The following is a 60,948-nucleotide window of genomic DNA, read 5'->3' as shown; positions in this document are numbered from 1 at the left end:
AGTTCCTCCAGCATTTTGTGTGTGTTGCAGTTTACAGCCCCTGCTTCCTCTCAATGGTAAGTATGCAGCAACATAGAGACTTAGCAGCAATAGTATGGGCTTCCAAATGAGAATTGCCCATCCCAACCAGACGTCATAAAGTTGTAACCATTCCTTGATTTCGATTGGATTACGTTTCTCATTCTTATAGTCATTCTTATTGGTGGGTCCACCACGTTTAGTCCCGCCTTCCAGCGCCGTTACCCGCGGAGATCGAACAGCCAGGCGGCTCGGTTTCTCCTCACCGGGCTTTTACCCCTCACTATCAGGCGGCGTCCGGTTTCAACCCAGGCCGCCTTTTTGCCACCTGGTCCGTTGGGGGCTGTGCGTGAACATTCCCGTCGGTTTCCATGGCAACAAGCGGCGGCGATGGCGGCGCCCGGGCGGGGGCGGAGCGGGGTTCCGCGCTTCTGGTCGTCTCTGCTTCTGCCCGGTTCGGGAGCCCGGAGCTGTCCAGCCGTCGCTGCACGGTGACGGCCCTCCAGGCTTGGCGGCCTAAGTGCTCCAGGTGAAGAGTCCTGTTTCACACTGCGCTGTTGTCATGCAACGCAGCAGTGGGACGTTTATTAAAGTCCTCACCCCACCCACCCCTTGTTAAACCGCTTCCCAGAGACTGCCGTGTGTTCTGTTAGTGATCAGCATTCACTACAATTTTCCGCTCTTCTGATAACTTGCTCCCTTCTGCACTGATCAACTGAATTTAGAGATGAATTTACAGTGTTTGCTTTAGTGCAGTGACAGATTTATAACGATTGCATGAAGTAGGGTGATTTAGATGCACTCACTGGAAGTTTTGCACGCTAGAAAATTATGAAAGTTTTCATTTTTAAGGAAACTTGTACTTCGCCGCAATTACTTAATGTTGTAATGTTTCAGTTTTGGACAAAAATGGGCCCCGAGTCTACCTTCAAGGTCCTGCCATGGAACAGAAAGTGGTAAATTGAGATCTGCAAGTCTGACCACCATTGAGAGGTTGGTAAAAAGAGATTAGGAAAGTACATATTCCTTGAAGCGTTTTCCCCTTTGGAATTAGGATGCACGAGCGATTTCAGCGATGTTGTTTGCTTAATCTGAATTATTACTGTTCGGGAGAAATTTGGGAGGAACTGTGCCACGCACCACACTATTTCATCATTCATTGAAAATACCGAATTAATTATACATGTTTAATAAGTTTTTTGAAGAGGATTTTGAAGTTTTTTTTCCAATTTTGACTATTTAGAATAAAGAGGACTGTCTTCGTAGATCGATACATTATTGATCCCAAAGGAAATTACAGGGTCACAGTAGCATTGCAAATGCACAGATTTAAATACTAGAAGAAGAATAGAAATAATAATAAAAAAAGTTACCACAATCAGTCTAATAGGAGGGAGTAATCACTTCCCTTGGTATAGGTTGACTCTTTATAGAGCCTAATGGTCGAGGGTAGCAATGAGGGCAGTCAGAAATCTGAGTGTTCATCACATTTTGAGTTTTGATATACCTATCTGTACAGTACACATGTTAACTGCATCTTTCTAGTTAACAAAATTTACTCAAAATACCTATTAAAGAATCTCTCATCATAATCATTGGTAATGAACTTTCTACTGATTGAAATAAATAGTTATTTATAACCTTTAACGATACAGTACTTTGGATTGTAAAGTTATTACAGCATTACTGTTATAAATGCAAAAAACTAATTCTAAATTCAAGACATCATCCCAGGATAACTATTCATAATAATATTTAAAAATGGGCATATTGTAGTGCAAATTCAATGCATCTATCTTCATTTTTTTATTAGATGGACTTGCCCACTTTAAGGAAGGTTGGATTTACTCAAATTGAGATCCACTTGTATAATAATATTTTCTTCACTTTTATCTGCCAAATACAAACGTATGCTATCCAAGGATAAATAGTTGCATTTTGATTGGATCAATCTATGTCAGAGCCAATAAATTGTTTTTAGTCAGTCCTTGGTATTCCAGGAAAGATGCAATCATGGATTAGCTGACTGGCGGAAGGCAAAACCTGGGTATAAAGCAGGGCTTTCTGGTTGACTGCCAGTGACTAATGGTGTCCTATAGGCTCTGTGTTGTTTTTTTGCCCCCATGTTATGTGTTAATGATCTGGATGACAAAATTGTTGGCTTTGTGGCCAGGTAGGTGAATGGGCAGATAGCGTTGAGGAAGCAGGGAGCCTGCAGAAGGACTTGGACAAATTGGGAGAATGGGCAAAGGAAGTGGCAGATGGAATAGAGTGTAGGAAAGTGTATGGTCATGCACTTTGGCTGAAGGAATAAGGCATGAACTATTTTCTAACCAGGAAGTAAATTCAGAAGTTGGAAGTGCAAAAGGACCTGTAAGTCCTAGTGCAGGAAATTAACTTGCAGATTGAGTCGATACCAAGGAAGGCAAATACAATTTTAGCACTAATTTCGAAGAACTAGAATATAAAAGCAAGTATGTAATACTGAGGCTTTGTAAGGCATTGGTCAGATTACAGTTTGAATATTATGAACAGTTTTGGGCCCCAGATCTAAAAAAGGCTGTGTTGGTATTGAGGGGTTCTGGGGAATTTATGAGAATTATTCTGGGAATGAAAGGGTTAATGTGAGTCTTTGATGGCTCTGGCCCATATAACAGTTACAGCACGGAAACAGGCCATCTCGGCCCTTCTAGTCCGTGCCGAACTCTTACTCTCACCTAGTCCCACCGACCTGCACTCAGCCCATAACCCTCCATTCCTTTCCTGTCCATATAGCTGTCCAATTTAACTTCAAATGACAACATCGAACCTACCTCAACCACTTCTGCTGGAAGCTGGTTCCACACAGCTACCACTCTTTGAGTAAAGAAGTTGCCCCTCATGTTACTCCTAAACTTTTGCCCTTTAACTCTCAACTCCTGTCCTCTTGTTTGAATCTCCCTCACTCTTAATGGAAAAAGCCTATCCACGTCAACTCTATCTATCCCCCTCATAATTTTAAATACCTCTATCAAGTCCCCCCTCAACCTTTTACGTTCCAAAGAATAAAGACCCAGCTTGTTCAACTTTTCTCTGTAACTTAAGAGATGAAACCCAGGCAACATTCTAGTAAATCTTCTCTGTACTCTGTCAATTTTGTTGACATTTTTCCTATAATTTGGTGACCAGAGCTGTACACAATACTGTTTCTTGCTGGAGTTTAGAAGAATGCTGGGGAGGAGGTCTCATTGAAACTTATCAAAGATTGAAAGGGCTGGATAGAGTAGACGTGGAGAAGTTGTTTCCATTAGTGGCAGAGTCTAGGGCCAAAGTGCAGTACCTCAGAATAGAGGGACGTTCCTTTAGAATAGAGATGAAGAGGAATTTCTTTAGCCAGAGACTGGTGAATCTAAGGAATTTATTGCCACAGACAGCTGTGAAGACAAAGTCATATGTTATATTTAAAGCGAGGTTGATGAGTTCTTGATCAGTAAGGGTGCCAAAGGTTATGGGGTGGTGGTAGCAGAAAGGGGTTGAGAGGTAATAATCAGCTACGATTGAATGATGGAGCTGACTCGATGGGCTGAATGGCCTAATCTGTTCTATGTCTTACAGTTTTCTATTTCACAAGTGAATATTAAGCCTAAATATAGTTAGTGAAGGACAAGCCAAGTAACACTGATAGGATCTTGCCAGAATTTGTCCAACCACTCCAGGTAGATACTGTAATTACCTAAAGATCTTAAAATTAAGAAAACGTAATTTCTGTCTGATCTTTTTCAAAAAAAACAATGTAAGAGGATTACCTAAATCTTTGCATCATGTTTTTGCCACTTGTTCGGCAGAATTTATGAAACCAGGGAAGGTCTAATGAGTAAAGATGCATTTGGGTACAGCATAATTTAAAAAAATTCTTGGTTTTACGTGGCACCTTTCTCAATTTGCATTACATGACCATTTTACAATAAAAATGCTTTTTAAGTGTAGTCACACTGGGAAATATAGCTTGTAAAAGTATTTAGCCTCCAGCCCTTTGTTTACACAAATGAGTATGACAACCAGCGATTTTGATCAATTTAACTGAGAAATTGTGAATCACATGCTCCTTTTTTTTAATGTAGATCCGAAAAACAGTAAAATTGTATAACATGAAAAACTAAAAATTCAAAACCTGAAATGTCAGCAGTTCAGAAGTGTTCATCCCCTTTTGTTCAGTACTTGGTTGAACCTCCTCTTGCATCTATTACAGCCAGTATTCTTTTTGGATAAGTCTCTATTAGTTTTGCACAATGTAATGGAGCAAGATTTGCCCATTCCTCCTTGCAAAATTGCTCAAGCTGTGCCAGGTTAGTTGGGGAGTGATGGTGGACAGTAGTCTTGAGGTTTTGCCAGAGATGGTTGATGGAGTTAATGTCAGGACTCTGACTGGGCCACTCAAGGATATCAGTTTTCTTCATTTGAAGCCACACCATGGTGCCTCTGGCTGTGTGCTTTTGGTCGTTATTCAGCTGAAAGGCTAACTTCCTTCCCAGTGTAAACCTTCTGACAAAGGCTAGCAGTTTTTTTATCTCTCTGTATTTAGCAGCATTCATCTTCACGTTAATCCTGACCAGATTTCCAGTCCCAGCTGCTGAAAAGCATCCCCATAGCGTGATGGTATCTCCATCGTACTATAGTAGGGATGGTATCATGTGGCTGATGCACTGCATTAGATTTATCCCACACGTAACACTTAGTGTTGAGGCTAAAACATTCCACTTTAGTCTGATACAACCACAAGACCTTCTTCCACATCTTTACAGTATCTTGTAAGTGGCAATTTGTAAAGGCTTTACAGATAAAAATATACTTTTTTTTAGCTAGGGCTTCTTCCTTGCGACTTTTCCATAAATACCCATTTTGTGCAAGGCCTTGGAGATTATGGAGCCATGAGCTTCATCTCCATTTGCAGCCACTGACTTCTGCAGTTGACTCAGAGTGACTGTTGGCATCACAGTAGCCTCTTACAAGTGGTATTCTTCTCCAGCTACTAAGTTTAGTGGGGCGGCCTGACCTAGGCAGTGTCACTGTGGTTTTACAATGGACTGCACTGAGCTCCGAGGTACGGTCTTGAGATAGTCTTGTACCCTTCCACAGATTTGTGCTTCTCTATTACTATTTCCCTGACGTCTTGAATGTTCTTTTGTCTTCATTTTCGTTTGGTCTGTTGAAAAATCTACCATACCGCCAGACCATATTGGGGGGGGGGAAGTATTCTTATGAATTCATTGAAAACAGGTGATCCTCCTACACCAACAAATTGGGTGAGTTGATAAGGTAATGTATAGAATTGCACCTGTGGATAGTTAACATAGCAATTACAAACGGGGTGAATACTTTTCCAGCCTCGCAATTTTGGATTTTTAATTTTTAGTGAATTGTTTTGGAATTTTTCTTTTAATTTGACATGATACACAATGTTTGTCGATTAGCTCAAAATCCCATTTTAATATATTTTGCATTTAGAAAACGAAACAGTGAAATGTGAAAATAGTTGTGGGGCTGAATACATTTTATAGTTGTGGGTACTATATACACAGAACAGCAGTGTGATAATGACAAGTTAATACTTTATACTTTATTGTCACCAAACAATTGGTACTAGAACATACAATCATCACAGTGATATTTGATTCTGCGCTTCAGACTCCCTGGATTACAATTATTAAATATTAAAAATATTAAAAAGTTAAAATTAGTAAATATTAAAAATTTAAATTATAAATCATAAATAGAAAATAGAAAAATGGGAAGTAAGGTAGTGCAAAAAAAACCGAGAGGCAGGTCTGGATATTTGGAGCTTACGGCCCAGATCCGGGTCAGGATCCGTTCAGCAGTCTTATCACAGTCGGAAAGAAGCTTTTCCCAAATCTGGCCGTACGAGTCTTCAAGCTCCTGATCCTTCTCCCAGAGGGAAGAGGGATGAAAAGTCTGCTGGCTGGGTGGGTTGTGTCCTTGATTATCCTGGCAGCACTGCTCTGACAGCGTGCGGTGTAAAGTGAGTCCACGGATGGAAGATTGGTTTGTGTGATGTGCTGTGCTGTGTTCATAATCTTCTGCAGCTTCTTTTGGTCTTGGACAGGACAACTTCCATACCAGGTTGTGATGCACCCTAGAAGAATGCTTTCTATGGTGCATCTATAAAAATTAGTGAGGATTTTAGGGGACAGGCCAAATTTCTTTAGTTTTCTCAGGAAGTAAAGGTGCTGGTGGGCCTTCTTGGCAGTGAACTCTGCTTGCTTGGACCAAGTCAGGTCATTTGTGATGTTGACCCCAAGGAACTTAAAGCTTTTGACCTGTTCCACTTGCGCACCACTGATGTAAATTGGGTCGTGTGGTCCACGACTCCTTCTGAAGCCAACAATATTGCTTGGGGTTTAGTGAAGTTTATGAATAGTGCCTAGAACACTGGGAAACACCCTGATTTTTCTTTAAAACATCCCCATGAAAGGGCAGAAGGTCGTTGATTTAAAGTACAGCAGAAGCTCCTCCATGTCTGCCTCCATTAGCCTCGATTTTCCATTAAGCTTTTTTTGCAATTTGGGATTTTCAAACTGGATTATTTTGCTATGAGATATTATATTATTCTGTTTGGTATTAGATATTTCATTAAGATATTGTGGGTAATTTTGGATAAACAGGAATTTTTGCTATGCTGATCAGAATTATTTTGCTGTTATCATAAATGGTAGAAAAAAACACTTCAAACTAATATAGTTGTCACCCCAATAATATAACCACATACTTTATGCACATGGTTTGTCAAATAAAATATACGCCCTGCAGTTTGCCTTAAGAATGTTTCTTGAGTGTAAGCTGTGGGATCTAGCAAGATTCTGGCAGCAGTGATCTGACACTGCTTATTAAAAATCTTGGAAAGTAGATCTGTTCATATGACCTGTGTACTATGCTGCTTTGCCTTTAGGAGGACCATTGTGGCAGCGAAGAGTTCTAACCGTTTACAGGCATTGTTTGTGCCTCAGGTTAGCGAGTGCATCACCATTCAAGTTTGAAAAAGGGACGTTTATTTCTTCAGAAATATTTTTGTATTAATGAATGGTTTGGTAGATTGATAAAATTTATAGTGCAGAGCTTATTGTTTTTTTAGATCTCAGTGGAAAAATTAAAGGAAGTCTAGCAATTTGAATAAAGAAAGGAAGCAAATTCTGCTATTTGCATGTAGTTATTCATGGTTTAATGAGCTTGACATTGGGCTCCTCTAGACAGCCCACTGAAGAAACCAGTTCGAAGTGAAAACTTGTGTGATTGGGAGCTCCCTGATCTCTTTAAATCATTAAGGTTATTCAGTCAAAATACTACATTTCTCTCTATTTAAACCCACTTTAATTAGCTGCAATGAGATTCTGTATTTTCACCCAAATAGAAGAATTTTCATCTGAAATGAAGTGCTTTCAACAATCTTGTGCTGTGTTATATTGAAGACATATTGCATTGCTCTAATCAGGTGGGATTTAAACTCCGAATCAAACCTGATTGATAGATTGTAAACATTAAATCAGCTTAGCTGGATTTTGGCCATTATTATTATTCAATTAACAAAATAAAAGCAACAGACCAAGTTAAGTGGATGGTATGTCATATTCATAAGTTTGTGTTTTACTGATTTTATAGCACAGGACTCCAAAATTAACTTAACTGGACAATCCCTTAGTAATTACAGTACCTTATAAATATGACTTTATTCTTCAATTAATTTATTGTATGAATATAAATTCTATTAATTAGTCTGCTTACGTAAATATATGCCCTTAAATTTACTTTGAATTAATTATCAAAGTGCATAAGTGTCACCATATGCTACCCTGAGATTCATTTTCTTGCGGGCATTTGCAGTAAATACGAAGAAACACAATAGAATCAATGAAAAAGTGCACGCAAGATGGACAAACATCCAATGTGCAAAAGTCAGCAAACTGTACAAATACAAAAAGAAAGAAATACCAAAATAAATAAATAAACAAGGAAAAAAAAACAAGAACATAAGAGGAAGAGTCATTGAAAGTGAGTGCATAGGTTTTGGGAATAATGAAACACTATTTACTTATTTATTTTGGTTACCTAATGGGATAAAATTGTGCAAATATTGCAGGAACCTTGTGTAATTGGCCTTAAAAATGTGTTTGAAGCATCTTTCCAATGTGAATTGCTGTGAATGTTTTTTATTTTAGAATGAATATCCATTAAGTGGTACTTTTGTACTGTACATGTCTGAGAACACATTTTAAAATTGCAGAATATCTCCTTTTATCAAAGCAAATGAGAGCTTTTGTTTCATTGTCTTTTTTTTTTGACTGTGTAGTATGTTTTCAGGTCCAGTAAATGAACCAGCTAAAATGGTATTAAATATTGCTTTTCAAGCTGCAACATAACAATCTGAATATTCTTTCTAGCTTACCATGGGAAGTTCTACTGCACATCTTTACATACCTGGACGTTTCTTCCTTGTTATGTGCAGGCTGTGTCAACAGGACTTTTTACGATGTGTCAAATGACAAGTAAGTAGCATATTTTGCTGCTTATTGTTGGGTATTGTTCAACATGATTGCAGCAATCTCTTAGGAGTCAATCTTTTGTTATGCAATCCAGAATAGCAAATGGAATATTATAACAAGACAATAGAATACTGTATTTCTGTGATTTGTCATAAATGACTTGCTCCTGATTTGAAGTGGAAACTGCCCCACTAGGCCCATTGTTTCTACCTGCTCCTGCTCTACCAAGCCTGTCTCAACTCCCATTGGTTCAGTTCTTTCCCACTAACACTTGTTTTGCTTTGAATGCTCTCTACCACTTGAACAACTTTCAGTTCCCTTACCCCAACTACCTCATTTTCACCATAGATATCCAGTCTGTACACATGTCCCCCAAAAGGAAGGGCTCTCCATTTTCTTCTGGATAGCAGACCCAAGCAGTTTAAGATTCAAGGTGGTTTATTGTCATTCTTCAGTGCACAAGTGTGAAGAACAAAATGATTGTGCTACTTGCTGCAACATTTTAAAAAAAACACAAAAACTATAAATACATATGAGAGGTGATTGATAAGTTCGTGGCCTAAGGTAGAAGGAGTCAATTTTAGAAAGCCTAACACATTTATTTTTCCTGCATTTACACACTTAGTGTAGGAGTCGGCGTCTTGGACCTCCAGAAGTGGTCCACAGCAGGGGTGATTGATAAGTTCGTGACCTGAGGTAGAAGAAGATGTTAGTAACTTCAGACTTTCTGCATCTTCACTCAGAGTTGAACTGCACGTGCATGTAATGACAGCTGTATAACTCATCTCCTTCTACCTTAGGCCACAAACTTATCAATCACCCCTGCTGTGGACCACTTGGAGGTCCAAGACACTCTCGTTACATGCACGTGCAGTTCAACTCTTTGAGTGATAATGCAGAAAGTTTCAAGTTAATAACTCATCTCCTACCCAAGGCCACGAACTTATCAATCACCTCTGCTGTAGACCACTTCTACAAAGAAGGGATCTGTATGCTCCACGACCACTGGACTAAGCTTGTACATCTAGGAGAGGACTATGTTGAAAAATAAATGTGCTAGGTTTTCTAAAATTGACTCCTTCTACCTTAGGCCACAAACTTATCAATCACCCGTCGTAAGTTTAGCTTATATACAATGACTTTGTATGTACATAAAGTACGCCATCCTTCTTCGTGTGGCACAACTGTGGCTTAGCCTCAACAACTTCTCATTCAGCTTCTCCCACTTTCTGCAGACGGTGGGCACTTGCACGGGCCCCTGTACTGTCTGTCTTTTCATTGGCTTTGTGGAGCTATCCATGTTACAAAGCTCCCCAACTTTCTGCACTACATTGATGACTTTGTTGAAGCCATTTCCTGCACCTGTACTAAGCTCATCAATTTCATCAACTTTGCCATTTGCTTTTACCGTGCCCTCAAACTCACTAGGCCCACTTCTGATATCTCTATCCCCTTTCTTGATCTCTCTATCTGCATCCCAGGAGGCAGATTATCCTCTAACATCTTCTATAAATTCACTGACTCCCACATTTACTTAGACTATACCTCTTCCCACTCTGTCACTTGCAATCAAGCAGTTTTCTTTTCTCATTTCCTCTGTCTCCACTACATTTATTCTCATGGTGACACTTTCTAATCCAGGGAATCCTCCCTTTTCAGAAAACAGGCTCTTTACTCGCCCCTCTCCTCTCCTCCCCCCCCCCCGCTGCTATCATTGGAGCCCTCACCACATCTCTTATTACCCATATGTTTACCCTTGGCCAACCAGTCCACCCCCGCCCCTCCCCAAGGCATAACAAGGTGCCCAAGTTCTCACCTACCACAAACCTATCATTCTCCACAACTTCTGCCATCTCCAGTGGGATCCTACCAGCAGGCACATCATTCCCTCTTGCTGCTTTCTGCAGAGATAATTCTCTGTGTCACTCTTGTCCGTTCATCCCTTCGCTTCAATTTCCTCCTCTAGACAGTTATCCCCTGCAATAGCACCTTCTCCCTCACCACCAGTCAGGGCACTAAACTCTCCTTCTAGGTGAGGCAGTACTTCATTTGTGAATCCTTTGGTGTCCTTTATTGCATCAGGTTAGGGTTATGTGTGGCCACTTCTGCATCGCTAAGATCCGGCACAGATTTGGGGATTGCTTCATCGAGCTCGTTTGTTCTGTCTGCCTTACCAGCTACAATTTCCCAGTGGCCAGAGATTTTAATTCCACTTCCCATTCCCATTCTGACTTGTCTTTTCACACCCTCCTCTATCGTCAGGTTGAGGGTGGATGCAGATTAGAGGAACAGCACCTTGTATTCCATTCTGGTAGTCTCCAATCTGATTATGTGAGCTTAGATTTCTCTGTCTTTTGGTATCATTCTCCTCTGTGCCTTTTTGTTCCCCTTATCCCACTGGCCCCTGTCACCTCACCTCTTTCCCAACTCCCTACCTGCTCAATCTTCTTACCATCGACATATTCCTCCCTCTTCACCTTCCCTTTATTCTTTTGCTCACTGTCCTTTCCTATCAGATTGCATCTTCTTCAGCCCTTTGTCACTTTCATCTATCATCTCTGTCAGCTTCTGACATCCTTCCCACTCTTACCCCCTTGCCACCTGCCTACCAGCCCCCTCACCTAGATCCATCTATCACCTGCCAACTGTTGCTCTACCCCTTACCTCACCTTTATATATTGGCTAACTCCCCTCTGTACCACCCTGATGATGGCTTTTGACCTAAAATGTTGACTGTTCATTTCCCTCCATAAATGCTGCCTGATCTGCTGAGTTTCTCTAATTTTGTGTGTTGCTATATGTTTTATTATCTGTGTACAAACTGTTGCTGTTACTTTGTTTCTGAAATGGCACAAACTGGCATTTATGAAGCCTGGTATTTGAACTGAAGTTGTCTCAGCTATTGGAAAATAAATAGACTAAATTGCTTTCAAAATAACCATGGGCAAGTTCAGCAAAATGTTTCAAATGTGATTATTGTATAACTTAATTCTATGGTTAGTTGGTATTTTCTACATTTTAAAACTGTTGGTTTTGTAAGTAATTTTGGGTAATAATTAGCTTTAGTATTAGTTGCTTATCAGTTTAAAATTTTCCATGCTGAAATTATTTTATCATTTATGATGGTAATATAGAACAATCTGTGTTTAAAATATTGTATTTACTACATTTTTTCCCCAGTTCAATGTGGTGCAGAATCTACAGCAGTTATTTTGCTTACAGAAGCAAGGTTTGGAAACCCAAGGCTGTACATGCAACCATGGAGAAGCTGAGTAGGATTTCTATACAGGACAGTCCACCAAGATTCTGGAAGAAAGAATTTATACGTAGATGTTCTGGTTCTGGCGCAAGAGGAGTGGGGCTGTTGTTGAAACCCATTAACCGTTACACAGGATTGCCATCAAAGATCAGAGAAGCAGTAAAGTAAGAAAGAGTATTCAATAACCATTTCATATACTAGGATAAGTAGCAATAATTATCTTGGGTGGTTATTTTACAAACAATTGAACATTTATTAATGTTAGAAAAATGGATTCTGAAACTTCAATAATAGATATCATAGATTTTTTTTGAATAAAAGGTGAATGTAGGAAGTTTGTTTTTGTTTCCTTCTGGGAAGACACTCAACTGGCTTTGTAGAAGAAAACTTGAAGTAAAGTTCACTAGTGCATCTCTGTATTTCCTTACGTTATGGACAGAATGGGCTCCTTCTGTGCCAGCACACAGGATTCCCATTCTCTTGCTAATTTCTTGGAAACATATTCTTCTCCCTATTCTCATCAATTCTAGTACCATCTACATTAGACAATGTGCAGTGGACAATTAATTGACCAACTCTTTTGTCTTTGGAATGTGGGAGGAAAGCCACATACGCCAGGGAAACTCACAGTCATGGATCAATGTGGACTGCCCGTGGATAATAGTGAGATCGTAATCAAACCCAGTGCTCTGGGGTTGTGATTTAGGAGCTCTACTAGCTTGATTCTCATTGCTGTGCCAAAATAAAACGTAGTGTGAAGGTATTATTGAACAGAATTTGTGGAATTGCTGGGTTTTGACATGTAAAAAACACGAAGTTACTTTTGCTTGGCTTTATTTCCCCTCTCACTTTCTACACGAGTCTGAAGTTAATAAAACATCAGCAAGAGGATTTAATCTCAGTATACGTGGTTATCCTTGACAAACAAAAAAAGACACAGGAAATTCTGGAGGTGGTCAGAAAGTAGGGCAGCATCTATGGACAGAGACAGATGAGTGAGAAATGAAAGGAGTTTTTAGATTTAAATTTGTTATGAGTTCATCCAAAGTTACAGTGAAATACTTCCTTTGTATTAACAACCAACACACCCAAGGATGTGCTGGGAGCAGCTTGCAAATGTCACTACGCATTCTGACACCGATACAGTATGCCCCCAATGAACCACATAGAACACAACAAAACAACAACCTCCTTTTCTCCCTCACATCCACCCACATGGACAGTCCTCCAACTCTAGGGCAGGCCTCCAGCCTACCGTTTCCAGGCTTCAGCCATCAGTCTTCAACAGGATTTCCAAATTCCAGGCACCCTGGCTGACTAGCCCTCATGCTATTTGCTTGCAATACTCCCAACTGCGGTCTGACTCCTGCCTACAAAGCCCCAGCATTGCATACAGGCTCTTGTATTCTCGTCCTCTTGAAATAAATGCTAACATTGCATTTACCTGCCTGCCTTCGATCTCCTCTTTTTAGGTAGTCACATCGTTGTTAATAATGACCCCCACAACTGTTGTCCTAGGCCAATATGACAAAATTAAAATGTGATTCCAATTTTTTTCTTGCCCTCATTTGGTGAACTGTTAAGGAGCGCAAGGAAAGTTTTGTGGTTAATGCTACATTTTTGAGAAATATACTTTGAGGAAAATGCAGTGCTCAGTATGAAGACCAGTGACCAGTGCTGCTCAGGGGATGGGTCTTGGGAGATGAGGGTTAGTTTCTACTTGTAAGCTGACGGTAATATCCTCCCCAATCATAACTGTTGAGCGCACAAAAGCAATGAAAATACAGTTTTCGGCTGACAGAGAAAAAGAATGTTTGAAGATCTTGGCCTGAAATCCTGAACAATAGCTGCAGAATCCCTCATCTCTTACATGTTTATATCTTGGAAGGCCTATGGTAGGTTCTTCAGATCACTGGAAAGATGCCACCAATCCTGTCTTCATACAATCTTTCAAATCTACAGAAAGGATAAGCAAATACCATCAGCAATCTCTTGCCGGCCAGCAACCTCTGCACCTTCACCTGAATTACCGTAAGCTCTGTCATTGGTATGGCTGATACAAATCCTCAGAACTGACACTCTGTCCAAGCTGTGTTGCAGGACGAGGTTACTGAGTTGAAGAAGAGATTAAAAGGTGTTTTCAAAGCCACCTTGAGGGGAAAAAAATAGCAACTTTCTCTCAAAGTCCTTGGAAGCACTGAGATGGCACTGAGAATTTTAATGTGTGTTCAGTGTACCTGGGAGCCCAGTGTAAAATACAGAAGTAGTGCCCCACTTCACAAACTACTTACCTGTCCATCCCATCACGCTTGTCCTTTGTATATGCATCTGCAGGTCTCACATTGGCCTTGTCAGTCACTCTGAATCCATAGAATCGAGTGGAAGCAAGTTGATGAAAGTACCAAGACAATTATGGAAAACACTATCGTTCATTGATTTTGTGTTGCCTGCATCAGTCTGGGCTGTCACGTGCATGTCACATGCTGCATGGCACAAAATCATAGAAAAGTACATCACAGAAACAGGCCCTTTGGCCCCTCTAGTCTGTGCCGAACCATTTACACTGCTTACTCCCTTTCACCTGCACCGGGACTATAGCCTTCCATACCCCTAACATCCTACAATCGTCCAATACAGTATGTGTTGCAAGAGGAAGATCAGCAAGGAAACCTAGAAACTGAGGGCCGTGAGGCAAAACCTGAAGTAGATCAGATGAAATCAAAATGGTTTATTTTCTGGCTACAAGTAAGAGAGAGACAATGTTAGTACTGATCTTAAAGAGACTCCCTTAAAGGAAGACTGTCGCCTTAAATTCGGATGAAATAATGATTTTTAGTACTAGCTAAGTACAATCCACTTTTTACTGTGGATGTAGGATGGCAGTAATCAAACAGAGATGCATCATCCCTGATGATACATACATTTCTTGCGTTCAGGCTTCCAAGTTTACCTACACTAATTATAACAAGTGAATCCCTAATTATTTCAAAGATTTCCTGTGCAGTAATATCTCAGTATTTACTAATCCTGGCTTCAGGGTCCCTGACATTTGTACGCAGTACGTTTTTCTGTGGGGCTTTCCATTATGCAGGCATGGTGGTGATGTGCAGGTCAGCTTGATATATTTTGTGAGGAAGTTAAATTTGTCACCGCAGAGACCCTTTTTGCAAGATTGTCACTCCTGGGGAGAGAGAGAGAGAGAGAGATATTATAGTCACCTCTTGCTTAGGTTCCCATGTATGTGATAGGCTTGACAGAATCTTCCAGGCCATGTGGTGTACAGGACTTCCTTTCAAATGTTTTGATGGTACATTTAATGTCAGAGAAATGTATACAGTATAAACCTGAAATGCTTTTTCTTCGCAACCATCCGCAAGATCAGCAGAGTGGCCCCAAAGAATGGATGACAGTTAAATGTTAGAACCCCAAAGTCCTCCCCAGCTCCCCTCCCTCCCGCACATGAGTGGCAGCAAGCAACAACTTCCCCCTCCCTCCACCAGCAAAAAAAATGCATTGGCATCCGCCACCGAGCAGTCAAGTGTGAGCAAAGCAACAGCAAAGACTCGGACTTGCAGTACCCCAAAGACCACTAGTTCACCCAGTATTTGACAAACCACAGGCTCTCTCTCTCTCCCTAATAAGGGAGAAGGAGGTGTCTCCATTTCATAGCGAGAGGGGAGACATAACAAACAACTCATTGGTTACGGTGTTAAAAGTCCGTTGCGTCACTTTTTCCGAGCTCTGTGCTCAACGATCTCTGGTCTCTGGGCACACAGCCTTAAATCTTCCATCTCCGACACTGATCCCCTGCCCGGACGCCGACCTCCGATTCTCTCCTGCCCCCCCCCGGTCTCCAGAGTCATGAAATCTCGGTCCTCCAAACGTGAGCGGAGCTCTTAGGCTGAGCCCTTGGCGTGCTGAATAACGGCCATTCGTGAAACCCTGAGAGCGGGTTCCATTTCCACGAAAAACCATAGTCAGTGTGTAACTCCAGGTCAGGGTCTTCAAAGGAACCCTGAAAGGGGAATATAGAGATATTAAAAATGGAAATATATCTCATTATATATTTCTGGCATATATCTCATTACAGCTGGGTATGTGCCATTGTGTGAGTGTAGGATTAGCGTTGCTTTTCCTGCAGCTTCTATCTCTTTCATGGAAGCCAATTGATCACCACTGGGTGGGGAGTATGCCTGTCCCTACCTGTTACACTGCAAAATTGGGAGATATTTTAAATCTGTGTCTAGTTTAGCACTTACTTCTGATTGTGAACCAATCTTGTTTCAGAGTTATTCTTTGACAATTTCACTATTAAGTGCTAGGGCTAGACACATCCATATTTACTGTTCATTTGTTCAGTGAATAATTGCAAAGAACTTGAATTGCAGTTACGTGCTAAGTAATTAAAGGAGCTCTAATGCCTTGAAATTTGGATATTATATCAACTGGCCAGCCAAATACAATTGGAGACACAGAAGACTGTCGATGCTGTAGACTGGTGACACAAGGGTTTTCAGATCCAGAAATGATTAGCCTTAGCAGATCAGAGTCCTTTGGTAGCAATGTGACTCTAATGCAGTTTTGAGATACCAGTGGAAGTGACGGTCAGGAGAATGCTAGGGGTTCTTGGGTGTGGAGTGGAGAGGAATGGGAAGTGCCTATTCCCTAGTTGGGAAGATGGGAAGGAAAGCCAGGTTGAGAGGCTGGGTGCATCAGGTTATCAAGAAGGCAAATGGAATGTTGGTCTTGATTGCGAGACAGATTGTATTTAGGAGCAGTGAGGTTATGCTGCAACTGTATAGGGTACTGGTGAGACCGCATCGGGAGTACTGCATGCAGTTCTAGTCTCCTTGATTGAGGAGGGATATACTGGCTTTGGAGGCGGTGCATAGGAGGTTGATTCCAGAGATGGGGGGTTGGACTATGAGGAGAGGTTGAGTCGCCTGAGACTGTATGCACTGCAATTCAGAAGGATGAAGGGTGATCTTAAGGAAACATATAAAATTATGAATGAAGTAGATAAGATAAAAGTAGGAAACTTGTTTTTACTGATTGGTGAGACTAGAACTAGGGGATATAAACTCAAGATTCGGGGAGTAGGTTTAGGACAGAGATGAGGAGGAACTGCATTTCCCAGAGAGTGGTGAATCTGTGGAATTCTTTGCCCAATGAAGCAGTGGAGGCTACCTCAGAAAATGTGTTTAAGGCAAGGTTGGTTAGATTTTTGCACAGTATGGGGAATTAAGGGTTATGGGGAAAAGGCAGGTAGGTGGAGATGAATCCATGGTCAGACTAGCCATGATCTTATTAAATGGCGGAGCAGGCTTGACGGGCCCCTATTTCTTATGTTAATTTGGGAACATCAGAATTCTCAGGACCGTTGGGATGGAAAGATTGGCAAAGGTCCTTGAGGATTCTGAGCATTGGAAGATTGAGAATAACAGGTGTAAATTATGACATGTTAGTGTAGTGTTTGGGCTGAGCCAGTGGTGTAGTGACATCAGCACTAGACTTCAAGGTGGATGGTTCTGAGATTGAATCCGACTGGGTCCCAATCTGGGCAGCAGCAGTATCTGTGCAGAAGAAGGGCCTGACAATCCACTTCTGTATCTTGCCATGAAAACTGGACAACTACATCCATAGGGTCACCGTGTCTCGACAACGTCTCTACAAGAGTAACAGTATAGTGTTTAATGGGACAGAAGGATGGAAGCTAATGGGTTGCAATAATAAAATTTGATTATGCCAAGGTTTTATAGTGATTGATCCGGCACAGCCAAGTCTGTTTCCTCATAATGTTACTAAAGTGCTCATGTGTAATTAGTGTTGGTTTACCAAGATACAGTGGAAAACTTATCCTGCATACTGTTTATGCAGATTAACTTATTGTACAGTGCTTTGAGCTCGAATAATATAGAACAATGACCATAAGACCATAGACCATAAGACAAAGGAGCAGAAGTTGGCCATTCGGCCAATCGAGTCTGCTCCGCCATTTTATCATGAGCTGATCCGTTTTCCCATTTAGTCCCACTCCCCCGCCTTCTCACCATAACCTTTGATGCCCTGGCTACTCAGATACCTATCAATCTCTGCCTTAAATGCACCCAATGACTTGGCCTCCACTGCTGCCTGTGGCAACAAATTCCATAGATTCACCACCCTCTGACTAAAAAAATTTCTTTGCATTTCTGTTTTGGAAAGGGAGCCAGAAACCGCTTCAAGCATGCATGGTGGAATATGTTAAGAAATACTTGGTCAAATGATTGTTGTCATACACTTTGGTAGAAAGTCTCTAGTGCACAGTAGATCATCGAGACACAGCTCCTAGCCCTGGAGGACACCTACAGCTCTCGCTACCTAAGGAAAGCTACAAGCATCTGTAAGGACAATACACACCCATGCAATCATCTGTTTGAACTTCTTCCATCTGGCAGACGTTATAAGATTTTCTATGCCCGAGCTTCCAGACTGAAAAATAGCTTTTTCCCCAGAGCTATAATTACTCTGAACCAATCGATGAGGCATCATCCATAAATTTGTTATATTGCTACTTTAATACTGGTTTTATGGCTGTCATGCATCTGTGTTGTGCTTTTGTACTGCTGGACCTTGCTTGTACTGGCTGGTTACTTGATGTTATTTATTGTTTGTTTATTTTATTTGTTGTTTTATAGCATTGAGTTTGGGAGTTGCAAACTCATTTTCGCTGTATTGGTGCATGACAAGTTGTACTAGGCAATGACAATAAAGCTATTTCAATTTAAATAGAAGCAATAAAGGTGTAGAATATTTTGTAAATGGGGAGAAAATTCAAAAATCAGAAGTGCATAATTCCCTAAAGTTTAATGTGCAGGTGCTTTCAGCTGTAAGGAAGGCAAATGAAATGTTAATTCATTTTGAGAGGACTAGAATATAACAGCAAGGATGTACAGTAATGCTGAGGATTTTTAGACCACACTTGGAGTACTGTGAGCAGTTTTGGGTCTCTTATCTTCGAAAAGGTGTGCTGGCACTTGAGAGTCCACAGGAGGTTCATAAGAATGACCCTGGGAATGAAAGGGTTAACACGCAGTACTGTGCAAGAGTCTGAGGCACCCTTGATTTTTACATAAATTTTGCTTTAGTTTTTTTTCTTCTGTGTGTCAGTGGAAACAAGCAAATTTTAGATTTCCAAAAAATATTAAATGTTAGAGAAATTTTAGTATTTCATTAAAGAAAGTAACATATGAAGTAATATATCACCTTTCAAATAAAAACTTGATGACTTTGTAGGTATATAGGCCAGTACATGATTAAACAAAGATAACAAACAGGTGCTAAAGATCAATAGCACAATGAGTTGAATGAACTAAACTGAGTGAAACAGAAATTGATGTAGAAGGAATCAAATTGGGTGAAGGGCAACCAAACTAAAAGGTTAGATTGTGGCAGATATGACAGTACAACCTTCAAATCATCAATTCTTCCACCATGGCAAAAGCAAGCATAGCAACAAGACACAAGGTGTTCATCCTGCATTGGCAAGGTCCCTCCCAAGCAGAAATTTCACAGCAGACAGAAGTTTCAAGGTGTGCTGTCTAAGCTCTTCTGAAGAAGCAAAAGCAATGAGTAAGTTTGAGGAGCAGAAACACAGTGGTCGGTGTGGAAACTGAGTGCAGCAGACAAGAGATACATCAAACTGACATACCTTCCAAATGGAAAGAGGTCCAGCACTGCAATCAGCTCTAAACTCTCAGAAATCATTGGAATCCAAGTACACCCTTCTACAGAGCAGGGAAGTGTTGTCAGAACTGGTCTTCATGCAAGAGTTGCTAACAAAAATCCATTTCTCTGAAGTGGAAGCAAAGCCAAAAGACTCTCCTATGCACAAAAACACGACTGGAGTCCAGAACAATGGCAGCAAGTACTCTGGACTGATGAGTCAAAATTTGAAATTTTTGGCTCAAACAGGAGGCAGATTGTCCGTAAAAGAGCTGGAGAGCGCTACCTGGATGAATGTCTGCACCAACAGTGAAGCGCGACGGAGGTTTCCTGCAGGTTTGGGACTGGAATTCTGTAAATGGAATTTGTGATTTGGTCATAATTAATGGAATCCTCCATGCTGAGAAATACAAGCAGATTTCCATCTATCCCACAGTACAATCAAGGGAGCATCTGATCGGTCCCAACTTCATTCTGCAGCAGGACAAGGAGCCCAAACACACGGCCTAGATAATTAAAAAAAATGATCTTCAGTGAAAAGAATGAACAAGGATTTCTGCAACAGATGGTGTGGCCTCCACAGAGTCCTGATCTCAACATCATCAAGGCTGTCTGGGATTACCTGGAAAGACAGAAATGAGTAATATAGCCAACGTCTGCAGAAGGACTGGCAAGTTCTCCGAGGTGCTTGGAACAACCTACCAGCTGATTTTTTTTTTTATATATAAAAATGCATGACAGTGTACCTAAGAGAGTTGATGTTGCTTTAAAGGGAAATATTGTTTGATTTTAGTTTTTTATTGTTTACTGTATTCTTTTTGGGGAAAGGAGCGAGATAGTACAGGTCAATGCGACTAGGCAGATTAATGGTCTGCCACAGTCTAGATGGGCCAAACAGCCTGTTTCTGCTGCTGTGGTGTTCTATGACTATGAATGGCTTCAGAGGGATAATCAATCAGCCATGGTGGAGCAGACTTGATGGGCCGAGTGGCCTAATTCTACTCTTATGTTTTATGGTCTAAGTTTCCAGGGAGTCGTAAAACACACTTTGGAAATGAGCGTTACTGAATTTCGTTCTAGAAAACATGATCTCTAGTTGCATAAGGCTAGTAAAACATGATTTTAAATTCAACAAGCAGTATTTCATCTTTTTATGTCCATTCACTCCTTCAAAATCCATGCTGTGTTTTGTCATTTTCTCACTATAACTATTAGTTTCATATTATTAATCACTTTCATATTGTAAAGTAATGGCATTTCTGATGATTTCCAAGATACTTGACATCCTTTAGCGAAGTCACTTCATCAAAGCAGTCCTTTGCTGCTTTAATCACTTCAGCAAAAGTAGATAAAGAATTGGTGTTGGTAACTCATTAGTTACTAAAGTTAGTTTAGTGTTTCGTACTAGAACACTGAAATGGATTTGAGCTAGATGTCATTAATGTTGAAGATGTTACAGTGACATTGCATACAATCAACTCCCTAAAAACAACTTGTTTCTGCAGAGCTCTTGGAATTACTTGGATGATTGTTCTTCATGAAAGAATGGGGAAGGAATATGTCCAGGAGCAAAGTAAGGCCTTCTTCAGTGATACATCTGCTACTTTATACTGGAACAGTGTAGCGTGGCCTCCTCTGTCTAGCCTCAAGACACTCTGTGTGTACGGAGTCACGCCATTATTTCCACCGAGCAAAATCCCTGAAAAACATGGGTAAGTTTAGGAGAGAATAGACCTTGCCGTGTAACCAGTTTAGTTGCTTGCATTGTTTATCTTCATTTCATTTTTATTAGTGTACAGATGATGCACAAGATACAAGCCTGATCACTTTGACCTCTACCCTGCTTTCCTGTGAATCTAAATAAATACTAAGCTGAGGAAAAATAATGTTTTTATTCTAAATTTATTGCACTTGTCTTCTCCAGCATTCCCTTCGAAGGTGTCTGCAGCAAAATGAAATGCATCCATGTGATCTCTATATTTACCTTTTAATAAGGAATCTTGTTGTCCTTCTCACCAAGAACACATGGAACTGCTGTTCAGTCCACTCTCCTTGCACCACATTACAACTTGCCTCATCCACTAACGTCAGAATGATTTTTGCATTCTGACAACTGTACTTTTGTCTGGGCAACAAAGACTGGAATTCTTCTCTAATCTCACAACTTCACATAGTTTCTCTCTTTGATGTTGCTTTTTGTGTCTGTCTGTCTAAAATTGTGTTTAATAACTCCATTGTGGGTAATGTTGATTATTATTGCATTGAAAGTATGTGATGAAAGCACTTTATTATATACCTTGTATAAAATTAAAATTATATTTGGTGTTGTGGTGAATATTAATTGGCTTGTTATTTGGCTGGATTTCCTTGGACATTGATTCCAATGAGTCTGTCCTTTCCTCAGGTAGTACTGGGGAATAGATCAGAGGCAAATAGTTTCCTGAAATGTTTGGTGATCCTTTTCTAACTCTGCTGTACTGCTCCTATCTACATAGCTGATGAATGTGGTGTTCTTCATTTTGGCAGCTCACCATTTTCACAATTCCTTCTTTGAATAATACAAAGGGGAAACAATTCCCAGCCCCTAGAGATAGCTGTCGACTTTTTTTGAGAGTCATTAACAGCTTAGTTCCTTGCTCCCCTGCTATAGAACATGAATACCTCTTCATTCCCCACCTCCCTGGCCGTTCAAAATTCTGAGGGTGAAAGATTTTTATTTGTATGTTATTGATAAGTCACTCATTTATTACTGATTCCTAATTGCTCCATAACTGACGGGCAGTTCCAGGAGAAGTCTAGCATCATATAAAGATCAGATGAGATATAAACTTTCTTTTTAAAAAAGAGCTTTGAAATAGATGTTGTTTTATTACAATCTGGTAGTTTTGTGATTTTCATTTCGGTAATAAATTTTCATCCCAGATCTCTAATTAACAGCATATGAATTATGAGTTGATTTTTTGGGATTTAAATTTGTTTGTAGATTATTTTTCAAGGCCTTTGAACTTCTAATCCGGTCACCTTTTAGCTTGTGGTAGAAGTGTAAAGGAGTAGAGAATTATATTGGAGTTCTATGTATGTACCAGGGGTTCCAGCTTCATTTATTTCTATAATTCTTTGCCATCCCCATGGCTTCCTAGTTTAATATCACAAGTCTGACTCTGTTCCAACATTTCCATATCTCAGTTTGTTGGCATATTTCTGTTGAGTGTTAATAGACCAGGTTTTACCTCCACCTACTCTGTGGGTGAACTTTATAAAATAAACAGCAATTATTGATATTCCTTATTGCATGGCCGACTGCACCAATTTAGTTATCAGTAATGAAGAGGAAGGGTTTTGGACTCCATCACTGTGATTAGTATGGAAGCAACTCAATGCATAAAAGTTCAAGTAAATTTATCATCAATATATGTATATGTCACCATATACAGCTTAAGATTTGTTTTCTTATGGGCCTACACAGCTAATCCAACAAACGTAAATGAATCATTGAAAGGCCTCACCCAACAGGATGGGCAAACGTCCAATGTGCAAAAGACAACAAACTGCAAATACAAAAGAAATAAAAGAAACAATAATAATAAACAAATAAGTAATAATTAGCTCAATAAAAGTGTGCTGACGTGGTTAGAAGTTCAGTTGTTGTTCAAACCAAACATCAGAATTGGGAAGAAATGTATTTTAAGTGACTTTGACTGTGGAATGATTGTTGGGGCCAAATGGGGTGGTCTGAGTATCAGAAACTGCTGATCTCCTGAGGTTTTCATACACAAGGAGGCATAGCTTTAAGGTGATTGGAGTAAAGTATAGGGGGGATGTCAGAGTTCTTTACACAGAAAATGGCGAGTGTGTGGAATGCAATGCCATGGGGATGGTGGCAGAAGCAGATAAATAGGGGCATTTAAGAAACTCTTGGATAGGCACATGGATGAAAGAAAATGGACTGTGTAAAAGGGTAGGGTTAGAATGCTTTTAGAGTAGGTTAAAACGTCAGCACAGTATTGTGGGCTGAAGGGCCTGTAATCTATGATTTACGGTGTGGCATCAGGCGAATGTTAGGATTTGTTCATCTCGTGTAAGTGCAGCTAAGAATAGTTCTACAGTCAACAAACAATTAGTTTGTTCCTCTCATTAAGCATTTCATCTGTTAATTTTAAGGACCTGTACTATGCTTTGATATTCTATGTTTTAAGATCTGATGGCTAGTAAGTGCTTCTGTGAGCACAGGATTTTGTTTTTGCCTCTCTGTTCTTGGCTGGTTGCTTCTCTTCCTCTTTCTCCTCCTACTGCACCTGATTAATCTTGATCAATTCAGAACATTACAGAGGTGGCAGCACCTTTCAACACCTTGTAAATTGCTACCTGTAAACAAGTACTGTGGCCTACAATGAACAAAGGTAGGCATGGAAACATTCACTTAAAAGTTAAACAAATATCTTGCCTCCATTTTTCTGGTGACCTTGTTGATGCATTGAAAACTTGTGGAGAATATAAATACGAATGGTTGCTATTTTTAATTAAAGGAAACCTTAGTTTTCTAAAAAAAAATTGATAAATTAATAAACCTTTTAAATCCTGGGATTAATTCTAAATTTCTAAAATTTCTCTTAGACCTCGCCGGAGATCCCTACTTGTGGAATATGATTTAACAACTCTGGAAGAGTCCAGTACATTTATTGGCGGTGACAAACTTATTAAGTTGAGATGCTTACACCCCGGCATGTTGTTGGGATGCTGGCAAGTGAGTTCACGCAGCAACCAATTTTGTTGAGCAAGATCGCGCAATCAGAAATTAAGCAGATAGCTAGATAATCTTTTTTTCAACTAGCTGCATCCGGTGGGTGACTGGATCTGGCATTTGCTGTTATGATTCACCGTTATGCACATTTCATTTCCCGCATTAGTGTAAGCGGTTCACTTTAATTATTTAAGATCAAAAACAAGATCAAGAGATTTTGAGTAACACATTTTGTAAATAACAGGTTAGGATATATATTTTTAAAATTTTATTGGAGATAGGCCATACTAACAGACCCTTTCAGTCCATCAAGCTCAGAGACACCCATATGACCAACTAACCTATTTATCCATGTGTTGTTGGAATGTGGGACGAAACTGGAAGAAGCCCACGCGGTCACAGAGAGAATGTATAAACTTCTCACAGGCAGCGGCAGAATTGAGCCTGGGTTGCTGGCGGTGTAATAGTGTTAGGCTAATCGCTGAGCTATTAGGAGAAGATCATTTTCCATGTAATGAACAATATGCAAATTAGAGGGACCTCTATTTTAACTATATTTAAATAAAGAAGTGGTACTGGTAAATCTCCAAAGACCACATTTTTTTTTTGTAAAATCCTAACTGTGTAGTTGTACAGATGCTTTCAATCTCTGACCTTGTGCAGTAAGTAATTGTGAAGTCTGCAGACTGGCGAAGACCATGGAAAGCAGGTTTCCTCCTTCACGCTCAGGGTAGCCTTCCCTGTGAAGCACATAACTTGTTACCCCTTCACACATCTGTTTACCTCCACTTCTGCCCCTACCACCCCCCTACCCCACCCCTGACAGATTTCTTTATGTGCTCTCTTACTACCCATCAGTCAATGAGGCATTGTGGAAGGTTCAAAGTAAATTTATTATCGAAGTCTGTATGCCATTTATAAACTTGAGATTCATCTTCTTTCAGGCGCCCACAAAACAAAGGAACAATAGAATCCACGAAAAACATTATGCAAGAAAGACTGACAAGTATCTTGAGTGCAAAAAAAGAACAATTTGCGAAAACAGTTTTAAAAAAAGTAAACAAATAATACAAAACATAAACCAGAGAGTCCACTGCCACAGAGCTAGTTCAGTACTGAGCCAAGTGAAGTCAGAACGGGAGCTCGGCAGCTGCAGGGCAACAACTGTTCCCAAACCTGGCGGCATGGACCCAAGATTCATGTGCCATCCGCCCAACGGTAGCAGCAAGGAGAGGGGGACAGGACAGGTCAAATTCAGGCAGTTGGGATGGGCTCAGGTGGGGGAGCTTGGCTGACAGAAAATTGAGCTTTCACCCTCTGCCCTTTGGTCTCAGCACTTTAACTTTAGAATATGTGGATTCAGGTTTTTAATACTCTAGAAAAGGATTACATCATAATTTAATGAAAGGACGTACCAGTATCATGATGGTACTTTCATACAGTAGGCATGATGCGCAATTGAAAATGCCTTGTTTTTCAAGGAATGGAGTTTCTAGTTATACAGCACAGCCCAAAGGTCTGCTAAATGTTGTCCAAGATTACATTCTACAAAAGCACATGTAGAATTATACTTAATGCTTATTGTTGGTTGTCAGACACCAAGACCCGAACATTGAAGAGGATGGCTGGGGGGGAGCGGGGCGGAGGCGGCGGAGGGGGGATTACATGATTGACAGTGTGGCATTGCTCAGTGTTTTTACTGGGGAAGAAGATGCTGCTGGAGTATCAGCAAAGCTGAGATTTTGGATAGCTCAACAGTGATAAGGAGGAAGACAAGAATGGCCAGCTGCTCTTGAGATGGATAAATCACATTGGTCTGATGGGATGCATCTTGGTTTGCTGAGGAGAATGATGGAAGTTGTTGCAGAGGTACTGCCCATAATCTTGCAAGCAGGTGGTGATTTGGGATGGATTCTGAGGACAGGAACATTACAAATGCTGCATTTTTCTTTTAAAAAAAAAGTGATTTGGAAGTAAGCCTCGTAATTACAGACCTAGTGGATTGATTTCATTTGGGGCTGGAACAATCAACTGGACAAGTGTAGATTGATTTGAAAAAGCCAAAATGGATCTTTTAACTAAATGGTTGCAATGGTATATATGGACTTCCAAAAGGTAATACAAGGTCACAGAATGGGGTTGCCTCCAAATCCGAAGCTCATTGGATAAACGGTGTTGTAGCAATATCAACAGAAAATTAGTTAAGTTAGAGGAAACAGTATAATTAGAGAAAGGCTGCTCATATGGACTGGAGGTAAAGCTACAGTGGTGTTCCCCATTCTGGTGCAGAGTTGCTGCTTTATATGTAAATGGAATTAATTTAGGTGCTGAGGGTATAATTGCCAAGTGTGTAGATGATACAGAACTTGGAGGCATAGTGAATTGTAAGAAGGGTAGTGATATATATGAAGGAGATCGGAACAAGCTGATGACATGTATGGCAGATGAACTTCAACAGTGAAAAATGTGAGCTTGGTCACGTTTTGGTGTGAGTGACTAAAAACAAAAGAAAAGGAAATATTTCTAAAAGTGGTACATGTACAGAGATCTGGGCATAGTTTCCATGCATTGTTCAGGGGAAATGGTGAGACATGTTTAGGAAGGTATTAGAAAAGTAAATGGGATCCTGTGCATTGTATTAGAGGCCTTGAGTATATGGTGAACCCTGATAGCACAACCTGTATATTCAGGAGTATCACATCCACTCCAGGGAGGATGGAAAGATGGGATAATTGCAGAGCTGAGGGTGTTTAATTAATATGAATAGGTTCTAGAAATGGGCATGGTTCTCTTTGGAATAGAGTAGGTTGTGAGAAAATTTGATAGTTATTTAAAATTAAGTGCATATACTATAAATGGAGAGAAATATTTTAATTTCCTGAGAAGTCATGGAAGGAAGTGATTGGAAATAAACTTCAATCACTTGTTTACACAGCACGTAATTAGAGTCTGGAATGCAGTGCGTGGGTAGTTGTAAAGACAGATCACATTATATCATTCAAAAGGAGATCAGGGAATATGAAGGAAAAATTATAATGCTCTAGGGAGAGGGACTGTGGCCACCTAGAATGCTCAAAGAAGAATAGATACAGACTCTGGGTCAAATGACCTCGTACTGTTAATTTTATGTGACATTAACATTGAAATTATAATTGCAAAGTAATTTCTAAAGATAAAAGATGTGCAGATACTAGTCTATTATAACAGTTGGATTAAAGTGACACTTAGTTTTCATCTTCATAATATGGTGTGTGATGAGCAACAAATTCATTGTGCATTTTATTTTTCCTTTGTGCAATAATGGTGATACCAGAATTATCTTCCCAGTGAGTAACCACAGTTTGGATATAAAGTAATGCATTCATCATCACTAGTACTTTGTTTTTGAATGTTCTAGGAAGATGGGGAATTGGCTGTTATTGTTACAAATCTTCATTACCATCAACTCATTGAGAAGAGCACATTGGGGTCAGTTACGAGGTAAGGAGAATTGCTTGTGTCAAAACAGATTATTACAAATAGTTAAGCAATTATTAACTGAAATACAATCTAATTGCATTGTACTGATAGAAAATTACTTTTGTTTATAATTGCAGATTTCAAAGAGTAGCTGTTTTATCTTAAAAAAAAAAGGCTAAGCTATTCAGCATGAGATTTGGACAAATTCACTTTCCCTTTATTGAAAAGACCTTACTTTGTTATTGTATAATGTGTTGTATTTACATAGTAAAAATCAGGAAACTATTAATTTTGCTCAGATTCTTTGATATTTTTAAATTTAAAAGCCCTTACAGGCCATCACCTCATGAGCCAGTGCTGGATGATATTGTCTCAGAATGTGGGCTTCTTGGCTATCATTGCCATATTATGTTGCACAATGGGAAAAGCTCCTACATGTCTGGTAGCTTTCATAACTTGTTCGGTAGAAAAGGTAAGGGGATTTCCATTTTAATTTGTATGACTGTTGTACTTGCACACCACTGATTAAATGTTGGTTGCATTACTCTGTGATAGATTGGGGAAGATTTTGGTCTGTCTTCTGTGGAGTTGTTTTAACACAAGATTGTCAGTTTCTGTGACAGCAGGACCATTATGAAACCAGCAGCCAGTCTACGCAGCACTTAGATTATTTGGAGATCTGTTGATAGGTCTGATAGCTGAGAACTCCAGCTTCAAGATTTCAAATTTTAGAACTGCGATTTAGAACTTATTGAGAATAAATGAACTAATAATTTGAAAAAAAATCTTCAGAGACAGTTTCAAGTCTTTTCTGAAATCATCTTTTTTGTCAATTTACTTTCAATGCTAATATGTATTTTGTGTCAAATTACTTTAATTAATGATTTAAGAACAAATTTACCACTATATTCCAATTAAATTGATAACTGTTGAGGCTGTTTTCTTACCAATGCCATCTTGGCTTCAAATTCCTTGGTGTTCTCATTTCCGAGATCTCACCTGGTCCCTGAACTCCTCCATCCTGATCAAAAAGGCGCAACGGCGTCTTTATTTCCTGCGGAGCATGAAGAAAGCTCACCCCTGTCCCAGGATACTGATGGACTTTTTAAAAACATTTTTTTATTGAATTAGTACACAAAAGACAAAACAACCAATACATTGTTAAGATATAAATATGCAAGTAATATTAATACAAAAAAAGAATGCAAACAACGTAAGTTAGTTATAAAATAACAAGATAATATAGTTGTATACTAATTTTCCATATATGTCGATAGAACGAGAAAAAAAAAACCAGAAAAAAAACCCCAAAAAATTACCGTGTAACTAACCTACAAAGCAAAACAATGGGCTCCTAGGTAAATAGTAGATTTGAACAAATTAAACAATCACGTCCTCAAACCCGACCTCCACTAATAGCAGATAAAATCCACGAAGGGAGTGTATGTATGATCAGAGAGAGAAAAAAATAGTTACATTAAATGAAAATATTGAATAAAAGATCTCCAGGTCTGTTCAAATTTAACTGAAGTATCATAAAGATTACTTCTGATTTTTTTTTCCAAATTTAGACACAGTTTCGTTTGAGAGAACCAAAAAAACGTAGTTGGGGCATTAATCTCCTTCCAATGTTGTAGGATACATCTTTTCGTCATTAAAGTAAGAAATGCAATCATTCTACGCGCTGACGGGGGTAAATTACTAGAAGTTTTAGGTAATCCAAAGATAACAGTAATAGGATGGGGACAAATATCACTATTCAAAACCTTTGAGATAATATTAAAAAAGTCTTTCCAAAAAGTTTCCAGAGTAGGATAAGACCAAAACGTGGGTCAAGGAAGCTATCTCCCCATGACATCTATCGCAAAGAAGGTTAATATGAGAGTAAAAACGAGCTAATTTATCTTCAGACATGTGTGCTGTATGGACCACTTTAAATTGAATTAAGGAGTGTTTGGCACAGATAAAGGAAGTATTAACAAGTTGTAAAATATGAGCCCAGTCATCAGCCGGGATAGTAAGGCCCAATTCCTTTTCCCAGCTAATCCTAATCTTAACGAATGGAGCTTTTTTAAGTTTCATGATGGTATTCTATATAGTAGCCGTTACACCTTTCTGACACGGGTTAAGATTAATGATAGCGTCTAAAATATTTGTAAGGGGTAACGCCGGGAAGGAAGAAAGTATGGTATTTAGGAAATTACTAACTTGCAAATATCTAAAGAAATGTATTCTTGGTAAATTGTATTTGTTAGATAACTGTTCAAAAGACAAAAGGGAGCCATCTGAAAATAAGTCCAAAAACCGTGATATACCATTAGTCTTCCAAATTTGAAAGGCACGGTCCGTAGAAGAGGGGAACTGATGGACTTTTACCGCTGTACCATTGAGAGCATACTCACCAACTGCATCTCAGTGTGGTATGGCAATTGTCCCGTGTCGGACCGCAAAGCATTCCAGTGTGTGGTGAAAACTGCCCAGCGGATTATCGGCACCCAATTGCCCACCATTGAGAACATCTACCATAAACGCTGCCTGGGCAGGGTGAAAAGCATTATCAGGGATGCATCCCACCCTAACCATGGATTTTTTACTCTCCTCCCATCCGGTAGGTGCTACAGGAGCCTCCGCTCCCGTACCAGCAGGCACAGGAAGAGCTTCTTCCCTGAGGCTGTGACTCTGCTGAACCTCTCATCACAACACTAAGCGGTATTGCATCTGTATTGTACTGTCTCAGTACTTTTATACTTGTGTGCTGTAGCACTTTTTTAAATTTGCAGTTATTTTGTAAATAACACTATTCTTTGCATTTCTGGTCAGATACTAAATGCATTTCATTGGCTTTGTATCTGTATTCGGCACAATGACAATAAAGTTGAATCTAATCTAATCTAATTGCAGAATATATCCAGAATGGCTTCTTGCAAATAATAGTCATAAGTTTAGAGAAGGAATCCCAGCATGGCACTATCAGTGGAAGTATTCACATCCCTTGGAATACAGAGTTTCTGAAAGGAAAAATACAGGTATGAGAATTAGTGTTTTGCAGTTTGATAATGATGTTAGCTTTTTGCTTGATTAGAATTCCTATCCAGAGTCCTTATTGTCTTGGACAACTTGAGCTTTATCCAAGTGACACACATAAAAAAATGCTGGTGAACGCAGCAGGCCAGGCAGCATCTATAGGAAGAGGTACAGTCGACGTTTCGGGCCGTGACCCTTCGTCAGGACTAACTGAAAGAAGAGATATGAGAGGGGGAGAGGGAGATCCAAAATGATAGGAGAAGACAGGAGGGGGAGGGATGGAGCTAAGAGCTGGAAAGTTGATTGGCAAAAGGGATACGAGACTGGAGAAGGGAGAGGATCATGGGACGGGAGGCCTAGGGAGAAAGAAAAGGGGAGGGGAGCCCAGAGGATGGGCAAGGAGTATAGTGAGATAGACAGGGGGAGAAAAAAAGAGAAAAAAAATTAATAATAATAAATAAATAAGGGATTGGGTATGAAGGGGAGGTGGGGCATTAACGAAAGTTAGAGAAGTCAGTGTTCTTGCCATCAGGTTGGAGGCTACCCAGACGGAATATAAGGTGTTGTTCCTCCAACCTGAGTGTGGCTTCAACTTGACAGTAGAGGAGGCCGTGGATAGACACATCAGAATGGGAATGGGACGTGGAATTAAAATGTGTGGCCTCTGGGGGATCCTGTTTTCTCTGGCGGACAGAGCGTAGGTGTTCAGCGAAACGGTTTCCCAGTCCACTTTGCCATTTCATCATGGCTGATCCAATTTTCCTCTCAGCCCCAATCTCCTGCCCTCTCCCTGTATCCCTTCATGTCCTGACTAATCAATAATCTATCAACCTCTGCCTTAAATATGTATAAAGGCTTGGCCTCCACAGGTGCCTGCAGGAAAGAATTTCGCGGAGATTATTAGAGATACTGACTTAGTGATTTGTAGTTCGGTCTAATAGCTCTTGTGATGCTTTTAAAATGTAACACAATGCAAAATTCAGTGCAGTAGTTTTGGGAGATTGTGGCAATGCTCAAAAATTGGATGGAGAACATTTATTCAGTTCCCTGTCCCCTGTTTCGCATTAGGGAAGGGTATTTTAAAACCTTGTACTGTTGGCTTAATGTCAGTGCTAGCTGTCTTATTGCAAATCTTTCTTGTAGTGGAGGCCATCACTGCACTGTAAACACTGAAACACTTTTTATAATGCTGCTTACATTATAAATACATGCTGGTATATATACATTTTATACCATATCCAAAATATAACTTCGACATTTTTTTTATATATATTTCTTTATAATTTTTGAATGTTGTTTTTTGTTGCATGCTGTGCCCTGGCTAACACACCACAGCAAATTCATTAAGACACAGCATACATATCCAAACAGGGAATGATTGCTACTTACTGAAGGTGAGTTTACAATGGGATTTTTTTTCTTTTTTTTTTTTGCAGTCTTTTCCTGCAATGACTCATGCAACCTCACTAGTGAAAAGATAAGTATTAGTAATGAGAGTGTAGCTTACAGTAGGTCAAAATCAAGGATCAACTTTATTCACAATATACGTATTAGTAATGTGCTGTGGTCTGTTGGTCAGGGTACGACATGCAGTATAAAAAAAAATCCAACAATTATAAAGAATTATATGAAAATAAGAGGCTAAAGTACAGATATGGAATAAAATGTTGATAAATACATAAATACCGGTATGAACTATGCTCACGTTTGTATTAAAATCGTATTAATGTAAAGTAATTGGTATCTGATGGCATGTAATCAATGTGTTGACTTTATTTGAGGAACATGTATAAAGCTACGGAAGTTCCATTAAAGTTCAAAGTAAATTTATTATCAAAGTACATGTAGGTCACCATATACAACCCTGAGATTAATTTTCTTGTGGGCATACTGAATTAATCCATAATAGAATAAAAAGCATAATAGAATCATTGGAAGACCACACTGACCTGGGTGTTCAACAAATGCGAAAAAGACAACAAATTGTGCTAATACAAAAAGAAAGAAATAATAATAAATAAATAAGCAATAAATATTGAGAACATGAGATAAGACTGAGTCCACAGATTGTGGGCACACTTTAATGATGAAGTGAAGTTATCCCCTTTGGTTCAAGAGCCTGATGGCTGAGAAGTAGTAACTATTCCTGAACTTGGTGGTGTGAGTCCTGAGACTCCTGTACCTTCTTCCTGAATAATGTACTCATTATCTACCTAACGAGGATTTTCGTTACGCAGTGATGGGTATTTTGGCATTCCCAAGGTTTGGTTTTATGCAGGTGATACGCCAATACATTGGTTGTGGTCCAATCACCTCCTTCACACCCGATTTCTGTTGATGCTGCCACATACTCAGAATTTTAACAGCTCCTCTCTTGGTTTTCTATCATTTGCCTTTAAGTCAAAGTCAAATTCAGAATCAGAATCAGGTTTATTATCCTTGGCATGTGATGTGAAATTTGTTAACTTAGCAGCAGTTCAATGCATAATCTAGCAGAGAGAGAAAAAATAAATGAAAACATTAAAAACATCAATTACTTATATTGAATAGATTTAAAAATGTGCAAACACAGAAATACTGTATATTTAAAAAAAGTGAGCTAGTGTCCAAATCTTCAAGTACCAAGTACCTATATGTCACCATATGCTACCTTGAGAATCATTTTCTTCCAGACATTTACAGGAAAATAAGGAAATGCAATAGAATTTTTGAAAAACTGTACATAAGCAAGACTGAAAAAAACAGGTAATGTGCACAAGAAGATAAATTGTGCGAACGAAGAAATGAATAATGTAGAGAACGTCAGTTGTAGAGCCCTTGAAAATTAATATGTAGGTTGTGGAATCAGTTCAGAGTTGAGGTAAACAAAGCTATCCACACTGATTCAGAGGTCTGATGGTTGAAGGATAATAACTTTTCCTGAACCTGGTAGTGTGGGATGCAAAGCTCCTGTACCTCCATCTCAGTGGCATCTGTGAGAAGAGGGCATGGCCTGGATGATGGATGTTGCTTTCTTCTGGCATCGCTCCATGTAGATATGCTCAATGGTGGGAAGGGTTTGTCTGTGGGCTAGTATGCACCTACGACTTTCTATCCACTTTTCTATTCCTGAGCATTGGTGGCCATGGTGCAACCATTCCAGGCCATGATGCAATCAGTTTGGATACTGTGCATTTGTTTGTTAAGGTTTTTGGTGACATTCTTTTATGCCGACACACACAAAATGCTGGAGGAACTCAGCAAATCAGGCAGCTTCTATGAAAATGAACAAACGTTAGACATTTTGGACCGAGACCCTTCTTCAGGACTGGAAAGTAGTGGGAAGATACCAGAATAAAAAGGGAGGCCTGGAGAAGAAGGACAAGCTGGAAGGTGATGGGTGAAGCTAGTTGGGTGGGAAAAGTAAAGGGCTGGAGAAGGAGGAATCTGATGGAGAGGAGAGTGGACTATGGGTGAAAAGGAAGAAGGAGGAGGTGGTAGGCAGGTGAGGAGAAGAGGTAAGAGGCTAGAATAGGTAATAGAAGAGGGAAGGGGGAGGGAGAATATAACTACAGGAAGGAGAAATTGATGATCGTGTCATTAGGTTGGAGGCCGCCTAGATGGATTATGAAATGTTGCTCTTCCACCTTGGAGAGTGGCCTCATCAAGACCAAAGAGGAAGCCGTGGACCAACATATTAGAATGGGGATGGGAATTAAACTGATTGACCACTGGCAAATTCTGCCTTTGGTACCAATGACATAAGTAGAAAGGGGGAAGCGGCCCTGAGCAGTGAGTAGAGGGAGTTAAGGAAGAGACGGGAGAGCATGACCTCCAAGGTAGTAATCTCTGAATTACTCCTAGGACCACATGCTGGTCAAGGCAGGAATAGAAAGATAGTCCATACAAATGAGTAGCTGAGGAAGTGACGCAGGGTACACACACAAAATGCTGGAGGAACTCAGCAGGCCAGGCAGCATCAATGGAAAAGTGTAAACAGTTAACATTACTGGCCAAGACCCTTCATCAGAACTAGGTGTGTTGCTTAGATTTCCAGCATCTGCAGATTTTCTTGTCTGAGTGGGGCAGGGTTTCAGTTTTCTGGATCATTGGGATCTCTTCTAAGAAAGGTATGATCTGTTTAAAAAGGACGGTTACACCTGAACCTGAGGCAGACCATCCTACTTGTGGTTAGGTTTGCTAGAGCTGTTGGGGAGATTTAGACACATTTGCCAGGGAGATGGGAACCAGAGTGATGAGGCAATTGGTTTAAAAGTTAATGCACTGTGTAGTGGGATTGTGAGGACGGACGGGCAAATGATAGGATGATAGGGCAAAATTTCAGTCGGTGGGATGAATTGAAATGTAACATGGAGGAAAAATTGCAAAGGGTAACGAATACAGGACTGAAGTATCATATGTGAATGTGTTCATTGTACAGAATGGGATTGGTGATCTTGTAGTGCAGTTAGAGATTGCCAGATATGATGCTGGGGGAATTACTGAATTGCAGCTGAAAGAAGGTCATAGCTGGCAGCTTAACATCCAAGAATGCACGTGTATCAAGAGGTCAGACAGATAGGCAGTGGAGATGGGGTGGCATTGTTGGGGAACAAGTGAAATCAAATCTTTAGAAAAGGTGATTATGGGATTGCAACATGTGGAATCCTTGTGGGTAGAGTTAAGAAACAAGGGTAAAAAGACACTGATGGGAGATATATACAGTTGAAGTCAGAAGTTTACATACACCTTAGCCAAATACATTTAAACTCAGTTTTTCACAATTCCTGACATTTAGTCCCAGAAAACATTCCCTGTATTACGTGAGGAATTCTGCAGATGCTGGAAATTCAAGCAACACACATCAAAGATGGTGGTGAATGCAGCAGACCAGGCAGCATCTCTAGGAAGAGGTACAGTCGACGTTTCGGGCCGAGACCCTTCATCAGGACTAACTGAAAGAAGAGCTAGTAAGAGATTTGAAAGTGGGAGGGGGAGGAGGAGATCCAAAATGATAGGAGAAGACAGGAGGGGGAGGGATGGAGCCAAGAGCTGGACAGTTGATTGGCAAAAGGGATATGAGAGGATCATGGGACAGGAGGCCCAGGGAGAAGGAAAAGGGGCGGGGGGACCCAGAGAATGAGCGGGGGGTATAGTCAGAGGGACAGACGGAGAAAAAGGGGGAGGGGGAGAGAGAGAGAGAGAATATGAGAATGTATGTATATGAATAACGGATAGGGTACGAGGGGGAGGTGGGGCATTAGCGTAAGTTAGAGAAGTCGATGTTCATGCCATCAGGTTGAAGGCTACCCGGACGGAATATAAGGTGTTGTTCCTTCAACCTGAATGTGGCTTCATCTTTACAGTAGAGGAGGCCATGGATAGACATATCAAAATTGGAATAGGAGGTGGAATTAAAATGTGTGGCCACTGGGAGATCCTGCTTTCTCTGGCGGACAGAGCGTAGGTGTTCAGCAAAACAATCTCCCAGTCTGCGTCGGGTCTCGCCAATATATAGAAGGCCACATCAGGAGCACCGGACGCAGTATATCGCCCCAGCCGACTCACAGGTGAAGTGTCGCCTCACCTGGAAGGACTGTCTGGGACCCTGAATGGTGGTATGGGAGGAAGTGTAAGGGCATGTGTAGCACTTGTTCTGCATACAAGGATAAGTGCCAGGAGGGAGATCAGTGGGGAGGGATGGGGGGGATGAATGGACAAGGGAGTCGCGTAGGGAGCGATCCTTGCGGAAAGCAGGGGGGGAGGGAAAGATGTGCTTAGTGGTGGGATCCCGCTGGAGGTGGCGGAAGTTACGGAGAATAATATGTTGGACCCGGAGGCTGGTGGGGTGGTAGGTGAGGACCAGGGGAACCCTATTCCTAGTGGGGTGGCGGGAGGATGGAGTGAGAGCAGATGTACGTGAAATGGGGGAGATGCGTTTGAGAGCAGAGTTGATAGTGGAGGAAGGGAAGCCCCTTTCTTTAAAAAAGGACATCTCCCTCATCCTAGAATGAAGAGCCTCATCCTGAGAGCAGATGCGGCGGAGACGGAGGAATTGCAAAAAGGGGATGGCATTTTTGCAGGCAACAGTGTGAGAAGATGAATAGTCCAGATGGCTGTGAGAGTCAGTAGGCTTATAGTAGACATCAGTAGATAAGCTGTCTCCACAGGTAGAGACAGAAAGATCTAGAAAGGGGAGGGAGGTGTCGGAAATGGACCAGGTAAACTTGAGGGCAGGGTGAAAGTTGTAGGCAAAGTTAATGAAGTCAACGAGCTCAGTATGCGTGCAGGAAGCAGCACCAATGCAGTCATCGATGTAGCAAAGGAAACGTGGAGGACAGATACCAGAATAGGTTTGGAACATAGATTGTTCCACAAAGCCAACAAAAATGCAGGCATAGCTGTGACCCATATGGGTGCCCTTGGCTACACCTTTAGTTTGGAGGAAGTGGGAGGAGCCAAAGGAGAAATTATTAAGAGTAAGGACTAATTCCGCTAGATGGAGCAGAGTGGTGGTAGAGGGGAACTGGTTAAGTCTGGAATCCAAAAAGAAGCAGAGAGGTTTGAGACCTTCCTGATTGGGTATGGAAGTATATAGGGACTGGACATCCATGGTGAAAATAAAGCAGTGGGGGCCAGGGAACTTAAAATCATCGAAAAGTTTAAGGAGCGTGAGAAGTGTCACGAACATAGTAGGAAGGGATTGAACAAGGGGGGATAAAACAGTGTCAAGGTATGCAGAAGTGAGTTCGGTGGGGCAGGAGCAAGCTGAGACAATAGGTCTACCAGGACAGGCAGGTTTGTGGATCTTGGGTAAGAGGTAGAAACGGGAAGTGCGGGATGTGGGAACTGTAAGGTTGGTAGCAGTGGATGGGAGATCCCCTGAGCGGATAAAGTCGGTGATGGTGTGGGAGACAATGGCCTGGTGCTCCTTAGTGGGATCACGATCGAGGGGTAAATAAGAGGAGGTATCCGCGAGTTGTCGCTGTGCCTCGGCAAGGTAGAGGTCAGTACGCCAGACTACAACAGCACCCCCCTTATCGGCGGGTTTATAGTAAGGTTAGGATTAGTGCGGAGGGAGTGGAGAGCAGAGCGTTCGGAAGGTGTGAGGTTGGAATGGGAACAAGGTGCGGTGAAGTCGAGACATTTGATGTTCCGTCGGCTGTCCTTCCAGGTGAGGCGACACTTCACCTGTGAGTCGGCTGGGGTGATATACTGTGTCCGGTGCTCCTGATGTGGCCTTGAATATATTGGTGAGACCCGACGAAGACTGGGAGATGGTTTTGCTGAACACCTACGCTCTGTCCGCCAGAGAAAGCAGGATCTCCCAGTGGCCACACATTTTAATTCCACGTCCCATTCCCATTCTGATATGTCTATCCACGGCCTCCTCTACTGTAAAGATGAAGCCACACTCAGGTTGGAGGAATGACACCTTATATTCTGTCTGGGTAGCCTCCAACCTGATGGCATGAACATTGACTTCTCAAACTTCCGCTAATGCCCCACCTCCCCCTCGTACCCCATCCATTATTTATTTATATACATGCATTCTTTCTCTCTCTCTCCTTTTTCTCCCTCTGTCCCTCTCACTTGCCCATCCTCTGGGTTCTCCCCCCCCCCCCTTTTCTTTGGTCCTGGGCCTCCTGTCCCATGATCCTCTCATATCCCTTTTGCCAATCAACTGTCCAGCTCTTGGCTCCATCCCTCCCCCTCCTGTCTTCTCCTATCATTTCAGATCTCCCCCTCCCTCTCCCACATTCAAATCTCTTACTAGCTGTTCTTTCAGTTAGTCCTGATGAAGGGTCCCGGCCTGAAACGTCAACTGTACCTCTTCCTAGAGATGCTGCCTGGCCTGCTGAGTTCACCAGCAACTTTGATTCCTTGTCTTAGGTCAGTTAGGATCACTACTTTATTTTAAGAATGTGAAATGTCAGAATAAAAGTAGAGAGAATGATTTATTTCAGCTTTTATTTCTTTCATCACTTTCCCAGTGGGTCAGAAGTTTACATACACTATGTTAGTATTTGGTAGCATTGCCTTTAAATTGTTTAGCTTGGGTCAAACGTTTTGGGTAGCCTTCCACAAGCTTCTCGCAGTAAGTTGCTGGAATTTTGTTCCATTCCTCCAGACAGAACTGGTGTAACTGAGTCAGGTTTGTAGGCCTCCTTGCTCACACATGCTTTTTCAGTTCTGCCTACAAGTCTTCTGTCGGATTGAGGTCAGAAAATGGTGTCAAGCCTGGTTCATCCTTGGGAGCAATTTCCACACACCTGAAGGTACCACGTTCATCTGTACAAACAATAACGGGCAAGTATAAACACCATGGGACCACGCAGCCGTCATACCGCTCAGGAAGGAGACACATTCTGTCTCCTGGAGATGAACGTACTTTGGCGCAAAAAGTGCAAGTTAATCCGAGAACAACAGCAAAGGGCCTTGTGAAGATGCTGGAGGAAACAGGTAGACAAGTATCTCTATCCACAGTAAAACAAGTCCTATATCGACATAACCTGAAAGGCTGCTCAGCAAGGAAGAAGCCACTGCTCCAAAACCGCCATAAAAAAGCCAGACTACAGTTTGCAAGTGCACATGGGGACAAAGATCTTACTTTTTGGAGAAATGTCCTCTGGTCTGATGAAACAAAAATTGAACTGTTTGGCCATAATGACCATCGTTATGTTTGGAGGAAAAAGGGTGAAGCTTGCAAGCCGAAGAACACCATCCCAACCGTGAAGCCTGGGGGTGGCAGCATCATGCTGTGGGGGTGCTTTGCTGTAGGAGGAACTGGTGCACTTCACAAAATAGATGGCATCATGTGGATATATTGAAGCAGCATTTCAAGACATCAGCCAGGAAGTTAAAGCTGGGTTGCAAATGGGTCTTCCAAATGGACAATGACCCCAAGCATACCTCCAAAGTTGTGGCAAAATTGCTTAAGGACAACATAGTCAAGGTATTGGAGTGGCCATCACAAAGCCCTGACCTCAGTCCGATAGAAAATTTGTGGGCAGAACTGAAAAAACGTGTGTGAGCAAGGAGGCTTACAAATCTGACTCAGTTACGCCAGTTCTGTCTGGAGGAATGGAACAAAATTCCAGCAACTTTCTGTGAGAAGCTTGTGGAAGGCTACCCAAAATGTTTGACCCAAGTTAAACAATTTAAAGGCAATGCTACCAAATACTAACAAAGTGTATGTAAACTTCTGACCCACTGGGAAAGTGATGAAAGAAATAAAAGCTGAAATAAATCATTCTCTCTACTATTATTCTGACATTTCACATTCTTAAAATAAAGTAGTGATCCTAACTGACCTAAGACAGAGAATGTTTTCTAGGATTAAATGTCAGTAATTGTGAAAAACTGAGTTTAAATGTATTTGGCTAAGGTGTCTGTAAACTTCTGACTTCAACTGTAGGTTCCTGAACAGTTGCCAGAATGTGGGATATAAATTTCACTGGGAAATTGAGAAAAGGGAAATGTAACAACAGTTATGTGGGATTTCAATATGCAGGTAGATTGGCAAAATCTGGTTGGTGCTAGATCCCAAGAGATGGAATTTGTAGAATGCCTAGGAGATGACGTTTTAGAGCAGCTTGTGGTTGAGCCCACTTGGGAAAAGGCAATTCTGGATTGGGTGTTTTATAATGAACCAGATTTGATTAGGGAGTTCAAGGTAAAAGAGACTTTTAGGAGGCAGTGATCATTATATGATAGAATTCACCCTGAAGTTTGAGAGCGAGAGGATAATGTTAGATGTATCATTATTGAAGTGGAGTAAAGGGAATTACAGAGGCATGAGAGAGGAGCTGGCCAAAGTTTAATGGAAGGGGACACAAGCAGGGATGACAGCAGAACTGCAATAGATAGTGTTTCTGGGGGCAATTTGGAAGGGGTGGGATAGATGCATCCCGAAGATGAAATAGTATTCTTAAGGGAGGATGAGGCAACCATGGCCAACAAGGGAAGTCAAAGGCAGCATAAAAGCAAAAAGAGCATATATTATAGAAAAGGTTAGTGAGAAGTTAGAGGATTGAAAAGCTTTTTAAAAACCAACAAAAAGCAACTACAAAAAACATAAGGGAAGAAAAGATGAAATATGAAGATAAGCTAGCCAGTAATATCAAAGAGGCTACCTAAAGTTTTTTTTCCAGATCTATAGAGTGTGAAAGATGGGGGAGAGTGGGTAATGGACCTCTGGAAAAATGATGCTTAAGAGGTAGTAATAAGTTACAAGGCAATGGTGGACAAACTTTTAAGTATTTTGCATCAGTTTTCACTGTTGACTACATTAGCAATATGCCAGAAATTCGAGTGTTGGGGGAAGGAGTGCATTTGCTACTACAGGTTAAGTACCCTTTATCCAAAAATCCAAAATCTGTAAACTTCTGAAATCCGAAAATCTGACATGATGTTACAAATGGAAAATTCCACAAGGTGCTTGGAAGTCTCCCAGGTGATGCACAGGTCTCTGTGTACCACAGACCATTCTGAGAAGTGACTTTGTGTGTAATGAACAGAAGTTGATGAAAAGTGGAAAAACACTTCTTAAAGCGAAAAATGAAGATGGCGATCATGTATTGAAAGAGTGGATTTGTCAGTGTCAGACTGAACGTATGCTGTTTAACTTTATGCTGATCATGAAACAAGCGAAGATCTATCATGACAAGCTAAAAATTAAAGTTAATTGTGAATATTTAGCAGGATGGATAATTGGGCAAAAATTTAAGAAAAGGAATGCATTAAATTTTTGAAGCATTTGCTTATTTATCACGAGGCAGCACAAAGATTCTGTTTGCTAAGATCAACGCAGATGAAAGCCAGACCAAGTCTACAGTGCTGATTGTTTTTATACCTTATATAAAACCTAAAAAATATACAGTGTACTGTATCTTTTTAATCAAAACATGGTATTATAGATGGAGAGTGAAAGCCTGCTGCTGTTTATTGTTGTTCAACAGCTGATTCAGGTTTTCTTCTGATGCTGCTGTGTTGTTTTTGTTACCCTGAAAACATGATATTTTCGTAATATTAATGGTATGTAATAATTTTTACTGTTAAGTACAGATATGTGATGAACAAGTGTGCTCACCAGTAGCACATAAATCCAGAGTTAACAATAATGGTGATCCCAAGCTATCTCGTAATATATCCCAAAATTAGAAAAAAAATCCAGAATATGAAACACTTCTAGCCCCAAGCATTTCAGATGAGGGGTTCTCAACCTATACGAAGGAGAAGTTTCTTGGGAAGCTGAGAGATCCGTAGGTAGGTAAATACCTGGACCAGATGGACTGCATCCCAGATTCTGAAAGAGGTAACTGGAAAGATTGTGAAAGCATTAGTAATGTTCTTTCAAGAATCACTAGATTCTGAAATGGTTCTGGAGGAATGGAAAACTACAAAACCGGCTCCACTTTTTAAGAAAGGAGGGAGGCAGACAGAAGAAAATTATAAGGTATTGCACATGAGGCTGCTGAACAAGGTAAGAATCCAGGGTATTACAGGAAGGACATTAACTTGGATAGAAGATTGGCTGACTGACAGGAGGCAAAGTGCGGGAGTAAAGGACCCTCTTCTTGTTAGCTGTCAGCAACTAGTGGTGTTCCACAGGGGTTAATGTTGGACAGATTCTTTTTACGTTATATGTCCAACGATTTGGATGAAGGCTTTGTGGCCAAGTTTGCTGATGATTTGAAGTTGGGTGGAGGGGCAGATAGTGTTGATGAAGCAGGGAGGCTGCAGAAGGACTTGGATTGGGAGAATAGACAAAGTGGCAGAAGTGGAATATAGTGTAGGGAAGTGTATGGTCATGCATTTTGGTAGAAGGAATAAAACTGTAGATTTGAGAGTCCTCATGCAGGATTCCCTCAAGGCTAACTTACAGGTTTGATCAGTGGTGAGGAAGGCAAATGCAATGTTAATTCATTTTGAGAGTACTATAATATAAAAGCAAGGCTGTAATGCTGAGGTTTATAAGACATTGGTCAGACTACATTTTTATAGTATTGTGAGCACTTCTGGGCCCTTTATCTAACAAAAGATGTGCTGACATTGGAGAGGTTCCAGAGGAGGTTCCTGAGAATGATTCCAGGAATAAAAGGGTTAATGCATGAGGAGCGTTGATGACTCTGAGTCTGTACTCACTGGATTTTTGAAGAATGGGGGACGGGTGGATCTTATTGAAACCTATCTAAGGCTACGTCCACACTAGACCGGATAATTTTGAAAACACCGTTTTCAAGTAAAAACGACAGGCGTCCACGCCAAGCATTTTCCAAAATATCTCCGTCCACATTAGAATGGATATTTGGGCGAATCTCCTACTGGGCATGCGCAGGACACAGAAAACAAGCGAAGAGGAAACGGTATACTTGGTGTGCGTTTGTCCAATTACAGACTAGAAAAACTTCAAAGGAATTGCTGTTGGCTCTCACGCAGGAGGACTTAAAACTAAAAAAAACGAATACTGGAGCGTATGGAGGCAACCGACAGGGAGCTCACGGACAGTATGACTCGGCTGATGACGAACATTGAAAAACTCCCTCTGTTGCATTAATAAAGCACCTTGTTAAATGTATAAAACATGTCTACATCAGTGTTATCTTGTATTTCCATACAATGTTATATTAGGCTGTTACACATCTATTGTCAGAGAAGTACTTGCATAAATAGGTAAACCACCTTCGTACAAGCAAGGACAGAAAACAGGGCAAAGTGAGTATACTTATTTATTCAGTAAGCTATGGGTCAAAGTATTTGGTGAGCACACTTCTAAGTCTTCTGGCTTCAGTCTTGTTGCCATCTGTTCTGAAATTGTTAGGTTGTGTGGGTAGGTTGCGCTCAAGAAAACAGTGAAATGCCGTGCTGCCGCCATCTGTTCCTGCATGTCATGACAGCGTTTTTAAATAGTCAAAAAAGCTCAGTTTACAATTTAACACTCACGCTGTTCACACCGATTGCGCCTTATAACAGCCGCCTGGCAGTGCTTGTGCAGTACCAAGCAGAAACAGAAAAAGCATTGTTGTTGTGGTGTTGTCATGACAGCATTTTTAAATATCTCCGTTTACCCAGTCCACACTACAACGCGCAACAATCGTTTTCAAATTTACACACTCTGGAGAGTGTTAGAAAAGCTCCATTTTTGGGGGATGAAAACGCCGTTTCAATGTGGACAGAGGGTCAAAACGAAGAGAAAAAGCTTTGTTTTCAAAATTATCCAGCGTAGTGTGGACATAGCCTAATATTGAAAGGCCTAGATAGAGTAGATGCGCAGAAGATATTCCCTATAGTGGGTGAGTCTAGGACGTCCATTTAGAACAGCGATGTAAAGGAATTTCTTTAGCCAGAAGGTGATGAATCTGTGCAATTCATTTCCACAGATGACAGTGGAGGCCAAGTCATTGAGTATATTTAAAACAGTGGTTCATAGGTTCTTGGTTAGTAGGGTATCAAAGTTTTGGGGAGAAGACAGGAGAATGAGGCTAAGAGGGGAAATGAATCGGCCAAGATGGAATGGTGGAACAGACTTGGTGGGCCAAATGGCCTAAATCTGCTCCTATGTCTTTCAATCTATTATAGTCTAACTGTCTTTGATTTTCAGACTGAGCAATGGCATGTACATAGCTGCCAAGGTCTGAAGCTATATTCCAGTTCATGCTCAGATCCTTCATGGAAAATAAAAGGGACACTGGACATGGAAATTTTAGATTTACATGATGCTCTCAGAATTTTTGCAGTGTAAAATGTAGTGATCTAAGTTTCCCATTGTATGGCAAAATGCAAGCTGATTATTGTTATGGTATGGGAAAAATATTATTATATTGTCCGTTGTAGCAAGATTTGATTTTATTGCAATGTTATTTAGCACTACTTCAAAAGATCATACTGCATTCTTTTAGAGGAGCTCAGCAGGTCAAGCAGCATCTATGGAGAGGAAACAGCAGTCAACAATTCAGGCAAAGACCCCGATGAAGAGTCTCAGCTCAAAACGTCAACTGTTTATTCCTCTCCATAGATGCTGCCTGACCTGCTGAGTTCCTCCAACATTTTCTGTGTGTTGCTCTGGATTTCCGCAATCTAACAAATCTCTTTACTGCATTGTTTTTCAGCATTGTTGCTTGATGGATGTGACTGTTTTGGATGAAGCAGAAAAGCCATTCTGGTGTGTTAGCTCGCCTGTGGCTTTGCAGACAGTTCCTGCATCTGACATAAGATACAGATATCTGGGCAAGAGGCAGACAATTGACTACAAGGATCATGAAGGAAAAGTTCATATGGAATTAATGTGGTTGGAAGACGAACGACAATATTACGTGGTCAATCTTGTTCTTTACTTCACTGTTGAAAAAGTTAATGCCTGGTTTGCAACAAGTTACTAATTCAATGCATTAATATCTATACGATAGCCTTCAGAAAATGATTGCTCCATGCATGTGGCAACATGTATGAATCATAATGCTGTATTGAGGCTTCCAGTGTTAAACGTTATTTTGGAAAATCTTATTTGATTATGACCCTAGTAATTGGATTTTTGCCTTATACCCTCCTTCCTAAAGGGTTACTTTCCTTTAAAGACACTTACTGAGATTGATTGCTTCCTTACACCTGACAATACTTTTCCACCACTCAAGTTGCAGGGTATGGTTGTCTGCTGAAACTTTGTTCCATTAACAAAATTATGACCCCATCTGGAAGGATCCCAGTTCTCTTTCAAGGTTGATCTGCCTTTCTTTGCATCTGTGGCAGTGTCAGGAAAGAAGGATGGCTTACTTTGTTTTTGCAAAATGACTCTGGTGCTGTTAATCTTGCTCCAATTCATTATTTGCACAGAATTCATCTTGTTACATTAACTTGTATCTTCTTGTCGTGCCCATTGGCACATTAGAAATGTTCTCTCACAATGACACTTTTATTAAATACAGAAGATTTAAGCATTGTTAATAATTGAAATAGGCTAATTTGCAAATTTTTGACTGGTGTTTTTGTGTTCTAAATTTTTGAAGCAACTGTATGGGTTGACACCAAAGTTTAAATATTAAATTACACTAATTTCAGAAAGCACTACAGTGGGCTTTGCTTTACTGTAGGGCATAATAGTTAAAGGCTAGAAGTTGCGTTAGTGCCTCAGGCTACCATAAAGCTATCTGAGCCATATTTCAAGGTTTACAAATTGTTTGAGAATCTGCATGAAGGTGTAGCTTGCATGTTGAATTTTTGAGCTGTTGTATACATTTAGTAAAGAGGTTCCATTAAACATTAAAAGCAGTTGAAGTATGTCACACATTCCTTTGTCTATATGCAGAAAATTGTGTGGCCTCATCATTTTCTAACTCAAACTAATTTCTTTGAAACTGGGGTTACATCAAACAACTCAAAAATAATTTAAAAGGATACGGAAAGTCCATAAATTATGTAGATGTGTGGAAAATGAATAAAATGCATTTCAAAGAATTTTAATTACAAAATATATACCCCTGTCATTTATATATTAGGTTAATTTATAGTGCAACTACAACCATGTGAAGATAGTCATAGTCATACTTTATTGATCCCGGGGGAAATTGTTTTTTGTTACAGTTGCACCATAAATAATTAAATAGTAATGAAACCATAAATAGTTAAATAGTAATATGTAAATTATGCCAGGAAATAAGTCCAGGATCAGCCTATTGGCTCAGGGTGTCTGACCCTCCAAGGGAGGAGTTGTAAAGTTTGATGGCCGCAGGCAGGAATGACTTCTTATGACGCTCTGTGTTGCATCTCGGTGGAATGAGTCTCTGGCTGAATGTACTCCTGTGCCCACCCAGTACATTATGTAGTAGATGGGGGACATTGACCAAGATGGCATGCAACTTGGACAGCATCCCTTTTTCAGACACCACCGTGAGAGAGTCCAGTTCCATCCCCACAACATCACCGGCCTTACGAACGAATTTGTTGATTCTGTTGGTGTCTGCTACCCTCAGCCTGCTGCCCCAGCACACAACAGCAAACATAATCGCACTGGTCACCACAGACTCGTAGAACATCTTCAGCATCGTCCAGCAGATGTTAAAGGACCTCAGTCTCCTCAGGAAATAGAGACGGCTCTGACCCTTCTTGTAGACAGCCTCAGTGTTCTTTGACCAGTCCAGTCAGATCTACTGAGCAGGAAACTTGGCTACTGACAATTTCCTCCTCCCACCAACCAACCAACCAACCAACCCTTGAGGAAATGTTTCCTTGTAGAGAGAAATGTCTTATACAGTAAGTTAAAACTTTAAAAGATAGTCTTTTATATCATAGACAATAGATCTAAACTCTTCTATGTACTTTTTTCTTTCCCCTGTCTGAGACTGGTAGTGATAGGTGGAACTAGGTATATAAAGAAGAAAATAGGCAGAGAGAGCTGGGTGGGGAAAGTGTAAATGGTAGGTGGAGCTTGATGAAAGAGGGATGAAGGGCACATGGATCCAGGTGGGGGAGGGGATAGGAACAGTGAATGAAGGGAGAAACTCCCATTGATGGTAGGTGAGGGGTGAAGTGTAGAAGGGTGATGAGTTGGGGAGAGGTAAAGAACAAATGAGGAGATCAAGGAGGGAATGACATTGGGTGGACTGGTGGGAGTTGGATAGGGCCATGGGGGAAGTGGGGCTACCTGAAGCTGCAGATTGACGGGGCTAAACAGAACACGAGGCGCTGTTCTAGTTTGCATTTGGCCTCTCCCTGGCAGTGCACCAGGGCATTGGAAATTACATTCCCGCAATGGCCATATGGGGCGGAGCATGGGTGCTCTGCAAAGTGCCTACTGCATGCTTGATTTCACTGACGTAGGGGGGGGTATTGTCATGAGCCCTGAATACAGTCAATCAAAGGAGGTAAACATGAATCTTTGCCTCACGTGGAAGGACTGTTGGGTTCCTGGATAGTGCTGAGGGAGGTGGTGTAAGGACAAGTGTTGCCCCTCCTGTGGTTGCAGGGGAAAGTGCAAGGGGTATGGGGAGGGTCTAGGCAGGAAGGGATGAGCAGCCGAGGGAGTTGCAGAGAGAGTGGTCCTGGATAGGCAAGGAAAGGAGGCTCATACTAGCAGAATGTAGGGTTGATGGCAGGATTCTTGGTGTTGTGGAGGGACAGAGGGATCTTTGGGTCGACAGCACTAGATCGAAGTTGCTGCACATGTTGATAGGGTTATTAAAGCGTCTGCTGTGTTGGCCTCCGCTACGAGGTAATATTGTAGCTCTGTAAAACCATGCTTAGATCACACTTGCAATATTGTGTACTGCTCTGGTCGCCACTTTATAGGAAGGATGTTGAAACTCTAGAGAGAATGCAGAAGAGACTTACCAGGATGCTGCCCAGTCTAGAGAGCAATCCATATGAGGACCGGTTGAGTGAGCCAGGGCTTTTCTCTTTGGAGTGAAGAAGGATGAGAGGTGAATTATTAGAGGTGTGTAAGATGATAAAAGGCATAGATTGAGTGGACAGTCAGAAACTTCCCTGGGTGGAAATGATTAATATGAGAGGACATAATTTTAAGGTGATTGGCAAAAGTGTGGGGGGGGGGGTGTGGATATCAGAGGTAAGTTTACACAGAGGGTGGTGAGTGTGTGGAATGCCCCGCCAGGGTGCTGGTCGAGGCTGACACACTTGGAGAATTTAAGAAACTCTTAGATAGGGACATGTATGGCAGAAAAGTGGAGGACTATGTAGGAGAGAAGGATGAGATTGATCTTGAAATGTTAGCACAACATCATAGGCTGTGTTCTGTTAATAGAAGCCAAAGGGATTGGCAAAGGATGGTGTGCTAGGTGCAGAAGGTGATGGGGTGAAAGAGGATTGGGGGGGACTCCATCTCTGTTCAGGAGACACAAGAGACTGCAGGTACTGAGATCTAGATCACAAAATAAGCAGCTGGAAGAATTCAGAAGATCAGGCAGCATCTATACAGTGAAATGGACAGTCAACATTTTGCGTCGAGACCCTTCATCTGAATTGCTAGCTGAAGAGTTGAATGCCCTTTCCTCCCACAAATTCTGCTTCACCCTACTTTAGATGCTTGTTTTTGCTCTATCTCTGTTTTATCTGTAGAGAGGATGGGTGAGAATAGATATGTGGGAAATACAAGAAGGACGTGAGGGGTTCATCGATTATGTGAGAGGGGAAGTCACATTTCAGAAGTCCTTGGGTGGAGCAAATGTGGTGGAGACAGCAAAACTGATAGACAGGGATGGCATCCTTGCAGAAGCATGGTTATCTGAGGTACAGTCAAGGTAGCTGTAGGAGTCCCAAGGTTTATGGTAGATATCAGTGAATAATTTGTCTTCTGAGATAGAGATGGAAAGATCTAGAAAAGGAAGAGAAGTGTCAGATGTAGCCCAGGTTAACTTGAGGACTTCTAAGTTGATGGCAAATGTGATAAAATTGACAAGTTCTGCATGACTGCCAGAAACAGCAACAAAACAGTAATTAGTGTTGTGGCGAAGGGTGCTAGAATAGATACGGAACAGGGACAGGATTGCCTATAGCTAAGACTTTGATTTGGAAAAGGCGGGAAGAATCGAAAAGAGTGGGAAAGTTTATCCTTCAAACAAGCTTTTTTTGTAGCTGGTTCTGTATTTTAGCGTTGGTTCTGTATTTTAGCGTTGGTTCTGTATTTTAGCTCATGTTTAACAAATGAATTATTTTGGGATTGAATTGGTAAAAAATAATGGCATCCATTAGACTTGCGAGACCATGGATCTGCACCGGAAAGTCTTCACTCTCCAGGGCGCAGGCCTGGGCAAGGTTGTATGGAAGACCAGCAGTTGCCCATGCTGCAAGTCTCCCCTCTCCACGACACCGATGTTGTCCAAGGGAAGGGCAAGGGCCGATACAGCTTGGCACCAGTGTCATCGCACAGAACTGTGTGGTTAAGTGCCTTGCTCAAGGACACAACACATTGCCTCGGCTGGGGTTCGAACTCACGACCTTCAGATCGCTAGTTGAATGCCTTAACCACCTGGCCACATGCCCACACAATTGGTAAAAAGGTATCTAGATTAATGTCAGTTGTTATGAGAAAATCTTCTATGGTGACCCCGCATTGTTGTTTTATCACTAATATTTGATCCATTGTAATTAGGCTCCTCTACATGAAGGCAGTGGTGCTATGCTCTGTACTTGGCATTCGTTGAACAAGGCTTCAGTGTCTTCCAGATCAGAATCAAAATCAGAAGTTCTTGGCTTGAGGAAATTGAAAAACAGCTAAACTGGCAAGAAAATGACAAATGCATTGATATTTCTATTTCCAAAACCTATGGTGGGGGGTGGGGGGGGGGTGAGATTAATCGTAAAGTACTACAACATAAAAACAGGCCCTTCGGCCCTTCTAGTATGTAGCAAACCATTAATCTGCCTAGCCCCATCGACATGCGGTTTGTAACATACTCCCCTCCCATCTATGTAGCTGGCCAAATTTCTCTTAAATGTTGAGATTTTACCTGCATCCACCACTTGTGCTGGCAGTTTGTTCCACACTTTCAACACCCTCTGACTGAAGAAGCCCTCCCCCACCTCTTGTTCCCCTTAATCATTTCACCTTTCACCCTTAACCCAAGATCTCTAGTTGTAGTCTCATCCAACCTCGGTGGAAAAAACCTGCTTCCCCATCGGTCTTCTATGTTTTAGCACATAAAGACGAAACCTGTTCAACCTTTCCCTCTTACTCAGGTCCTCATGTCCCAGCAATATTCTTGTAAATGTTCTCTGCATTCTTTCAAACTTATTTACATCTTTCCTATAGGTCAGTGACAAAAACTTCACACAATAATCCAAATTAGGCCTCACCAGTGTCTTATACAATTTCAACATAGCATCCCAACTCCCGTACTCAATACATTGATTTATGAAGGCCAATATGCAAAACCCATCTTTATAACCCTCTCTACATGTGCCACCACTTTCAATTAATTATAAACCTCTATTGCCAAATCCCTTTGTTCTACTGCAGTACTCAGTGCCCTACCGTTCTCAGTGTAAGACCTACCCTGGATGGTCTACCAAAGTGCAAAACCTGGCACTTATTGGCATTAAATTCCATCTGCCATCTTTCAGCCCATTTTTCCAGTTGATTCAGATTGTTCTTCAAGCTTTGATAGTCTTCCTTGTTGTCCACCACACCCCCAATCTTGGTGTCATCCTCAAATTTGCTGATCCAGCTTTCAACATTATCATCCAGATTGTTGATATAGATGACAAATAACAATGTGCCTAGCATACCACTTGTCACAAGACTCCAGTCAAAGAATCAGCCAACTAAACCACTCTCTGGCTTCTCCCATGAAGCCAATATCTAATCCAATTTACTACCTCATCTTGAATGCCAAGTGACTGAACTTTCTTGACTAACCTCCAATGTAGAACTTTATCAAAGGCCTTGCTAAAGTCTACATAGACAACATCCATTGCCTTGTCTTCATGAACTTTCCTGCTAACTTCCTTGAAAAACTCCATAAAATTAGTTAGACATGACCTATCATGCACAAAGTCATATTGACCATCCCTAATCAGTCCCTGTCTATACAAGTACTTATATTTCCGGCCTTTTAGAATATCTTCCAATAACTTTCCTACTAATGATGTCAGGTTTACCAGCCTATACAGGTGTCCCCCGCTTTTCCAACGTTCGCTTTACGAAACCTCACTGTTACGAAAGACCTACATTAGTACCCTGTTTTCGCTTTCAGAAGGTGTTTTCACTGTTATGAAGAAAGGCAGCGCGCGATAAAAAATCAGCGTGCGATAAAACACAGCGCGCGGCCCGAGCAGCCGCTCTCCCCCGGATTCGGAACGGCATTCCTTAAACAGGTTGCATTGAGCAGCCATTAGCAAGATGAGTTCTAAGGTGTCGGAAAAGCCTGAAAGAGCTCGTAAGGGTGTTACCCTTAGCGTAAAACTAGACATAATTAAGAGTTTTGATCATGGTGATCAAAGTGAGTTCGGCTTGTGGAAGCTGATGAAGATGATGTTGAAGAGGTTTTGGCATCCCATGACCAAGATCTGATAGATGAAGAGCTGATGCAATTAGAAGAGGAAAGGATAACAATCGAAACTGAATGCAATAGCGAAAGTTAAGCAACTGCGTGAGATTTTCGCTGCAATGATAAAGTACGACTTTAATTTTGAAAGGGTACGTAGGTTTAGGGGATATTTGCAGGATGGTTTGAGTGCTTACAAAGAACTGTGTGATAGAAAAATGCACGAGTCTCAGCAGTCAACATCAGCCACAGCAGACAACGAATCTCGACCTTTGACATCGAGGCAGGCAGTCATAGGAGAAGATGAGCTTTCTGCCCTGATAGAAGATGAGATGACACCCCCGTGTCCCACCACCCCAACCCCCAGGCCCCAGACAGATACTGTACCTATTTGCGGAGAATGCAGCGGTAGCTGGGAGGCACACAGCACATCTTTAAGAAAAAAGCCGAAATAAACATGCTAATTAATTAGGTGCTGCCTAGCACGTAATTGTCGGCCCAGATCAGAGGCAATGCAATCGGTAATCGGCACTGATCTGGACCGACATTTACGTGCCGGGCAGCACCTAAATAATTAGCAAGTTTATTTCGGCTTTTTTCTTAAAGATGTGCTGTCTGCCTCCCGGCTACTGCTGCTTTCTTCGCGGCAATGTATTGGTCGGTGGCCTGGAGGGTGGGGGCCACTGCACCACCCCAACCTGTGATGACTCAGTCTAACACACCATCATCAGTGTGCTCGGCGCTGTTTTCCTAATTCCGGTAAGTGATACTACACTGTACATACATTATTTCTACTTTATATAGGCTGTGTATTTTTACGTGTTATTTGGTAGATTTGGCAGCTTCATAGCTTAAAGGTTACTGGTGAGAGTGTTTATGCCAACTGTGCTTGCGTGAGGTTTTCTGCCGAGATCACTTGAGTGAGGTTTTCGCTACGGAGACCTGTGCAGGCAATCGTTGTAGAGAAGTATTTCTACTTTATATAGGCTGTGTATTTATCACATCATTCCTGCTTTTACAATATGTTACTGTTATTTTAGGTTTTATGTGTATTTTGGCATGATTTGGTAGGTTATTTTTGGGTCTGCAAACGCTCACAAAATTTTCCCATATAAATAAATGGTAATTGCTTCTTCGCTTTACGACATTTCGGCTTACGAACCATTTCATAGGAACGCTCTACATTCGGATGGCAGGGGAAACCTGTACTTTCCAGACTTATTCTTAGGGTCTTTCTTAAACAACTTAATAACATTAAAATGCAAAGAATCCACTTAAGCTCTCCTCTAATTCTTTCAGCTCCACACGTAGATTACCACTCTGATTTTTCAGAGGACCAATTTTATCCCTTGCTTTCCTTTTGCTCTTCATATACAGTATCTGTAGAAGCTTCTCCGTGGATTGTCACCTTATCGTGGTGGAGAAGCTTGTGTGGTCCTGTGATCCCGAGAGCAATGCCGTCTGGAGCTATGCTCCTGGTAGGGTCACCCATGGTGGTAAGGTCGAGGGTGAGGTCCCTGACAAAGAACAATCCAACCAAGACCTCAACAGTGGAACAGGCGGACGAAATTACTTTGAACTCAACGGCTGTGAAGGCGGATGAAGGCTGCAACAAATCCATCAGCTCCAATCATCGTGGTTTCCATGCCATTGGAATCAGTTGATTGATTTGTGAAGTATCATATGCTTTTTGGAGCGCAACATCAAGTACACATTAAACAAATACACGCACAGGCGTCTTCGCTCTTTGGGCCACTTCTTCAGAACGAAAACCATCATCCTCGGCCTCGAGGAATAGCCACGACGACGATCTGTAGAAGCTCCTAGGATTCTGCTTCACGTTGTCTGCTAGAGCAACCTCCTGTCCTCTTTTAGACCTCCTTGTTTCCTTAAGTGTTCCTTGCATTTCTTATGCTTCTCAAGTATCTCATTTGTTCCTACCTGCTTATACCTGCTATGCACCAATTTTTTTCTTTACTAGGGCCTCAATATCTCTCGAAAACCAAGGTTCCCTTAACCTGTTATCCATGCCTTTTATTCTGACAAAAACATACAAGTTCTATGCTCTCAAAATTTCACTTTTGAAGGCCACCCACTTACCAAGTACACCTTTGCCAGAAAGCAACCTGTCCCAATCCACACCTACCAGATCCTTTCCAATACTATCAAAAGTTACCTTTCTCCAATTTAGAACCTTGGGCAAAGGTCCACCTATCCTTTCCCATAATTACCTTGAAACTAATGACATTATGATCACAAGATACAATGTGTTCCCCAATACAAACTTCCATCACCTGCCCTGACTCATTCCCTAATAGGAGATCTCGTATCACGCTCTCTAGTTGGGTCTTCTATGTACTGATTATGGAAATGTTCTAGAACACATTTGACAAACTCTTTGCCATCCACCTTTTTACAGCATGGGAGTTCCACCAATATGTGGAAAGTTAAAATCACCTACTATCATAACCTTATGTTTGTTGCAATATTTTGCGATCTCTCTACGAAATTGCTCCTCTAAATGCCATGGACTGTTGGGTGGTCTGTAATATAGCCCTATTAACGTGGTCATTTCCTTTCCACTCATAAAGCCTCACTAGATGAGTTCTCCAGTCTGTCGGGACTGAGCACGGCCATGACGTTTTCCCTGACAGGTAATGCCATTCCTTCCCCTTTATTCCCTTTTGATTTATCACAAACGGAACTCCAGAACGTTGAGATGCCAGTCCTGCCCCTCCTGCAACCAAGTCTCACTAATAGCTACGATATCACAATTCCATGTGATGGTCCATGCCCTAAGCTGATTTGCCTTTCCTACAATATTCATTGCATTGAAATATATGCAGCTCAGAATATTTGTCTTGTATTGCTCAACTTTTTGATTCCTGACTTTGTAAGTAGGCATAACAACACCCTTCTCCACAACCACTCCACTACCTGGCATTCCGGTTCCTAACACCCTGCAACTCTAGTTTAAATTCCCCTGTGCAGCACTAACAAAACTTCCTTCGAGCATATTAGTCCCCTCTTCAGTTCAGGTGCAAGCTGTCCCTTCTGTACAGGTCCCAACTTCCTTGGAAGAGAGCCCATCAATCCAAAAATCTGAAGCCCCTCCACCTGCTCCATCTGCTGGCCATGTGCTTAACTGCATGATCTTTCTATTTCTGGCCTCACTAGCTCTTGGTACAGATAGTAATTCTGCGATCACAACCCTGTAGGTCCTGCCCTTTAACTTAGTACCTAACTCTCTGAACTCACTTTGCAGGACCTCATCACCCCTCTTACACATGTCCCACGTGGACCACGACCTCAGGCTGCTCACCCTCCCGTCCTCCATGCTGTGGACTCGATCTGAGATGTTCCTGACCCTGGCACACAGGAAGCAAAATAACATCTGGGAATCTCGTTCTCATCCACAGAACTTCCTTCCTATTCCCCTAACCAATGAGTCTCCTATCACTACAGCTCACCTCATCTCCCGCTTCTCTTCTGAGCCACAGAGCTAGATTCAGTGCCAGAGACCTGACCACTGTGGCTTTCCTCTGCTAGGTCATCCCCCCTCCCCCATCAACAGTATCTAAAACGGTATACCTTTTGTTGAAGCGAATGACCAGATGAGTACTCTGCAGAGGCTGCCTATCCCTTTCCGCCATCCTGACGGTCACTCAGTTACATTTGGCTTTTACCTTGGGTGTAACTATCTCTGTCTTTCAACCCCTCACCCTCCAGAATGATCTGGAATTCCTCCATTTCCAGCTCCAACTCCTTAATAAGGTCTGTTAGAAGGTGCACCTGGATGCAATTCTTGCAGGTTAGTCGTCAGGGACACTGGACACGTAAGAGACAAATTTTATATCTCGTGTTTTCACTTTATTTCGGTCTCACTTTGTGCCTGGAATACTCTACTGACTGAGATACACCAGGTGAGTACTGCATAACATTTCAAAACACTTCTTAATACCTTCTTTTTAAATTTGGCATACTTATAGGATTATTTAATGCCTGTTGATTTTGATTACATTAATAGAATTTGGTATATTTAATTACATTTTATTCTATGTAATGTTATCTTTACTTATGATTTTTAATTTTGTCTCATATTTTTATCTCATATTGATTTACCTTTACAATCTGTGTAAAGCACTTTGAGCCTGCATCCTAATTGTGCAGAGGAGATGTGCAAGGATGTTGCCTGGATTGGAGGGCGTACCTTATGAGTGAATTTGGCCTTTTCTCCTTGGACCTACTAAGGATGAGAGGTAATCTGATAGAAGTGTATAAAATGATGAGGGGCGTTGATCATGAGGATAGCCAGAGGCTTTTTCCCAGGGCTGAAATGGCTAACACAAGGGGGATAGTTTTAAGGTGCTTGGAAATGGGTACCGAGGGGCTGTCAGGGGTAAGTTTTTCACACAGGGAGGTGGGTGTGTGGAATGTGCTGCTGGCGGCGGTGGTGGAAGTGGATACAATAGGGTCTTTTAAGATAGGTCCATGGAGCTTAGAAAAATGGAGGGCTATGCGGTAGGGAAATTCTAGGCAGTGTCTAGAGTAGGTTACATGGTCGGCACAACATTGTGGGCCGAAGGGCCTGTAACGTGCTGTAGATTTCTATGTTCTATGTTCTAGTATATGAAAGGTACTATATAAATAAAGTTATTATTATTATTATTATTATGTATTAAGACCAGAAGAACATATGACATCAGAGCAGAATTAGGCCATTTGGCTTATAGAGGCTACTCTGCCATTCCATCATCACTGATTTAATATCCCTTTCAACCCATTTTTCACCCTTTTCCCAGTAATCTTTGATACCCTTGCCAATCAAGAACCCAACAATATCTGCTTTAAATATACCCAATGACTTGGTCTCAACAGTCATCTGTGGCAATGAATTCCACGGACTTACCGCTCTTGGGCTAAAGAAATTCCTCCTCTTCTCTGTTCTAAAGTGACATCCTTGCAGTCTGAGGCTGTGCCATCTGATCTTGGACCCTCACCCCCCCCCCCCCACCACCACAGTAGGAAACAACTTCTCCATGTCCACTCTGTCTAGGCCTTTCAATATTTCATAGATTTCAATAAGATACCCTCATTCTTCTAAATTGCTCAGAATCATCAACCTCATACATTAACCCTTGTGTTCCCAGGATAATTCTCTTATTTCTTTCCAAGAGCCTCAAAGCCTCTGTAAGCGTTTTTAAATTTGCATTTGATGTGACAATACAAAGCAATGTTGTTTCTTGGACTACTGTAATAATTATGTCACTTTGAGACTGCTTTTTGAAGATAGCTCCCTAGATAAAGCACTCCCAAGGCCTTTAATGTTAATGTGAGCAGCTAACTGGAGGGACAGGAATCTTGAAGAGTGCAGGCAACACTGAGAGTCACATTCAGTACTTAATGCAAAGTCATCAACCTGAAACATTAAACATCCTTCTGGCTCCACTGATGCTGCCTAACCAGCTGAGTATATCCAACATTTTGTCTTTTATTTCAGATTTCCAGCATCTGGAGCAGTTTTTTGCTTTCCACCAAACACTCAGGCAGTTAAGAATAAACTATACATAAGATATATGAGATCTAAAAATAGCCTTATGTTAAGGTGATGAAGAGCACTTGGTACATGCACACTCTGGCCAAGATGGCGCTGTGTACGGGAGCCGTGTTGTGAGCTCTGTACCAACTTTACAGTGTACTGCTAATTTCTGCAATTTCCTTCGCATTTCTTGTTCAAGTAGCTGACAGTCACATCAAATATGATCAACTGACTCTTCTGAACATGGGGAAGATTGCATTTACACACAACGTGGTGCTTTCTCTACACTGGGAACCCCTGCTTATGTGATCCATGGGATGCTGATTTGTTACACTGCAGCTACCCCAAAAGTGGTTCCGGAGGTGAGGGAGAAGGACCAGCGTCCTGGTGAGGTGAGGCTAATTGGCCGCCGCTCCCTAGCATACTCCTGGCTACCCTTCAGTCCCTGGACAATAAGCTGTGTGAACTGAGGGCCAGAATCTCCTACCAGTGGGAAACAAGGGAATGTAGCGTCTTGTGCTTCGTGGAGACCTGGATGACGGAGGAGATACCGGATCATGCCATCGAGCCCTCTGGGTTCTCCCTGTTCTGGGCGGACAGGTCGAAAAACCTCCATGGGAAGAGTAAAGGAGGTGGGGTATGCTTCATGGTTAATAATGCTTGGTGTGGCACCCGGAATGTGCATGCCCTCAAATCCTAATGTTCCCTGGTCTGGAGTACCTTGTATTGCTGTTTAGACCTTTCTGGCTGCCTGGGGAGTTCATGGCTGTTATTATCACAGCTGTGTATATTCTGCCGCAGGCTGATACTGACCTGGCTCTCAAGGAACTGTACAAGACCATCAGCACCCAGGAGATTGTACACCCGGAGGCTGCTTTCATTGCTGCCAGAGACTTTTGTAACTCTTGCGTTGGCTAGCGGCTTAATATAGGGGGTGATAGCCCCCGGCCCAGCCAAACTTAAGAAATCTTGTTTGGGTGGATGCTGCGCGATGTGTCCCCTGTTACAAATCAGTACCCCGAAATAATAAACAGTATACAATATGCGATTAAATAATTAAGCTTTATAATTCTTACTTTGACTATATGGTTATTAAAGAAAGGAAAAAAAGGGCCCAATCTTATTAAACAGTCTGTTGAGCCATGTTGGAGATCACTGATAAGCCGATCGTCCACCATCGACTGCCTCCGATCGTCACTGCCCTTCGGACCCTCGCTCCATGTCCACCCCATCCGGCGGTCTACTAACTCTCTCCATTCGCGTCTTCTCTCCTCATCTCTCCCCAACAAAAGACCGCGAAAATCTCTCTTCCAGCTCACAAGAAAGAACAACAGCATTCCAAACCCCGTTATCTCTAGTCATAACCCAGATATTGCTGCTACAGAGAAACCATTACATTATCATTGAAACCTGACAGCATGTTACACTTTAATAGAGTGTCACTGTCTAATGCCTCTCCGAAATTTTGTCAACACATCCAGGTGAGCACACGGGGAGAGAGCATACTCGACTACCCTTCCACGATGCTTACAAAGCGCATTCCGTCCACCATTTGGGGATTCAGATCACTCCTCCATCTTGTTTCTGCCGGTGTACAGGCAGAAGCTGAAACAAGAGGCGGCCATAGTTAAAACTGTCCACTGTTGGTCCAACCAATCGATCTCCATGCTACTGGACTGCTTGATGATATTAACCGGAATGTCTTTCATGATGAGGATGTCTCCGAGTTCACGGAAGGGGTCACGAGCTTCACCTGGAAGTGTATCGAGGATATTGTCCCCCAAACATCAGTCAGGGTTTATCCAAACTATAAACCCTGGATCAACGGTTCTGTGTGTGCGGCACTTACCATGTGAGACAGAGTTTACTTTGCAGGTAACCAACAGGAACTCAAGAAATGCAGCTACGATCTATGCAAAGTCATTGTGGCAGCGAAACAGCAACACAGGGACAAGATCCAGACGCAACTCTCCACCAACGACACACGCAGTTTGTGGCAAGGTCTGCACACCAACGCAGACTTGAAAGCTAAGTGCAGTGGTGCTGCCAACATCGCTGCCTCTCTCCCAGATGAGCTAAATCTGTTTTACACTTGGTTCGACGTTGCCAACACTGAGCCTCTGAGAAGGGCTGCCGAAGCGACCTGCACCTCGGCCATCTCTGAGACTGAAGTACGCAGATGTTTCCAACGAGTGGACAGTCACAAGGCTGCGGGACTGGATGGCATCCCAGGGTGGGTACTCAGGATCTGTGTGGCACAACTGGCAGGTGTGTTTACAGACATTGTTAATTTCTCCCTCTCCCAGTGTGGAGTGCCCTTCTGCTTCAAAACATCCACCATTGTTCCTGTACCTACAAGGACCAAAGTAACATGTCTGAATGACTGTCGCACTCACCTCAATAATAAGCAAAAGCTTTGAGGAGCTGGTTAAGGACTACATCTGCAGCTTGCTACCAACCACACTGGACCCCCTACAATTTGCCTACTAACACAACCAATCAACAGGTGACACAATAGCTACAGCTCCACACACTGTCCTTACACATTGAGAAGAAGGATGCCTATGTGAGAATGCTGTTCTTGGACTACAGTTCAACATTCAACACCATAATTTGCTTGAGGCTTGACTAAAAGTTCAGAGACCTCGGCCTTCACCCTGCCTTGTGCAGTTGGATCCTGGACTTCCTGTCAGATTGCCAGCAGGTGGTAAGAGTGGGCTCCCTCAACTCTGCCCCTCTGCCCCTCAACACAGGATCCCCTTGGAGCTGTGTCCTAAGCCCCCTCCTGTATACCCATGTCTGTGTTGCCACCCACAGCTCCAAATTGCTAATTAAATTTGCTGATGATACTACATTGATTGGCCTTATCTCAAATAATAGCAAGGCAGCCTACAGAAAAGAAGTCATCACCCGGACACAGTGGTGTCAAGAGAATAACCTCTCTCTCAGTCGTAAAAACAAAGGAGCTTGTTGTGGCTACAGGAGGAATGGAGACAGGCTAGCCCCTATTGACATCAATGGATCTGGGGTTGTGAGGGTGAATAGCTTTATGTTCCTCAGCATTCACATCACTGAGAATCTCACGTGGTCTGTGCATACGGGCTGTGTGGTGAAAAAAGCACAACAGCGCCTCTTTCATCTCAGACAGTTGAAGAAGTTCGGCTTGAGTCCCCAGATCCTAAGGACTTTCTACGGGGGGTCAACTGAGAGCATCCTGACTGGCTGCATCACTGCCTGGTACGGGAACTGTAATTCTCTCAGTCGCAGGACTCTGCAGAGTGGTGCGGACAGCCCAGCGCATCCGTAGATGTGAACTTACCACTGTTCAGGGCATTTACAGAGACAGGTGTGTAAACAGGGCCCGAAAGATCATTAGGGAACTGAGTCACCCCAACCACAAACTGTTCCATTTACTACCACCCGGGAATCAGTACCGCGGCGTAAAAGCCAGGACCAACAGGCTCCGGGACAGCTTCTTCCACCAGGTCATCAGACTGCTTAATTCATACTGACACAATTGTATTTCAATCTATATTGATTGTTCTGTTGTACATACTAATTAAGGTCACTATAAATTGTACATTTCACATTTAGACGGAGACATAATTTAAGGACTTTTACTCCTCATGTATGTGAAGAATGTAAGAAATAAAGTCAATTCAATTCTTTACACACACACACAGCCTTGTCATTCTGCT

General features: G+C 41.6%; 1 protein-coding gene across 2 annotated transcripts; it reads left to right on the top strand.

Moving 5' to 3' along the window:
• The first annotated feature begins 241 nt into the window (after positions 1-241).
• fbxo15 (F-box protein 15) lies at positions 242-46,110 on the top strand. 2 transcript variants are annotated; one of them, XM_072274006.1, is made up of 10 exons: positions 242-547; positions 916-1,011; positions 8,448-8,552; positions 11,772-11,972; positions 21,018-21,224; positions 24,127-24,256; positions 27,651-27,733; positions 28,039-28,184; positions 30,614-30,738; positions 44,827-46,110. In XM_072274006.1, exons 1-10 carry the CDS (start codon positions 390-392, stop codon positions 45,094-45,096), a joined length of 1,521 nt encoding a protein of 506 aa, XP_072130107.1. In that variant the 5' UTR covers positions 242-389; the 3' UTR covers positions 45,097-46,110. The 2 variants fall into 2 exon arrangements, with proteins under 2 accessions (XP_072130107.1, XP_072130017.1); XM_072273916.1 differs by having other exon boundaries at positions 11,730-11,972.
• Positions 46,111-60,948: the final 14,838 nt, after the last annotated feature.

This window comes from Mobula birostris, chromosome 1, assembly GCF_030028105.1.
Source record: "Mobula birostris isolate sMobBir1 chromosome 1, sMobBir1.hap1, whole genome shotgun sequence".
Lineage (NCBI taxonomy): Eukaryota > Metazoa > Chordata > Chondrichthyes > Myliobatiformes > Myliobatidae > Mobula > Mobula birostris.
The sequence above is the reverse complement of the archived record's forward strand: the minus strand, read 5'-3'. Positions and strand labels throughout refer to the sequence as shown.

What these genes read in the sequence shown, in the direction of transcription:
- fbxo15 (XM_072273916.1), top strand. Translation starts at nt 390, where the DNA reads ATGGCAACAAGCGGCGGCGATGGCGGCGCCCGGGCGGGGGCGGAGCGG. An exon ending in AAGATCAGAGAAGCAGTAAA is followed by an intron (nt 11,973 to 21,017) that starts GTAAGAAAGAGT and finishes TTGTTTCTGCAG; the next exon opens with AGCTCTTGGAATTACTTGGA. An exon ending in ACATTGGGGTCAGTTACGAG is followed by an intron (nt 27,734 to 28,038) that starts GTAAGGAGAATT and finishes TAAATTTAAAAG; the next exon opens with CCCTTACAGGCCATCACCTC.